Source organism: Pelecanus crispus, chromosome 1 (genome assembly GCF_030463565.1).
Source record: "Pelecanus crispus isolate bPelCri1 chromosome 1, bPelCri1.pri, whole genome shotgun sequence".
Lineage (NCBI taxonomy): Eukaryota > Metazoa > Chordata > Aves > Pelecaniformes > Pelecanidae > Pelecanus > Pelecanus crispus.
In genome coordinates, this window is record NC_134643.1 from 174,923,877 (window position 1) to 174,995,965 (window position 72,089).

The following is a 72,089-nucleotide window of genomic DNA, read 5'->3' on the forward strand; positions in this document are numbered from 1 at the left end:
CTTTGTGTAATATATGGTAGGTAGTTCTCTAACAGACTTTTTTTTATTCTTCCCTTATTTTTTCTTTTGTTAGCAAGCCCAGATTTCCGAGTAACTTTTTATGTGAATTTCTAAATTCTGTATTTGTGGCAGTGATGCATTATTTATCTTTTTTTGATCTCTAGTCCTGAGCACCCACTCTCAAAAAATGTTTCCTAACACCAGTACACATTGCAAAATGTTGAGCCCCTGTTGGAAAAAGAATGAGCAGAAATTCATCAGGAAGTAAGTGGAAGCTGTGGTAAGAGGATTGTCATCATAACAGAGAAAAATAGGAATAGACAACTGACACTGAAGATTAATTCATAACATCATAGAATCAATCACTGAGATGTGAAAAGTACCTTAGACAGGGCAGACATCAACACCAGTAGATTCATACTTCTCTTAGCTGTTGACAATTTTCTTTCATAAAATAACATGGGGGTTAGTGCTAAAAAAAGCTTACCTTACTCAGTATCTCAGCTCTTATATATTCAGATTCCACTTTCATTTTATAGGCATGTGTGTATGACTTTATTTAAATTCTGTATTCTAATATATTTTTTCCATTTTCTTTCATATTGATATGTGGTTTTATTAAAGATTTCTAGGAAATGTGTTCATTTTTAGTACCTTATTTTCTTCCAATACACCTGTGTTTCTGCTGGAAAAATAAACAGCAAGTTTCCAGTCCAGCTCAGTTTCATACCTCAGCAAATAATCTGTAATTAAATCATCTGGACAAATGAAATGAGCTCATACTCCTTGTGAAAAAGTTGGCTGAACCTCTCCCTAACTTGCAGATAATTTATCACTTGTCTTTTTATTTTCAGGATTTTTACAAGTGAAGAATTTTCTTCTTTTCTTCTTCACAAAAATTATATAATTGTATTAGGTACTCTCAAATCACATACTCTTGGAGAATTAATATAAGGAGAGCAACTACAGACACTAGTTATTTTCCCTTTAAAAATTGGGGGTTCCCCCTTTTCTCTCTTTTTGTAGACAGTGGAAAATGTTGAAGATTACAAAAAGAAATTCCCAAACTCATTTTATGACTCTGTTCTTTTTAAAAACTGTGTTGGAACCAGGAACAACATAAATCAAAACACTCCTCTGGTATTCAAAAACAATCTGAAGATTTTGTGTGTGAGAGAGACATTTCTCAGTGAAATATAGATTTCAGTGTCTTAAAATTTTTCAGTCTAACTTCTTTTCGCTTTACTCAGTCAAGAATCTCAACCAACCTCATGTCTTACTGTATTGATTTTTGTGATTTTGTACAAGGGCTCTCTCTTTTTTGTTTCCATAGTCCACAATTTCTCTAATGATGGTATTTAACTAAGAATGTTTTTTCACTCATCTTCTGGTTTTATGAAATCACCATATCAAAGAGAGTAAGAAAGAAGTTAAAGCATTTTTTAGTTAGGTTGAAAGAACAAAGAGATTTCCAGGTATTTCTTGGATGCTTTGAGGAGGACAGGAGTAAATAATGCAAATTCAAGGAAAATGTTGGGGATTTTAAAGATTGGTATTTCTTGATTAAACTGCTGCTGTCATAAAGGCATGTTGTATACGTTTTGTGTTTATTTTTTCCTTATGTGATCTTTTTACTTGTTTTAAAATTGTAAGAGCAGTTGGAACAGGTGTATTTTTAAGGCATATCTCCTTATAATCAGTGAGTTACAAAAATATTAAAGATAATTCTCTGGATGAGGGCTAACTGCAATTACGTAACACTTTATTCAATCTAATTTCTCTTGCTTGTACTATATCGGCAACAAATTGTATTGTGCTGGTCAAGTTCGTCTTTATTGCTCATGTAGTGCACAGCATGAATGGGGCCTGACATAATAGAATTGTGTTGGGACAGCCTATTTCTTAAATTATTACTATGTACTGCTGAGATAATGAAGTGAGTGAAGAAAGAAGGCAGAATTTGTTTGGTTTTATTTGGATATGAAAAAGATATTCTTCTCATCGCCTGTATTTGTTTGTTGTCATGTTGAAAAATTTAAGGATATCCCAACTGTCTTGAATAACTCCTGGTTGTAGTATATCCACTTTAGGAGGGACTAAAACGTCTAATGTTTCATTCATCATTATTGTCCAGTCCTTCAAACCTGAACTACTCAGTTTGATAATTTCAGAATTTACTTTTGAGTGATATCTCAATGTTATCATCAGTACAGATGGTTTGCATAACAAAATTGCTGCTACTGTTCTTCTGTTTTTCTTCTTCTGTTTTGACTTGTTTTCGTTTGTGGTGTTCAATTATTTCTTTGAGGCATTATTTCAACAGTTCTTGTGCAATATGTGAAATCTCTCACTTGCTTGGCATCTGTGTTCATATTTTTCATTTAGTGCATTTTACAGTCCAGAATAGTAACTGTCTGAAACTACATTTGTCTTGCTATTGTGCATACTTTGGGAAATGATGCAATGGTGACTTTAGTAGCGGGTCATGAACATTATCCTAAGTTTGCTAAAGTAGAGCCAAACCTTATAAGCTGAATATGAAGGATACAGCATTCAACCATATATTTCTTCTTAATATACACAGCCTCGAGTGCTATGATTAGGATGTCAATGATTTTCACTTTTTAACTGGTTTTCTCCTTAACCCAGTGCAAATGCAATGGGACCATTCTGCAAATCACAGCAATATTGTGTGAACATTTCAAACACTCCAAACTCTGTCTACCCCTTCCACATTTTTACCACCTTTTCCTATATTCAGTATACAGCTACTATCTCCAGTGCTGTCACTTTACAAGAGTAGCAGTTTGAACGATTGTCATGGATTCTGTGAGTTTTTCTGTGCCTTCATAGGATTAGTTTTACCCATGCTTCTATTCAAGCTGTGGCTACATCTGAAATGTAAAGCCTTTGATTTTGTTTGAAGACATGTGAACACTGTTTTCTTTTAAATTCATAACTACCCTTTCCACCGAAGAACTAACAATGGCACATCTATCTTATGCATTTAATTGACAGTGGCAGGTCTGAGGTTTCTTCTTGCCTGCTATAAAATAATAATAATACAGAAAAGCCACCCAGCCATCCATCAGGACAACATTTTTCTTAATATATTCAAGGGTCCAGAGCTATTATTTCAGAAACCCACTGGTCATTGTAACCAAAGGTATTGTCTAAACTACTTCAAGATGGCTTTACATTTCACAGGATAAATTACCTTTAAAGTCTTGATCCTGAAATCTGAAGTAAACTCTGGTTTTATTTCCATAAAGCTAATGTCTTGAATGGCACACTGAAGCATTTTGAGCTATTACTTTAAAATACTGTAATTATATTCTAACATTCAGTGTTAAAACTAAAAAAAAAAAAAAAAAACTCTTCATAAAGGTTCCATAGAAGTTAATGTGCTAAACTTGTTGCTTGTAATTTCATGGCATAACACGATGATAATAGGAGCGAAGATTAAAAATAATGGGGTTTTTGGTTTTTTTTTTTTTTTGATTGCTCATTGCAAATTCCTTTTCCTTTAATGTCTTACTTGTGAGTTCAAATTATTTTACTTTTCTGTAATTTTATCTATTTAACTGCCTCACCATGCAGGTCACCTAGAGAAGAAATTGAAGACTTCTACTTGTTTTAAATAAATTATCATGTACCAATAACCCTTTACTTTATCTCACTGAGTAACCCTGGAATTTTCCAGGGTTACTGAATTCATATGTATAAATCTTCACTTCAATAGAGTCTCACTGAATTAAGAAAATACAGGAGAAAAGTTAGTTATTAAAAATTTGAAAGGAGGAAATGTTTCTCACTCAGGAAAGAAAAAATGTAAACAGTATTTACCTTAATAAGATTAGGCATTTTACTAAATTATAAAAAAATGCAGGCAGTTCTTCAGATCTGCCATATTCATGTTGCATTTTACTTTCTCCATTTTTAATAGCAGCCTTTCAAGACTGAGTAGCTTATTACATGTTTTGACATAGCCTCCAAGCCCACTGTTGGCTCAGGCAGTTCCTCTTGAATTCTCATAATCATGTTCCCAAAACCTTTGTCCTGATAGAGGGCAAATATTCCAAAAAGCAGATCAATGAAGTACTGTGTAGTTTTTATGATAATGTAGTTTCTGCCAGCTCTACATGTTCAACCTGGTTAACTGGTGTGGGAGAAAAGCAAAATAATTCACATTTCTTACATTTTATTTTATTCCATCTCATTCTACTGTACAGATAGTTCCACTCAAAGGAGTCATTGTCAGATAAAGAGTGACTTTATACCTGCCTGGTTTTGTTAGGGTTTGCTTTTCATCTCAAAGCCAAGGTCTTCAGAGTATGCATGAAATTCTGTCTGCCTGCAAGTCAGTGAGAAAGTGCCCACTGACTTTACTGACATTACAATTTCACTGAAGGATTCAGGCTAACACTTACCAGAAGACCTATAGAAGACTATAGTCCTAAATGCCTCCTTTTCTTGTTTTAGTGCCCCAGAAAATCAGTCTGGCTGCCACAGGTGGAGCAAGAAAGGTGTGTATAGTATTTTCAGTAGTAGTAGTTGACAATCCCATCCTTTACCCACAATAGAAACAGCACAGCTGTCTCTGGAGCTCACACCTTCTACTTTCTACATGTTTCTTTTCTGTAGCAGAAGAAACTGACCTCTGCCTCAGTCTCCCATCTTTCCAGTAAAAAAACCCTCTATATTTGGCCTAAACTAATATTCAGGGGCACAGACCTTTCTGGAGACTAATGAAAACAAATCAGCCTGGCCAAAGAACAAAAAATAATTGTTTTCACTGCAGATCTTTGGTGGAGTTCAATCTGATTTTTTTTGCCACCAAGGTGGGTGGAGGTAAGGTGTTCTATCACTATCAGGCATTTCCATGTACGTTTTATGGAGTGTGATGTCTTACTGAAGTGTATTTGCAATTTGTTATCAAAATTAGACTTCGACTTTCCCTTCATTCATTTCTTTGGAGTTTAAAGTATTTTGAAATAAAACAGTGTCATTTTAAGTTTGTACAATGCCTGTGCATCCAACATTGTAAATACTAGTCCTGCTGTTAGTAAAAAGAAAGTTTTCTTACTTTACAGATGTGTTTCTTTTTTCCACAATTGGAATGACACTGAACAGAAACTGTACTTAGAAGAGCTTGGCTCAGTCACAGGACTCATTTGCCACAGCCTGTATTTTAAATGATTCCTTAAACTCTAAAAATGACTGAGATGAACCCCACAAGTAAGCACATTTAAATGTCATAACCTACTCATTAATGGGAGGAATAGAAAGAGAAAAAAATCCCAAGAAAGCCTAAGTGAAGATTGCTCACATGTATCTTAGAGTTACAATGCCACAGTTAAGAATAATTACTGAGGAAGAAAGAAAAGGACGGAGAGCTGAGCTGAACTCTGTGAAGTTCAAATGTGAAAACCCTCTCAGCTCCAGAAGTGAAGTGACATTCTCTGACTTGGGTGGGAATTTGCATAATGTGGAAAAGCTTGTTTCTTATCTTCATATAGTTGTGCTTGCTCTGGAATGATAAATTTTCAAAGAACATTTCAAAATATATGCAAAAAAGAGAGCCAGGGAGTGATCAGCAAGACTCGCTCACCCTTTAACAGTCCCATATGGCCAGTGCGAAAGTCTAATGGGGAGTGGAGACTAACAGTGGACTATCGTGGCCTGAACGAAGTTACACCGCAGCTGGGGAGAATGGCCCTACCTGGAGCCTCTGGCAGAAAGCACCAGGGGAGACTCAAGGTCGACCCCTAGGGTTTTGGAGTTGGGGATACAGAGGATCCGAAGCCCGCTATACTCCAACTGAGAAAGAGATACTGGCAGCATATGAAGGGGTTCGAGCTGCTTCAGAAGTGGTTGGTACTGAAGCACAGCTCCTGCTGGCACCCCGACTGCCGGTGTTGGGCTGGATGTTCAAAGGGAGGGTCCCCTCTACACATCATGCAACTGATGCTACATGGAGTAAGTGGGTTGCATTGATCACACAACGGGCTCGAATAGGAAACCCCAGTCGCCCAGGAATCTTGGAAGTGATCATGGACTGGCCAGAAGGCACAAACCTTAGAATATCACCAGAGGAGGAGGTGACACATGCTAAAGAGGCCACACTGTATAATAAAATACCAGAAAATGAGAAGCAATATGCCCTGTTCACTGATGGGTCCTGTTGTCTTGTGGGAAAGCATCGGAGGTGGAAAGCTGCTGTATAGAGTCCTGTATGACAAGTCACAAAAAATGCTGAAGGAGAAGGTGAATCGAGTCACTTTGAAGAGGTGAAAGCCATCCAGCTGGCTTTAGATATTGCTGAATGAGAAAAGTGGCCAGTACTTTATCTCTATACTGACTCATGGATGGTGGCAAATGCCCTGTGGGGATGGCTGCAGCAATGGAGGCAGAGCAACTGGCAGCGCAGAGGCAAACTCATCTGGGCTGCCGCATTGTGGCAAGATATTGCTGCCTGGGTAGAGAACCTGGTTGTAAAAGTTTGTCACGTAGATGCTCACGTACCTAAGAGTCGGGCCACTGAAGAACATCAAAACAAGCAGCAGGTGGATCAGGATGCTAAGATTGCAGTGGCTCAGGTGGATCTGGATGGCAACATAAGTGTGAACTATTTATAGTTTGGTGGGCTCATGACACCTCATCAAGGACATCAAGGAAGAGATGCAACATATAAATGGGCTCGTGATCGAGGGGTGGACTTAACTATGGACAGTATTGCACAGGTTATTCATGAGTGTGAAACATGCGCTGCAATCAAGCAAGCCAAGCAGTTCAAGCCCCTTGGGTATAGTGAACGATGGCTGAAATATAAATATGGGGAGGCCTGGCAGATTGATTACATCACGCTCCCACAGACCCGCCAAGGCAAGCGCTATGTGATCACCATGGTGGAAGCAAACACTGGATGGCTGGAAACATGTCCTGTGCCCCTTGCCACCGCCTGGAACACCATCCTGGGCCTTGAAAAGCAAGTCCTGTGGCGACATGGCACCCCAGAAAGAATCGAGTCAGACAACGGGACACACTTCCTAAACAACCTCATAGACACCTGGGCCAAAGAGCACGGCATTGAGTGGGTGTATCAAATCCCCTATCATGCACCAGCCTCTGGGAAAATTGAGCGATACAATGGATTGTTAAAGACTACCCTGAGAGCAATGGGTGGTGGGACGTTCAAACATTGGGATACACATTTAGCTAAAGCCACCTGGTTAGTCAACATCAGGGGATCTGCCAATCGAGCTGGCCCTGCCCAATCAAAACTTTTACGTACTGTAGAAGGAGATAAAGTTCCTGTAGTGCACATGAAAAATATGCTGGGGAAGACAGTCTGGGTTACTTCCCCCTCTGGCAAAGGCAAACCCATTCGTGGGATTGCTTTTGCTCAAGGACCTGGGTGCACTTGGTGGGTGATGCGAAAGGATGGGGAAGCCCAATGTGTACCTCAAGGGGATTTGATTTTGGGTGAAAATAGCCAATGAACTGAATTGTATGATATTAATTGCTTTATAATACTGTATGTTATCTCTTAACTGTATGTTATCTCTTAACTGCATGTTAATATAATAATATAGTATAATGTTAATATAATAATATAGTAGGTTAATATTAAGTATATAATACTGTATATTATGATTGCTATATGCCACATCAATGGTATTGCAGTAAGAATTGCCCAGCTTAATGAAAATGAACTTTGATGAAACCGTGTTGGAATGAGAACTGGTTTCAGCATGCAACAGTCCAACACTGCACACCACCTCTCCTGCTCTGAAAGACTGTGATGACAGATGGAACCCAAAGTGATGGGCTAAATGAACTCAATGGACATTTTAGAGGGATGGGCCATAGATGAAGGGAATGATATCTGTGTGTATATCAAGATAGGGAAAGCGGTGGTGATTAATTGGAATACATTGGAAAGGGGAGGGCCTGTGCATGACGTAGATGGTATAGAATAAGGGGTGGATACTGTCCTGGTTTCGGCTGGGATAGAGTTAATTTTCTTCCTAGTAGCTGGCATAGTGCTGTGGTTTGGATTTAGTAGGAGAAGAATGTTGATAACAGGCTGATGTTTTTAGTTGTTGCTGAGTACTGCTTATGCTAGTCAAGGACTTTTTCAGCTTCCCATGCTCTGCCAGGCGCACAAGAAACTGGGAGGGGGCACAGCCAGAATAGTTGATCCAAACTGACCAAAGGGCTATTCCATACCACATGACGTCATGCTCAGTATATAAACTGGGGGGGGGTGGCCAGGAAGCAGTGATTGCTGCTCGGGAACTGTCTCGGTATCGGTCGGTGGGTGGTGAGCAAATACATTGTGCATCACTTGCTTTGTATATCATTATTATTATCATCATTATTATACTGTTACTATTATCATTACTATTTTACTTTATTTCAATTATTAAACTGTTCTTATCTCAACCCAGGAGTGTTTCTCACTCTTACTCCTCCGATTCTCTCCCCCATCCCATCGGGGTAGGGGGAGTGAGCGAGCGGCTGCGTGGTGCTGAGTTGCTGGCTGGGGCTAAACCATGACAAGTTCAAATGTGAAAACCCTCTCAGCTCCAGAAGCGAAGTGACATTCTCTGACTTGGGTGGGAATTTGCATAATGTGGAAAAGCTTGTTTCTTATCTTCATATAGTTGTGCTTGCTCTGGAATGATAAATTTTCAAAGAGCATTTCAAAATATATGCAAAAAAGGGCTGCTCTTGAACCTCTGTAATCCCATATCCATTTGGAACACACATCAGGGGACTGTTAAACCTCTGACTTGCCTATAACACTGCTAACATGCCCATGATGGACTTCTTAAATAGCTACCACAGACAAATAATTAAGCATAGGTTTAGAAGAAACAGAAATCATTAGAGAAATCGTCTCAATGTTTGAGGGCAAATCATGTTTTGATACAAGGTCATACTGTGCAATTATGTGTTGCCAACGTCATGCTTGTTGGAAGAACTTCTATTTCAGAAAGCACAGGCGTGCACCAGGCAAACAAAGCTATTTTAACAGTGTCTATGTTTGTTTTTCTAGTACGGTATATTGCTTTTTATATGTCCATGTAGATTCTGCAAAGAACTAAAAAAGATTAAGTTGAAGATATGATAAGCAGCTGTAGGTATCTCAGAGACCTGAAAGAGTCCAGCTACTTATATCTTTTGTCTCACATTCTATGATAGCAATGTACATTGTGGGTTTGAAGAATGCCTGCTAATGATGAAATTGCTTTTGTTAACATCAAAGATGAGTAGAATTTTACTGAATCTCTGAAAGATTTTTGGAAGTTAATACAGCTGCAAAATAACATTAAAAAAAAAAGCTTGGTTTAGTTTCTGTGGGTTTTTTTTTTTCCTTTTCTTTTTCTCCTCCCCCCCTTTCAAGTGAACAACTGAATATTCAAAGGGTTTAATTTTCCAAAAAGTGAGTAATCCAATTTCACTCATTCTCTTTAATTACCACATTAAGAAAAACTTAATCTTGGGCCAAGGAGGCTCTTAGGCACTAAGACACTTTCCAGTATTCTGTTCTATGATGTCTAAGTCATTGTAGGCTTAAGGGTTTGATATTTCTCTAATGTAATTTCCTAGGTGTAAACTTGGGATAATATTTTACTTCTTCCAGTACAGCAGCATTATGAGAACAAATACATGAGAAAGGAAAGTTGTTCTCATGCTTCAGCAATGAGAATATAGCGCTGACACAAGTGAGTCCAAGCTATGAATAATTTTACTGAAGGTAAGCTAAAGGATTCAAAGTTATGCACCAAGTATCACAAGATGTCTGTATAAAGACCTTTAAAAAAATACCCTCATGCAGATTCACTTATTTATGCTATGATTCAAAAGACTATAAAATAGCATGCAACCATTTAACATCCACTTGAATTACTGTATGCTGTGACTAATGTTATTAAATAAACCTGAAAACTTTCAATGAGATTTATCACGCTTTTCCAATTCTTACTGTTTCTATAGTAAAAAATTAATTATTATTAAGCTTTATTTTGTTCCCTGAGCATTTTCAGCTGCAGAATTTGGCTAACAAGACTTAACTTTGAAGTCACCTATGAAATGTAATAGACAAGAAAAGACACAGACTGCTTTTTTTCCCCCTGTCTTTGTACAATTGTCCTTGGCAAGATGAAATAAGTGAAATGAATCATGTGCTGTCACCATTATTGAGCAAGTCCTGATGGCTTTAGCTTGAGGTTAAGGTTAGAAAATCTCTCTGAATACTACAGCTTTCTTTCTCTCTCCATATCTCAGGCTGAAATATACTTTTAAAAAAAATTCTTTCTCCCTCCCTCCAAATAGATGCAATCAGATTTTACTGAAAAAGTGGAAAAAAAATTTTCTTCAGCTTTTTTGTGTTTCTCTGAAAACAAAGAAAAACTCTTGACATTTTATTGAACTCTTCAGGTAAAATTCCTTATTATTTATCTAGGGGTTCTGTCTTCACATCTGAAAGCAGACTGTACCTGATCTTTTCCCTGATGGTAGATTTCTTTACTGATTAATACTACTGTACTGCTACCATGCTAATATTACTTATTTCTGCACACAGTTTCAGTTTGGCATACACAGAAAAAATATTCTGTTAATTATTTTTTTCCAAAGTATGACTGGAGCAGCTCTATACATTTCACAAAAATGATGCTACAGTAATTCAAAGTATTTGTAGTGTAACAATACTAGGATCAGATATGGTTGCCATAGGCAGATCTCAATCCATTCATTACAAAATGAGGCTGAAAATAAACTCACATGCTGGCAAGTGATGTGGTAAAATCTCAGGGCAGTCCCTATTCATCAAGGTCAGGAATTTATGTGTGCATGTCACAACTCTTAGTCAGTTTGCTTTGACAGGTTTGCTTTATATAGAAACCTAACTACAGGGTAGGAAGAGTGATGTGGTTTGGGAACATGATAAAAGACACACCTGTAGCCGAGAACCCATAAGCATCTCTGTACCCAGTGATACAATAATATGCAGCCAGAAGAGACTAAAAAGTAAAACAACTGAGGATAGTTACACAAACTTTCTTTATGAAATTAATTGAAAAGAGGCTGAAAATATCCACAATTTTAAAGGTAGGAAAGGAAAATAATCAAAGAAAGAAATAAATTACTCAAAAAGTGGCCTGTGGAAACCATGTTCTCCAGTGAAGGTAAGAATAAAAACATCCCTACCTTTAATTTTAAATAAGGTTCTCAGTGACCTGCATTCTGAGGAAGAGAATGATATGAGCATACGTCAAGAAATGGTTTGTTTATATGTCTGTGAATAATTTAGAAGCATATGTTAGATGGGATTCGAGATTAGGCTGTTCAACTGTAATAAATCTGTATGTGTGCATTCAGATCGCTTGCCTAAACATAGGTGTCCAGTGACATCTTCTTTACCTGACACTGTCCCACATATATTCCATCTGCCTTTCCAGAGAGGGCAGGTTTCCTGCAATCTTGTGTCATATCTGCAGACTTTTACAGATCTCAGATGTCACTAAACATGTATACGTGGACAAGTTAATAAAGCCCCTAATCAGTATAGGTAATGAAGCATAAGAGCTATTCAGCTGACCAAATGAAGGTGCCTAATTTAGGGCGACATGAGCAGTTTTCAAGGTAACATTGATCGTACTGACTAAAGGCTTGATATATGTGCATACATATAGGCACTTTTGTACCATCTGAGATACACAGAATCCAAGACAGACGCTTAGTGCTGGCAGATGAGACCTGCAGAGAATCCATACCTTTCGCACAAGACCTAAGGACGTTCAAAATGTATTGGTTTTGTATCTATGGGCAAGTTAGCACTGAATGCAGTGATCTTTATTGGTCCCTTCCAACTTGAGATGTTCCATGATTCTATGAAATTTAAGTGGCTGGCACACATATCTACAAATAGAAATGGATGTGTGTGTGATTTTTTGACAAACTGAATCCCAACTATTGTGACTAAAGCAAACAAACAGTCAGTAGGATGTGGCAAATAGTTTACATCCTCCATTATACAAATTTTCCCTTTAGGTCTCTTTCCCCTTAAATTCCCTTAATGTACATTACAGTCCACCTTGTTTCGTGCTAGTTTTAGATAGGGCTTGATTTGGATGCCTACACCTAACTGTTTACAGCATGAAGATGTTTGCGGGTAAACTGCTGAGCCTCTAGATGCTCCTCCAAAAGGCAAAGGTTCCTGTGTGATCCTGCCACACTCTGTGGACATTTCAGGTACCTTATAACATCTCAAATAGCAATAGATGCTTATTTAGGCAAGGAAATTGAGCCCTTAATGTTTAACTGTGGAAAAACACTTAAGGGTCTTAATGGCCTCACCACACAAAAATAGTGCTAATTATATGTAACACACCAACTCAAAAAGGCTTCCTTGCACGTTAGATGTCGCAACCTTTACAGCATTTATTTTGTTGCTGTTGCGGCTATCTATTAAGCCACAATGAAGATAACAAGCTTCAGCACAGTCAATAGATTTTTTTTCCACAAACTTTATGCATTACAAATGCAAGCAATATTCTTAACTGATATTCCTGGTGCAAGAAGATACAGTGGGTTAACAAGCCGGTGACCTGGTTCTCACTTATACTCAACTGATACAGAATGCCATTGTACTTGTGTCAGAGTCACTTAAAATGAAATGAAACATTTTTAGAGCTAGTTCGTACTGTGAAATGATACAAATGAAAATAAAGCCTTGGATTTTCATCACAGTATGCTTTTGCAGAGTCCTGACTAGAGTTAGGTTCAAAGAAATTTAGAATAAGTTACTGAAATTCTACCCAGTGAACCTAAGAGAAGAATGTTGCTCACTATTTCAAAACCTATTTTAGGATTTCTGTTTATTTCATGTGGTGTAAGATAAAACATAGGAGACAATGCAGACCAGGGTCTCACTTAGACAGTTGAATGTTTGAAGTTAGAAGTATGCTTAAAAATATTTTTTATTTTATTTTACTGTTTCAGATTACAATGGTTTGATTTCCAGCTCCAGAGAAGAAGGGCAAATGGAGGTTTGTGAACATTTCAAAACAATACCCTCATAAATGGTGCAAATTGGTTACCTACAAGTCCAGCAAAGAAATTAAGGACCAGGCACTGCATCAGTGATGTAAGTGGTCAGAGGGCTGTTTGAAAAGCATCATTCCATCTAATCTTTTACAAAGTTGGAAGAATTATTTTGGATTGTAACTTTTATAATCTAGCTTCGAAAAGATTTTTTTCTAGAATTCTGCCAGTTTTTATAACAGATTGACATAAAATGGAATGAGAAAATGTTATTTTATATAGAAAAGTTATAAAAATAAATTTTAGAATTCTTCATTCATAGAGAATGCATTTTATCAAAATTAAAAAAAAAAACAGAAACACAAAAAAAAATCCCCAAAGTACAAAACCAACCAGCAACACAAAACCAAAGACACTCTGTTGTACAGGAACAATCTGCAGTAAATTTCTGTCATACTTCAAGTATGCAATTGGAGGACCTCTTTTTTAAATCAGTTTGAGCCTTTTCTTTCTTGTCCATAGAAATTGCACTGGGTTAAAAAGCAGTTTTCCTGAAAATAATAATAAAAAAAAAAGTAAGAAATGGTTAGTGACTGTTCTGCACCAGGGAAGGGGGTGGGGAGCTGAGAGAGAGGGGCAGAGAGGTTGCAGGTTTCTTTCTGGCATTTAATAAGAAAGGCCCAACAAGAAATGGCAAGATAAAAATGTGAGTTTAATAAGACAGAATAAGAAAAAAAAATATAGATAACAAGTAAATCTTACACATCTTCAGATGCTGGGAACCCATTTGTGCTGCATTCATGCAGTGTCAGATGGGCACTGGATAGATTTTTCCCACTTTGTGCTGCACAGATCCGCAGATCCCTCAATGGGGAGAAGTTCCTCCTTTTTTGGTCATTCCAGCTATTACATAATTTTCTTACAAGAAACCCTCTAGTCATAAAGGATGTTCACATGAGAACTTCTTGCTACACTTAGATAAAGGCAAGGCCATGCACGTGGTGTAATTGCCAGTACAAAGTGGGAGCTGCCTGGAGGCTCCTTGTTTCAAGTTTATCCCGTGGCCAAGAGATCTGTGCAACCCAGAACAGCCTGAAGGCCATGCTGGCCATGCAGCACAACACAGCAGAGGCTTGCACCTATTCAGGTTAACTGTATTGTGGATCACTTATTCCTCAACGTACAGCAGCTTCCTGGTCAGGATCATTACAGTATTTTGGAAAGTAAGATCATCTGAAAATCTCCAAGATAATTAAATACTTATCCTCTAGGTATATTTAACCTCTAGAGAAATATATGAAAAAGCTATAAACAGCATCATGTTTTAGTCAATGCAACTGAGTCTGAGTATTCCCCAAGGACAACTTTAGCATAAGCAAATAAAATGGACTTAGAAGCTTTCTGAAATGCCCCCTGCATAAACGCAGTTTAAGGACAGCCTTTTGATAAGGAAAAATATAGTCTTATGAAGTTAAATATAAAAAGTCTATTCTCTTCACTGCCATTCACCATAACTGTATCGCTGTCTGACTGTTTGACTGAATACTGCAAGATCAGTAAAAATGGCACGATCTCATCCTAAATTTCAGTAAGGAAATAAGACAGGAGATATGCATGCAAGATTTATTTTTATAGTAAAAAAATCCAATAACTAACTTATGCTTTCACCCTCAGGATAAAAGTCATTTGAAAAGGGACAGATTTTTAGCCTGGATAAAAGTATCAGTGTAGCAGCCTGAATGTGTACATAACTGTCACTATGCTCCTAGTTATTTTGCAAAAAATCTCAGTGATACATTAGCCACACAACAGGGGTTGCTAAGAAACTAGGGACCAACCCTTTGACAATAATGGAAGCTTACTTGTAACCACCAGAAAAAAACACTTAAGGGTTTAGTTAAGAATAAGGGAAGGTAAAGAAAACTAATGGTCTAATTTTTCCTTTCTCCTTAGAAAAAATACACTTATTTTAGGTCTCATACTTATACCTTGCCTTTTCAGTCAATCTTCATTTTAATTTGTTTCATTGTTTAAAAGATTTTTTTTATCAAGTGCTGACTAACATGGAGTAGCCACATACTTTTCACCATTATTTAAAAAGAGGATGTCTATCTTGTATACAGACAGCCACCAAAGAATCTATTTAAGAAGTGAAGACTTTTGCATTACAGGTCTCCAGGTCAAACCCTTTTAGTGTTAAATATTTTAGAGACAGAGAAAATCACTGATCAGGCAGGTATTATACTGCTTTGTGAGGTACACATATGTTTCACAAAAAGTAGCTACTTGAAAAAACTCTTCCAATCAGAATGAGGAATAATTGTTTTTAAATCATTATTTCTCTGATATGGACTGGATTTTGGTTATAGAATTGATGGTCATTCCTAGAATTACACTAATCTAATGTTTAATGTTAAAATTCAGATATGACTTAGTAAGCCACAGTTAAGCTGGAGTAACAGGTCTCAGGAAACATGTACTAGTTCTTAAAGGAGTACATGGTCTAAAGCAGTAGAAATGTTATATATCAGTTGTTATGCACCTTCCTTCACTGAAAATTTTTTATGGAATTAAGTATGAAATCACTAGGGAGCTGTTTAATACAGAGTTCTAATACTTTAAAACATATACAACTGTGTTAAGGACTATATCGTTTAAACCCTTTTCTGTATTTTATAATATGGAATTTTATCTCCTTTATCTATTTTTTATAGTATTCATTTAACTTTGGGTCTAAGAAATATATATAAACACAGAGATAAAAATAGGTTTTGATTGAGGTATCCCAGCACATCTATACACTTCTCTGCATCCAAGAAAAATAAAAAAAACATATTTTTTTTAACTTTGGTTCTAACTGGAATGAAAATATGACATTTATATGTGACTAATAATGCATTGTGGGTTTATATCTTAAAGAATACACAAGCATTTTTTTTTTAAGAAAAAATCTTTACTTGTATATATTTGCTTACATGTATTTGTTTTTATTTTCTACAGGCTTGGATAATATTTCTGTTGTACATACAGAAATGTATGGCAGCTATGTTTTAAAATATTGATAGACACGTCATCCACATACTTTATTGCAAGATGGACTCCTAAGGAACTATTAGAGCACTGTGTTGTTTGCTAAGTGGGCTGAATAAATATACTTGACTTATTTCTCCCTATTTTAATATTTTTTAAACTTCTGTTTACTGGGCTGAAAAGATTTACTAAGGAGGGAAAAAAAAAAAGAAAATAAAGAAAAGAGAAAATTAGTGATGAGTTTTCTATTAGGAGCTGTAGAACACTGAATTTCAACATATTTAATGGAAATGTTACAGAAGCTCAACATCAGTATGACAAACATTCATTTGTCTTTTTTTTTTTTTTTTCTAATTTTCTGCTGCCTCCAAGAGCTCTGTGCTCACAGGCTGATATAGCATCATCCATTCATAGGGAAAGCTTGGGTTTATGGATTTTGTGAGGGTCAGGAGGCCAGAAATGTTTGTGTTCTTTTCTGTCTTTGCCAATGACTTGTTGTGTGGTCCTCAGCCAGGTTACTACTTCATATCTCAATTTCACCATCTGAAAAAATGGGATTAATAATAGCTACCTACCTCACAAGGCTGTAGTGGCATTCATTAGCCTATCTTTAAACAGTTCCTTGAACATTTAGTTTAGGAGATGGAGCTGTGTGGTTTCACTTCATGCTAATTCCAGAAGAGCCTTTGTAGAAGTAGCTGATATATTTGTAAGCAGCATAGTATCCTTGAAAGGCTGTGAATGTCGACTCCATTGACAAAGTAACCTACACACCCTAATGTCATCAGGGAATTTTGGTGGGAAAGATGAAAAAGAGAACCATAACACTCCATAGAATCATAGAATTGTTTAGGTTGGAAAAGACCTTTAAGATCATCCAGTCCAACCATTAACCTACACTACCAAGTCCACACTAAACCAATCAAGGGTAGACTAGACTAAACCATGTCCAGAAGTGCCACATCTACCTGCTTTTTGAACACTTCCAGGGATGGTGACTCCACCACCTCTCTGGGCAGCCTCTTCCAATGCTTGACTACCTTTTCCATGAGGAGGTTTTTTCCTAATATCCAATCAAAACCTCCCCTGGAGCAGCTTGAGCCTATTTCCTATTGCTAACTGTGTGGGAGAAGAGACCAACACCCACCTCACTACAACCTCCATTCAGGGAGTTGTAGAGAGCGATAAGGTCTCCCCTCAGCCTCCTCTTCTCCAGCCTAAACAACCCCAGTTCCCTCAGCCGCTCCTCATAAGGCCTGTGCTCCAGACCCTTCACCAGCTTCGTTGCCCTTCTCTGGACACGCTCCAGCACCTCAATGTCTTTCTTGTATTGAGGGGCCCAAAACTGGACACAGTATTTGAGGTGCGGCCTCACCAGTGCTGAGTACAGGGGAACAATCACCTCCCTGCTCCTGCTGGCCACAGTATTCCTGATACAAGGTAGGATGCTGTTGGCCTTTTTGGCCACCTGGGCACACTGCTGGCTCATGTAATTTTAAATGTATTTATTAAACAGGATGGGTGAAGTTTTCTCTTCCATGGCACACACATTTCACACTCCCACAGATCAAGGTCCAGCCCCTCCAGTCTACCCTCAGTCCACAGAGCACTTGTCCCAACTGCTTAACCTGTCTAAGTCCTCCTGCCTGATGGCCTGGCCCCTGTGCAGAAGGACTCAGTCTTTAACATGAGTCAGATGTCACTGGATGGGTTCCCTCCAGGAGCTATTGCCTTAACAATCTATTACTTTCTATATTAAATTGCAGCATACACTGCCAATGGCCTCACTAATCATGTAGCACTGGCTCATTTCCTTTTACCTAAGGCCATTTGAATGGTTGTCACAATGATTTCTACCACCCTCCATGTCCTTCCCCAAATTCTTTATAAGAAATTTGATCTTAGCAACAGTTACGTAACAAAGTTAATCTTATGCTTTGTTTTTCAGCTCATATCAGGTTAATCCAGTCAGTTAGATCTGGGCAGATATAGTCAAGGTCTCATTTTAAGCAGTGCTTTCAGGTAGGCTTTACCCTTGGCAAGTTGCTTGTAAGTGTAAATACATGTCCAATGCTTCTTCATTCAAATTACAGAGATGTTTGCCTAATTATCTTTTGAGGACATAAGTAGCTACCCTTATCATATCATACCTGTGCCTGAGTGCTCTTTAGCTGCAGATCATGGTCACCTAAATTTACCACTTTATAAGGGAGAAGGCAACCTATGATACACTTACTTAAACTCCTATTATACACAATGGAAATCCAGAACAGGATGTAGTTGCCTAAACATAAGCATGTCTTTCATTTTAAAACCCCAAGATGTCCTCCTCTAGCTGCCATCTAGAAAAGTGCTTCCTTAAGAAAGCTTCCTAAGGTCTTCCTTAGGTCTGCTATGGCATCTCAAATGTTAGTCTTTTTGTGAGGAAGTGAGTCATGTCCCAAATCAATATGGTCATTAGAAGCTGAAGAGCATTTCTGCTTTGCTTAAATTTGGCATCCAGATCTGGCCAGCAGAACAGTTCTCCATACTCCACTGACTGTATTGTCTCAAATAAATGAGGCAGGATAGCTTAGGGTGATCTCAAATTGTATGGTTTCTGTGCTTAGAAAATTGAAATATAGCTTCATATTTTCAGCTCTATAAGAAAGTAAAGCCTATATGTTGATTACTTTTTTTAGTGATTAAATTATTTTTTGTAACAAGATAAGTAGAAAGCAGAGCCAAATTTCTGTACTTCTGTACTTCCAATAAATGCAGTGTTCTGTTTCCAAACTGATAGTGTTACACAATTAGTCAGTTGTGGGGGAGGGGAAGGTTGGGTTTCAGTTTGGTATTTTTTAGCAATTTAGCAATGTTGCTACTGTCACTGGCCTCTCAATGTTATTTTTTTCTGTCTACTTGTCTGAAGAAATTAACAGCTTTTACTTCAGAAGCAGATACACAACATTTATACCAGCCTGCTGCCATACTCCAAGAATGCTTAAATATCTGCTTTGCTGTCATGATGTGAATATTCTTACTGTAGCATCTGGGACAACTCACACACATAGTATTATGCATTTTTCAGTATACCACCTAACCAGAAACTATGTCTATTCAAGTTGATTACGATAAAGATGATTGACTTTATAAAGGTCAGTTTCAACTTAGCTTAGAACAGATGTTTTAGCTTTGGTCATGGTAAACTTTTCTAATCCTGATCAGAGTTTTCTCAGTTATTTTCCCACTTTCACAGAACTCAGTTTATTTCAGTTCACCCAAAGTCATTGGCAGGACTTTTTATTGCTTATAAAACTGGAGGATCATCACTCATGTCCACTAGTGCAATTCACATGTATCTGCAGAAAGCCAGGAGTGTCCATCCTGGATGCGAGACTTTAAATTGAACTAAGAGGGGGTTAATGTGATCCAAACACTGCTTCACAAAGAAAGGACATTGAACATTGGAGTTTCAACTGATGTTGAAAGCTGAAATGCGATAAACTGTAAAGCAACATTTTACATTGCATTTGCAAGTGATAATATCACTTGGGGGCCAGACATGTGAGCTGTTGTTGCACAGCTCATGTAAGAATAACTTCTACTGTAATTGTAAACAATCTGTTATTTTATTTGAGGAAAGGTAGTTACCAGTGTAAAGCCTATATCACAGTTCTAAACAATCTTGTCTAATACGGAGTTTTGATGCAAAAGTGCTTCCATCCATCTGTGCTATAGTCTTGACTTCATTTAAGATCTTTACTGCTTGGACTAAAAGTTTAATCTCAAACCCAAGAAGCTGTGTACAAGAATCAGTGTATTAGTGAAGCAAAGCATGCACGGCAAAACTATTTGGCTTTCTGCAGATAACTTGCATGGTTTTGCACAGTACTATGCTATTTTCTCACTGCACTGAATTAAAGAAACTGAAGGTATCGTAATGAGTGTTCTGTTTAGCAAAGGCCTTTCCATTTCAGTAGTTAGACTACTGTAGATTATCAGAATAAGAGAACTACAGAGTCATCCAGGTTGGAAGGGACATCAGGAGGTCTCTAATCCAACTTCCAATCAAAGAAAGGTCAACACTGAATTCAGACCAGGTTCCTTAGGGCTTTATCCAGCTGTTTTGAAAACCTCCAAGGCCAGTGTTGTCATAGTTCTTCACCCACACATTAAACTTCAGCTCCTCCTGTTAATTTTCCAGGCTGTGTGCATTTGTGCACCTGCACTTCAGGTGGGCCACCTTCTAAAGTATTTTATCCTTCACAAGACCTCACTTACACCCATCACCCTGCCCCATGTACCCTTGTCTTACCTTCCCTCACTTAACTGCAAGCTCTTATCACCATTTGCTGGTATGAATAGTTTAAAGCCTTCATCAACAGTCTGGAATGTCCTGTTGGCAATAATGCTCATACCACACTTTGTCAAATAGATTTCATGTCTTGGTAGCAGTCCTTATTCCTCAGAAATCCCTATCATAAAAATCAAAGCGCTGCTTGTGACAACATCCACACATCCACTTGATATCTCTCAGGATGCATCCAGTCCTACCTGAGCCTTTCCCATCATCCATAGGACCAAGGAGAAAACCACCTTTGCCCTCGCTTTTCTGTACTCACTCTTGATTGCCCCAGGTCTCCCTTGGCAGGATTACTGATGCACACATGGATAAGCAAAAAGTCTGAAGGCCACATGAGCCTTTTCAGCCCCTATGCAACATCTTGGATCTAAGCCCCAGCAAACCTCCTGTGGCAGCAGTTCTGGTTGTCAGGTGGGTGCTTTAATCTCCTGCAGAATAGAGTCTCAAAACACTATTGCCTGCTGCTTCCTCTTGGCACTAATGCTTGGTTCAGCCCCAGCTGGCTCTGAAGTCTACTTTAATGGAGTCTGTTCCCTTTCCTTGGCTATTAGTGCAATGTACCTATTCTGTAAATTCAGATCTGAAGGCTGAGGAGCCTTTCTTTTGCTGCCAGAGAATACAAGTTCCCATACATCCCTATCTTAGGAGTGTCCATCCACATTCATTCAAGTGTAGTCTTTCATTGTCTCTCCTTCTTTGCATTCTGTAGCTCAGCCTCTTGCCTCTGCAGTCTCCACAAAGATCACACAAACCTCCTACTAATCCTCCCTGATGCTACACAGTCTGATGGCCTCCCCTCACAGGTGAGGCCATGATCACTCTGACTCCATCCTGCCCCAGGTGAAGCAACAGGCATGAGCCCTGGGAGGCAGGATTCTCCCTCTGACACTCCGTCTGACCCATGGCCTCCAATGTGCCAGAGCGCTTCCTCCAGCCAAGGCTGGCCACTGATCCTGGTGAGGACACCACCATTGCTGTGCGGTCCCACCCTGTCTGGAGCAGAGTTTCTGGATCCTCTTTGCACCCGCTGCTAAGCAAAGTGCTTCGCAAACAGCCAAAGTCCCTGTTAGTTCACCCTGCTTGCTGGGCACTGTGGTCCCACTCACACGCTAAACAGGTGTCACCACTGCAGGGGAACGGTATGTCACTCGCTCATCAGCAAGCAGTTGTTTAACGAACAATCAAAGAGAACATGAACACAGAGGGATCAGTCGCCTGGGTTTTGTGTGTTTAGTAATACAACTAACTAGAGAATTTTCTTGATTGCCTTTTTTATCTGTGCTTTATCTGAACTTCAGATATAGTTGAGCATATTTTTATTTATAACTAAAAGACGATAATCATAGCAGTGTTAATAATGACTGATTAGATAAAAAGTATCAGGGGTGAAATGTGTGCTTCAAAAAATCAGAAGTACTGAATATTTTAAAGGACATAGAAAAGAGCTTTGAGAGCTTCAAGGGAGCTTTTTTCCTCCATCAGTTTTATAGGATTATTTTGGCACAGTTTCAAATGATGACTAAAGTAAATCTTCCTGCCAGCATAGAATTTCCTGGCAAATTAATTATTATTCTTGTTGATCATAGGTGAGGTAGGTAGGAATGTCTATTCTTAATTTTCCTGGATTCTCAATTTTTATGACCCTGTTTTTCACTGCCTAGAATTTTGACAAATTTCAAACATTTAGGATGATATAGTCCATGTATTCTGTCTCCTGCTAAATACTTGACAAAGTTTCAATTAAACTCCTCAAACACTTTTTCAGAATGTGGTAGGGAGGAAAAAATAGTAGGTTGCCAACAGAAAAAAAAAAAAAAAAGAAAAAATTCTGTTGACGCTCCAACTTTTTTGACGTCTTGAGAGTCATGAATGTCGTCCTTTTTAATATCCCAGGATGGTCACTTTGATATCCTTAACATGCTTTTTATTCCTCAGATAATAACAGTAAAGTATAAGAACTAGAAAAAAAAATATATTCAGATATTTTTTAGAATTCTACAGCTAAATTCTGAAATTGTGAGCTGCATTGGACACCTGTTACGTTTTATAGACCTGTGCATATACCTTTCTCTGAGAGTGACTGAGCACTTGCTATCCCAGTAATTCAAGCAGTGAGGAAAATTTTCCTTAAATCATTCATTCTTATTGGACCATTTAAGTGAGGAAGTTTGGGAGGTTTTTTAGTGCTCTTTCTGATTCCCCTACTAATACCAAGAGGCAAAAAAGAAGGAGAATGAAAAAGAAAATCTTAAATAAATCCAAAGAATAAGGAGGAAGTGGGAAAGGTGTTACATCATTCAGAAATTTGACTGAAGGACTGAATTTTACATTCATTGAATTTTGTTTTCTACTGCATAGCTGGATTCTTTTATATTTTAACTTAGATACAGAAGAATGCTGAAACATATGTTTTATATCATATATTTCCAAAAATGTTGCCAAGCATACTTTGTTGTTTTAAACAAAAAAAAGCAAATAAAAAAACAAACAAAAAAAAGTCCCTGTTCATTATGGTTTAGGATGGGGTCTTTTTTTTCCCTGGGAACACCTGACATGAAACATAGAATAAATTAATTAATTTATTTACTTATTTATATTTTCATTATTTACATTAGAGGAATAAGTACTGTATATGTTTGATTTGGCATAAACATGGGGTTTATGTACGTACACAAATACTTGTAACTTCTTCACAAAAGGATGTGTAAAGCAGAAAATATAAGTTGTCCTTTAGTGTTTCCAGCAATGTTAAGATTTTCTCAGATAAGTCAAGTGATGTGTAGCTTCTACAATCTTCAGGATAATCTGATCAGTGTAATATTAGGAACATTAATCAAGAAGAAATCTTAAAAGAAAAATAGAATCATAGAATCATAGAATTGTTTAGGTTGGAAAAGTCCTTTAACATCATCCAGTCCAACCATTAACCTACACTACCAAGTCCACACTAAACCAATCAAGGGTAGACTAGGCTAAACCATGTCCCGAAGTGACACATCTACCCAGTTTTTGAACACTTCCAGGGATGGTGACTCCACCACCACTCTGGGCAGCCTCTTCCAATTCTTGACCACCCTTTCCGTAAAGAAATTTTTCCTAATTTCCAACCTAAACCTCCCCTGGTGCAGCTTAAGCCCATTTCGTCTCGTCCTATCGCTAACTGTGTGGGAGAAGAGACCAACACCCACCTCACTACAACCTCCTTTCAGGGAGTTGTAGAGAGCAATAACGTCTCCCCTCAGCCTCCTCTTCTCCAGCCTAAACAACCCCAGTTCCCTCAGCCGCTCCTCATAAGGCCTGTGCTCCAGACCCTTCACCAGCTTCGTTGCCCTTCTCTGGACACGCTCCAGCACCTCAATGTCTTTCTTGTATTGAGGGGCCCAAAACTGGACACAGGATTCCAGGTGCGGCCTCACCAGTGCTGAGTACAGGGGGACAATCACCTTCCTGCTCCTGCTGGCCACACTATTCCTGATACAAGGTAGGATGCTGTTGGCCTTCTTGGCCACCTGGGCACACTGCTGGCTCATGTTCAGCCGGCTGTCAACTAGCACCCCCAAGTCCTTTTCAGCCAGGCAGCTTTCCAGCCACTCTTCCCCAAGCCTGTAGCATTGCATGGGGTTGTTGTGCCTGAAGTGCAGGACCTGGCACTTGGCCTTGTTGAACCTCATACAGCTGGCCTCAGCCCATCAGTCCAGCCTGTCCAGGTCCCTCTGCAGGGCCATCCTACCCTCCAGCAGATCAACACTCCCACCCAGTTTGGTGTAATTTGCAAACTTACTGAGGGTGCAATCAATCCCCTCATCCAGATCGTTGATAGAGATATTAAACAAGGCTGGCCCCAAAACTGAGCCCTGGGGAACACCGCTCGTGACTGGCCACCAGCTGGACTTAACTCCATTTACCACTACTCTCTGGGCTCGGCCACCCAACCAGTTCTTTACGCAGCGAAGACTACGCCCATCCAAGCCATGAGCTGCCAGCTTCCCAAGGAGAATATTGTGGGAGACAGTGTCAAAAGCTTTGCTAAAGTCCAGGTAAATGACATCCACAGCCTTTCCATCATCTACCAGGTACATCACCAGGTCATAGAAGGAGATCAGGTTGGTCAAGCAGGACCTGCCTTTCGTGAACCCATGCTGGCTGGGCCTGACCCCCTGGTTGACCTGCACTTGCCTGTTGAGTTCACTCAAGATGAACCTCTCCATAATCTTTCCTGGCACTGAGGTCAGGCTGACAGGCCTGTAGTTCCCTGGGTCCTCCTTCCGACCCTTCTTGTAGATGGGCATCACATTGGCAAGCCTCCAGTTATCAGGGACCTCCCCTGTTAACCAGGACTGCTGATAGATGATGGAGAGTGGCTTGGCAAGCTCCTCTGCCAGCTCCCTCAGGACTCTCGGGTGGATCCTATCCAGCCCCATAGACTTGTGAGCATCCAGGTGGCATAGCAGGTCATTAACTGCTTCCTCCTGGACTATGAGGGCTCCATTCTGGTCCCCATCCCTATCTTCTAGCTCAGGGGCCTGAGTACCCTGGGGATGACCGGTCTGGCTGTTAAACACAGAGGCAAAGGCGGCGTTAAATACCTCAGCCTTTCCCTTGTCCTCGGTGACAATGTTCCCCCCCACATCCAGCAGAGGATGGAGATCCTCCTTGGCTCTCCTTTTATTGCTGATGTACTTGTAAAAGCATTTTTTATTATCTTTTACAGCACTGGCCAGATTGAGTTCTAGCTGGGCTTTTTGCCTTTCTAATTTCCTCCCTGCAGGACCTAACAATATCCCTGTACTCCTCCTGAGTTGAAGAATAAATTCTTTCCTCTTCTATAGAAAATAATGTATGGACTCCTCTCCAGATGGTATCAAGCAAAACACTTTTTGTGATCTAAATAACATAATTCAAAACTACTATTTTGTGCAGAGTAGGAATTCTGTCCTTGGCGGACTATAACTCATGAATTCTTTCCTGTGAAGGAAAACATAATACTGATAAAGAAACCAATATTCAGTTTGCTTAGGTTATCTCAAAGGGAACATACAGTTTATTGAAGTTTGAAATTATTAGGCTTTAATAATTATTATTATGGGACTCCAAGATTTATAGGGTTAAACAATATTCTCAGCACTACCGTTTAAAAGGGTTTAAACTGAATGAAAATTCCTTTATGAGATTATCTATTGAAAATGGTACAATTAAAACACTATGGATTGTTAGATGCTCGTGTAGTGCCTCAAACTTCTATATCAGTCTCACAAGAATGATTTTTTTCCTTTCTTTATCACACATATCATGAAAATACACTGTGTCAACTATGTGTTCTTAAGCGTAAAAATATACAAAGGATCAACAGTTCCTGAAAAGAACAAGAAGGCTGAATACATCATTCGTATTGTAAAATTTAACAAGGGACAATAATTATTAAATTTTTGCTCAACAGACTGAAATAAGGTTTGTGCTTAACCTGCTGTGTTCTCTCTTTGAACAGTAAAAGCTCATATCTTCCAGGTGAGATGTGACAGCAAAGTTCACCATGTTCGATAAAGATCAAATTGGTATATTTTCAAGAGGCAAAGTTCCAGACTTGAGGGGTGGGGGTAGGGTGTCAAAGTTTGCTGTGAACCACTAATATAGATTGGGGTTAATGTTCTTTTGGCATCTTTGAGACCCTGCTTGGCTTCTACTGAAATTAATGGAAGAATCCCAGTTGACATGATGCAGCCTTGAGCTCTTAGATTCTTGTTCCATTTTGTAAAGTAGGTAATAGCGTTATAGAAAAGGTCAATCATATACATTTTACTCCTGCAGCCAGTGACTTTGCAAGTGAATGTAATTATTTGCATAGCAAGGATTTCTCAGATGAGTAATGCTTTGAAGATCAGATCCCACACTGTAAAATATTTCATGATTCCTGAGGATAAAAAGATAAAACAAATCCATATCAGGGTTTCCTTTTAAAAATGAATGCATTTATAATTCCTAAATGTAAAAACACCAACAACTGAGAGTTTGATGTTACAATTAATCACAAGTGTCACTCCTTATTTACATTTTTGATATGGAAAAGTTGAAAGATTTACCATCTTTGATTTTTTAATTAATGATTATTTGTTATGACTTGACTAGTGAAAGAGAGACTTAAATACTGCAATACTGTATATTATACTGTAGATAAACTTATAATATCACACAAAAGTACTGTACAGCTGTTTTTTGCAACTATATTTCTTTTCTAGTGCTGCGAAAATGCTCATAAGCATTTTATAGAGCTAGGGCTCAGATTCCTAAATCTTAACACCCCTGAGCTTGTGGTTTGTAATACAAGTTACTAAAAATATTACTGTGATAGCCATAACACTGGAACAATAAGGATTTCATATTTGTCCTACTTTTGCCACATACTCAATTTTACCGTATACTCAATATTCAGAGCACAAATTTATAAGCGTGGTAAAGTATATGGGAAAATAAACAGTCATTAATGCTTATTTCTGAATTACAAAACATGAAGAGAAACAAAGAAATAAAAAAAACTCTGGTTCAAATTCAATTTCTTAAACATCTTAGACATTCCTAAAAATTCTTAAACAATATAATAATCATTAATAGGAAGTGCCACAGTGAAGATAGGAATGACATCACCCTCTTGGAGAAATTGTGGAGGTGTTCTAGATTTTTAATGTCAATGATATTTGGATTTCTCCTCTATAACCTAAGAGAACTTCCTATGAATATTATGCTGGATGACTATATTCTATTTATTCTGTTGTTTTTCTAGTATAACTTAGGGATAGCATAAGGTAAAGAATGGAAACAAATAGTGTACAAGCTATTATTTAGGATACTTGTAAAGATAACCTCAAACACTTTCTTTCTACCTTCACCTTTCTTTATAGTGACCAATATATGATAGCAGAGTCTGAAAAAAAAAGCCTGAGAAGCAAAGAGAAGGGCAAAGTGCAGCTGTGTGAGCAAAAAATACTTTTTCCTTCAAAAATAATTGAAATGTATCAGTTATTTGAATCACTTAAAGACATGATCCTCAAACAATGAAAATAGGTAATGACTTTATTTTGATGGTCATAGTTTATTTGGGGTTTTCTTTCAATATTTCCATCATTATGCTTTTGTATTATTTTGGTCTATAAGCTTTTTCAATTAATTTAAAAAAATTAATTATGTGTTAATCCAGGTTACAGTAAATACAACACATAACAAAGCATATATTTTTTTTTTTCCCAGGAAAAGAAAAAATTGACTTATTGTCTCTAGGAATGGTTGACTTTTTTAAACAAGAGAATTTCAAGATAACCAAATTAACCCTTTCAAAGGGCCAAATCATTAAAATTTCAACATAACCTGAACATCATTACCTACTTAATCCCAAAAGTGGAAAATATAAAATAAGTGTAGTGTACTGTTGACACAACCAAAATTAGATGAATGTTTTGAATTTAAGTAAAAATTTCATTAAGTACCCACAAACACTTTAAATAATTTCATTTCTGAAACAAATGTGAAATTATAATTTATCTCAGTTTTCAGTCCAGAATACATGTTAACAACACAAAGGTTGTTTCTTTACCTAGACATAGAATTTGAAAAAATAAAAAGTAGGGGAAAATTATAAATTATCATATGGAAATCTGAATTTTAATTTTAACTTGGGGATCACTGATATATGATGTCTTAGTTTTACCCTTTTCTTGTTTATTTCACATAAATTTTTATAACATAAGATAATAAAAGCGAGACAGACACAACATTGATCATAAAAACCTGCTCATTAACTTTTATAATTTTCAGTTACCGAATATTCTGTTAAGGCCATATGTATAAAAAAATACAAATGAAGCAGTATGCCTATTTACCTACTGAAAGACCAAATCATAAAAAAACAGTGTAAAGAAATATTTTTATCCACATTTTATAGGGAGGCCATTAAGAGTCACAGATGAATATGTTACTATGGAAAATCAGTGGCCTTTAAAAATATAAGTAGAAAACAAACTCATGTTGGACTTCCATGATAATTTGCATATGTTGGATATGTATGGTATCAGACCACCTATGAGTATAAACTTAACATGAATCATACTTAAATATAGAATCACATTTTTTCTGAAGAAACCAAAGAAAATACTATCAGTGTTGTGTGGAAACATGTACTCGGTGCTGGTGCGGCCGCACCTGGAATACTGTGTCCAGTTTTGGGCCCCTCAATACAAGAAAGACATTGAGGTGCTGGAGCATGTTCAGAGACGGGCAACAAGGCTGGTGAAGGGTCTGGAGCACAGGCCTTATGAGGAGCGGCTGAGTGAACTGGGGTTGTTTAGGCTGGAGAAGAGGAGACTGAGGGGAGACCTTATCGCTCTCTACAACTCCCTGAAAGGAGGTTGTAGTGAGGTGGGTGTCGGTCTCTTCTCCCACACAGTTAGCGATAGGATGAGACGAAATGGGCTTAAGCTGCTCCAGGGGAGGTTTTGATTGGATATTAGGAAAAATTTCTTTATGGAAAGGGTGGTCAAGCATTGGAAGAGGCTGCCCAGAGAGGTGGTGGCATCACCATCCCTGGAGGTGTTCAAAAAACGGGTAGATGTGTCACTTCTGGACATGGTTTAGCCTAGTCTAGCCTTGACTGGTTTAGTGTGGACTTGGTAGTGTAGGTTAATGGTTGGACTAGATCATGTTAAAGGTCTTTTCCAACCTAAATGATTCTATGATTCTATGATCATTCCTGATCTGACATACAATTTATGTTGGTGTGGATTGATAGTAACTGATCTGGCATCTACCAGCCTGTGATGATCCCTTTGAACATGTGGTAACAAATTTAAATGATAAAGATGAACGGGTACTTTTTCTGTGTATAACACAGTCACAATATTTTTGGTCATGTTCTAAGAATGGATTTATTATTTCATGGAAATCTGACTTAAAAGTTTGAAAAGACAGTTAAACATGAGATGATTAGAATGGCTTAATGAGGTATAGACTATGAGACACACATATTAATGACAACATTGATGTTCCTTGCCACTCCAAATAAAAATACATTTGCTTAAATCTCCCTTGTTGAAGAAAACTGAACTGTACACAAATTCAGATATGGAAGCTTGCTGTATTTTGTTAAGTTGCCATATCTAATTTTTATGACCTGACATGTCCTTATCTTTAGCTAAATCATTGGAACAGCAAAAAAAAAAGAAGAGAAAGATGGTGTCAAACCCACCTTCAGAAGAATCTTCTTCCCCTCTCCTTTTCATGACAAAGTGCAAGAGAGAGTTTCAGACCTGAAGCATAACGTTAATCATAGAATCATAGAATGCTTTGGGTTGGAAGGGACCTTTAGAGGTCATCTAGCCCAACCCCCCTGCAGTGAGCAGGGACAGCTTTAACCACATCAGGTTGCTCAGAGTCCCATCCAACCTGACCTTGAATGTTGCCACGGATGGGGCCTCCACCACCTCTCTGGGCAACCTCTTCCAGTGCTTCACCACCCTCATTGTAAAACATTTCTTTCTTATGTCTAGTCTAAATGTATTCTTCTTTAGTTTAAATCCATTATTCCTTGTCCTGTCACAACAGGCCTTGCTAAAAAGATTGTCCCCATCCTTCCTGTAGGCCCCCTTTAAGTACTGGAAGGTCGCAATAAGGTCTCCTCACAGCCTTCTCTTCTCCAGGCTGAACAACCCCAACTCTTTCAGCCTGGCCTCGTAGGAGAGGTGTTCCAGCCCCCAGATCATTTTGGTGGCCCTCCTCTGGACCCACTCCAGCAGGTCCATGTCCTTCTTGTGCTGAGGGCTCCAGAGCTGGACTCAGTAGTCCAGGTGAGGTATCACCAGAATAGAGGAGAGGGGCAGAATCACCTCCCTTGACCTGCTGGCCACACTTCTTTTGATGTAGCCCAGGATTCGGTTGGCTTTCTGGGCTGCAAGCGCACATTGCCGGCTCATGTCCAGCTTTTCATCTACCAGTACACCTGAGTCCTTCTCTGCAGGGCTGCTCCCAATCTCTTCATCCCCCAGCCTGTATTGATATTGGGGGTTGCCCCGTCCCAGGTGCAGGACCTTGCACTTGGCCTTGTTGAACTTCATGAGCTTCACACAGGCCCACCTCTCCAGCTTGTCCAGGTCCCCCTGGGTGACATCTCGTCCTTCTGGTGTGTCAACTGCACCACTCAGCTTGGTGTCGTCTGCAAACTTGCTGAGGGTGCACTCAATCCCACTGTCTATGTCATTGATGAAGATATTAAATAGTACCAGTCCCAGTAAGGACCCCTGAGGGACTCCACTTGTCACCGATCTCCATGTGGACATTGAGCCATTGACCATGACCCTCTGGAGGTGACAATCCAGTGAATTCCTTATCCATCAAACAGTCCACCCATCAAACCCATATCTCTCCAATTTAGAGAGAAGGATGTTGTAGGGGACTGTATCAAAGGCTTTACAGAAATCCAAGTAGATGACATCCATTGCTTTTCCCTTGGCCACTGATGCAGTCACTCCTTCATAGAAAGCCACTAGGTTGGTCAGGCAGGACTTGCCCTTGGTGAATCCGTGCTGGCTGTCTCAAATCACCTCCCTGTCCTCCATGTGCTTGAGCATAGCTTCTAGGAGGATCTGTTCCATGATCTTCCCAGGCACAGAGGTGAGGCTGACAGGTCGGTAGTTTCCTTGATTCTTTTCATAACTGAGGGAATATTAGTCAGGATGCTCTATGGTTTGTAGGTAAAGTGGAAGCCTCCTGGACTGCTAAATTAGAAGCATACCAAGCAAAATCTAATAGTAGCTCCTTCTGATCTCCAAGATAAGCCCACCAATTTAATATAACTGAAGAAACATTTTTGCACCCAGTGGTCCCATAAAAAATAAGATTGCCATTGCTAATGACAGGCTGCAGACCTTCTATTCACTGTCCCTTATGCTGACTGTGCAAGGCCCTAGTGCTGGCCAGCTGTTATGAATTTGTTATGGGAACTGGCTGTGTGAGCTTGGTGCCATGTGTCTCTTGTTATAATGTGCAGTTTAAGAGTCAGATAATGGCAAAGACACTGAAATTATAACACAGGCGAAAAGCAGAGGCTCCAGAACCATAAACAGCTCAGTGACAGTCAAGTGTTGGTCATTGAAGAAGCTCAACATCAAGAGATGGGAAAAGACACCGTTTGCTTTAAGGAAAGAAGCAGTAGCTAAGTAAAGGAAAAAGGAAAATAAACAAACAAACAAACAAACAAAGAGTGAAAGAACAGGATAGGGGACCTGCTGGGACTGGCAAAGCAACCTCCATCTCACCCCACCAAGCATGGTGCCAAAGGCTGGGATTTGCCTAGGAACTCAGCTGTCTAATAAAAGGACAGGATCCTATATTAAGGCATAAGGAAAAAAGACACACACTTTTGTTCTGGCTTCTCTCCTTGAAGGGCTCTTTAGCCTGGCCATGTCAATGACTAAGACCATCAAGGACCATAGTGATCAGCACTATTGTGTGGCATCAGCTGTGATCACTGTATGTTCAAAGATAATGTAGGATATGATTGTTAAGGACTGATGACTTTAAATATGCAATGATAAAAACTAACCATTGGCAATGTGTGTTGTTAATGAATGTTAGTCTCGTAAAGTTATGTTTTGAAGTCTGAAACTGGTTTGATTTATTCCTTTTTAACATTCCTCTCACAATAATCTCTAAGTCTCTAACTTACATATACACACACTCAGCAGCAACAGTTATATCTATAATTGATCATGTTTCTAATTAACTTCTCTTTTATACAATTTGAGTCAACATCTATGTCATAGTTTTGGATATTATTTTACATTCAGGATCTCGTTATGTGTAAAAAAGGACTGTTGTGAATTGTTTTTGCAGCTTGTGATTTCTGTTATCAACTTGTGTCTCTACACTTCCACACCGCATTTTATTCTGAGACTACAGACAGTTCATTCCAAACTTGGTATTGCCATAAACTAGGGCTAAACCAAAACAAATTTAGGATATATTCACTTCACTATTAGGCAACGGCTATTATGGCTAAAACAAGCTAAAATTGTCTCAGGCCAAGATGACAAGGCAAGACTATATTAATGCTTTTTTTTTTTTGGTACATTAAAGAAACGTGTGGCCTTTCATTAATAATGACAAAATTCAAATTTATTTACCAAAATCATACAGTTCAGTTTAATAGTTAGTATCTTAACCTCTAAGCAGACAGTGAATATGAAATATTATCACTGTGAGAAAGTTTTTAGAGCACTTATCAATGTTAGGTATACAGGTGGATGTGGAAATGGCTCTCTAGGATAGATATTCCTCAGTAATTATATGTCTCAATTTCAGTTTGCCATATATCATTTGCTTGTTAAAATGGAACGTGCATAACATATTTCCAGACAAAACGATTGAGCTTTCCTATTTATCCAGTTTCTCTTTTCCTTGCTTTAATACATAATCATGTTGACATGTTATTAATAAGATGATATGATGTGGTTATTTCTAGTAGAAGAGGGTGACTAGTGAAGACGCTGTTACTTTTTCGTGCTACAGCTTCAGTTCCTACATTGCACTTGACAAAGTAGTTCTAGGGTTAAGAGTGCACACAGAGATACATTAGCCCCAGACAGGGGAGGGAGTTATCTACCTTATCCTTAAATCCACATGGGTACCTAACCCCATTAAATCCTTTTAGAAGATCATCTTTCCACCATTTTCCCTATTTTGAAAAATATGAAAAGAATATTTATTTTTACACATGGAAATTACAGTGCATACATACATTTAAAATGAACATGTCAATCATCTTATTGTGGTGGAGCATATGTCAGGATCAAAAGAAAAGCTACATGGGGTAAGTATACCTCTAGGTTGACTTTTCCCCATATTAATCTTTTTCCAAGATATTTTCCTCATTCTCAAGTGTCCTTTTTCCTAATTTTCTTCTCCGTATGAACATGATGTGAATTTTTCTTTATGGATAACTTCAATGTTGGTTCCATAATTTCTATTTATATATATATATATATATATATATATATATGTGCTGAAGTAATTTTCTCTGGCATTTACTTAAACCCTCTAAATATGTTGTAATTTGCTCTTGTGTCATCCTCTCAATCATTAACTTGTTAAATTATGAAATGTGGCTGCTTTAACCTTAGCTCATCAATCTTTCCTTCTAGTTTCTTAATAATTTTTGTTGGTTAGAAGCATGAATTTTCCTTTTCTGTAACATGGGGTGGGATTCCAGATTGCACAAATCTATATTTAATGATGGGATACAGCTCCAGATTGTAGACAACTAAATTTAGGTATTTACAATCTGGAGCTGAATCCTATCTCAGTTTTGGGTGAGTATGCTGAAGATCAAAACATGATCGTGCATGATTTCTGAGGTTGTCTTTACCTTCTAAGACTTGCTTTCTTATTGGGGAAGGGAGTAGGAAGGAATAAATCAAGTTTCTTGAACTATACTCTTCTCACACCAAAATCAGCAGATCCTTAAGATATGTTTATAATTCATTAATGTGAAGTATCAATGTATCAAAGAGCTAGAGCTAGTAACAGAAACCAATTATTTGAGTTCTGCATGGATTGATTTACTTGGTTTACCTTGCTATTTTGAGTAAGATGTGATGACATTGCACATAAATTCCGTCTTCTTCCTTGTGGTGCCTATGGTACCTACGTTAGGAGTTTGTTCATAGACAGAGAAGACACAGTCTGGGGAGGAATTTCCTCTGTAAAATCAGTTCTTATCCATAGACCTGCCTATCTATCCTCCTTCCAGGGCATTTAGCCAGTGGGTTTGATGGAACAGACCTTCAGCACATATTCAGATAGCCTTGTGTCAAGCATGAAGTGGTACAATCACAGCCACTTCCATTAAAAAAACTAAATGCAGGAAATGGATTATCTTATTGATTGGACCTTTTATCCTGAAAGTAGGGGGTCAGGTTCAGTGATTTTTTTAGCCAAAACAATCTTTTCACTTCTAGTACCATATCTGGCCTTAAAATATTCTGGGTGAAGTCATTTTTCTCTATTTTACTGCTGACTAGTGAGATCACTGGCTGCAGCTAAGAATCCTGGAGTGGCAGATGCAGAAGTAGAACAAGTGAAAATTAGCATGACCTTCCTATCTAGTAGTTCCATCAGCTGGGATAAGACACAATAAAGTTCTTTTCCCTGGTTTATCCCAATTTTGCTTTTGTTTTTAAAGTAACATACATAACTACAGCTATGAGCAGGACTCGGGTCCTTTAATCTTCTTGCCAAGTGACCTCACCACTTAAAGTATGTCTTACAATTATACACCTTGCCTAAATATTTTTTATGAGGTACTTTTACCAGAGGCAGCATTTTTGCACAAATGAACTCTTTTGCAAACCTCTATGAGAGTCCTTATGAATAAGTATGTTATTATTATTAAATATTAGATTATTTATTAAGTATGTTAAATAATGCATTCTCACTAAATATTATAATAATAATAATAGTTATTTTTATTATTATTATTACTCCAATTTCCCCCACACTTTTTCCACCACATAATACACTAAATCTATTTTCTCCCATTATCCACTAAATCTATTAAATGGTCATCATAATGAAAAAATACAAAGGCCAGAGAAGGGGGAAAGTCCACTACTGTACTGACCATTTTAGGAGGGCCTCTGAAAATAAAATAAGTGAGCTCAGGCAAATGGAATAATCTTTAAGTCAATGACTATATGCACAGTTTGCAAAAGTAAGAAAAATCTATAACTTCTTGCAGACTCGGGTTCTCTGCTTCAGAAAATCTGACTGAAACCTATTGGAATTCTAAATAATATCTTATTCTTCACTGCAGATGGGGGAGAGAAAATCTGATGCATTCTGGTTCAGCCAGGTATGTTGGCAAGGATTTTCTTCAAACAAATCTTCTTATGAGCCCTAATGAAATTATAACAACACAAAATTGAAGTCCTACAGAAGGAAAAACATTCACTCAGTAATAAGCATAATTTAATAACAAAGTGAAACTTTTTATCAGGAAGGTATAGATATGGTGATTTTATTTTTTTGTATTTGACATCCTTCATTTAGAAAATGGTGTTTATTTTTAAACGATCAGTGGAAACATATCACTATTGTCACTTTCATGACTCCTTTTATGACTGAAATACTATGAATATAGTGTTGTTATTTCTGTAAAAAGATTTTAAAGTATGTTTTAACTGCTGATGATGGCAAAATGAAATAGTTTATGGATATTTAATTTTAAATAAATAATTAAATTTTAACTTCTTGGCAGACTATAAGACTGAGCCAAATTTTGACATCTCAGAATTAGCCACAGGAAGATGATTCTGAGTTGCAGATCAACTCTAATGTAATACTTCTTATTTTCTCTTCAGACAGCTAAATGTAGCCAGAAGCTTTTCATGACATTTCATACTGACTGCATAAATTAGCAAATTAAATTTCCAATAGTAATTAAATTTTTGATAAAGTGAACCTCTATCTATCTTGTTCCTACTGATTATATTTCTCATTGTCAGTAAAATCTATACAAGAATAACTTCCAAATTTTAAGGTTCTAAGGTTCAAAAATTTTAAACATCAGAATAATAAAATAAAACAAAATTATATTCATTCTAAGGTTCAAATGCTATACCCTGCACTTAAGTGGACTGATTTTATTATTGTTATTACACGATTTTCAGTGTTCTATTAGATCTAGTCTTACACAGACTCTGGCTTTCAACAGACTAATATAATGACAAATTCAAAATTTGTTTAAGATCTGCTCCTAAAGGTAAGTCCCAAGGATGCAAAATTTCTTACATTTTGTGTGATGACAAAGGCAAAAATAAACTTGGGTGTGTACTGGAGATGTATGTCTTTTCAAATCCAAGCAATGGAATTTCAAAGAGAACGTGACTTAAAAGTGTTCCTCTAAAAAGGTGATGTAGTTCATAGCCCAGCTGAAGTGCCTCTATACCAATGTATGCAGCATGGGTAACAAACAGTAGGAGCTGGAAGCCACTGTGCAGCTAGAAAGCTACAATCTAATCGCTATTGCTGAAACGTGGTGGGAAGAATCACACAACTGGAGCACTGCAAGCAATGGCTGTAAACTGTTCAGAAGGGACAGACAAGGAAGGAGGGGTGTTCCCGCTATTTAAAAAAAAAAAAAAAAAAAAAAAAAAAGGATTGACTGCAGAGCTGCCTTTGAAAAACAGTGATGAACAATTTGAGAGTCTATGCTTAAATATTAGGGGCCAAGCCAACAAAGGAAACTTCATGATTGGTGTTTATTACAGGCTGCCCAGCCAAGGGGAGTCTGTAGATGAAGTGTTCTTACTTCAACTACAGGAAGCATCACGCTCACAGGCTTTGATCCTGTTGGGGGACTTCAACCACCCTGACATCAGCTGGAAAAGTGGCACAGCAGGTTGTATGCAGTCCAGGAGACTCTACAGGTACATTGGCCAGAAAAGTAATATTAAAGAAAATGTACCCTCCAATAAATAAAACAAGTGAACTAGTGACAACTAACATGGAGAAGGTTCTCAACAATGTTTTTTTTTCCTGAGTTTTCAATGGTAGCCTCTCTTCCTACATCTCTCAAGACCCTGAACCTCAAAGCAAGTACTTGGAGAACAAAGTCCCTCCAGTCATAGGAGATCAGGTTGGAGATCACCTGAGGAACATGAACATACATAGTCCACGGGACCCAATGACTTGCATCCCAGGGTCTTGAGGGAATTGGCTGATGTAGTTGCCAAACAACTCTCCATCATATTTCAAAAGTCATGGCAGTCAAGTGAAGTCCCCAATGACTGGAGAAAAGGGAATATTGCACCCATTTTTAAAAAGGGTACGTAAGGAGGACCCTGGGAACTACTGACCAGTCAGCCTCATCTCCATGCCCAGTAAGATTGTAGAACAAATCCTACTGGAAGCCATGTCAAAACATATGGGAAGATAAGGGAGAGGATTAGAGAAAGTCAACATGGCTTCACCAAGGGCAAATTGTGCCTGACTAGTCTAGTGACTTTTTGTGATTGTGTGTTTGTAATGCTGGGTAAGGGAGGAGATACCGCTGTCATCTACTTGGACTTCTGTAAGGCCTTTGACACAATCCTACACAACATCCTTGTCTCTAAATTGGAGAGAGATGGATTTGATGGATGGACTGTTAGATGGATAAGGAACTGGCTGGATGGCTACATTCAAAGAGTTATAGTCAATATCCAAAGGGAGATCAGTAACAAGTGGTGTCCCTCAGGGGTCTATATTGGTACTGGTATTGTTCAATATCTTTATTAATAACATAGTAACATTGAGTACACTCTTAGCAAGTTTGCAGATGACACCAAGCTGAGTGTTACAGTTGATTCACCAGAAAGAAGGGATGCCATCCCAAGGGATCTTGACAGGCTTGAGGAGTGGGTCCATGCAAACTTCATGAAGTTCAACAAGGCCAAGTGCAAGGTCCTGCACCTGGGTCAGGGCAATCACAGTATCAGTACAGACTGGGGGATGAATGGATTGAGAAGAGCCCTGAAGAGAAGGACTTGGGGATACTAGTGGATGAAAAATTGGACTTCAGCTGGCAACATGTGGTTGCAACCCAGAAAGACAATCATATCCTGGGCTGCATGGAAAGTGGTGTAGCCAGCGGGTGGAAGGAGGTGATTCTCCCTCCTCTCCTCTGATCTCATGAGACCTCACCTGGAGTAATGCATCCAGTTCAGGGCTCCCAATACAAGAAAGACATGGACCTGTTAGAGTGAGTCCAGAAGATGGCCACAAAAATGGTCAGAGGGATTTCTCCTATGAAAACTTCTCCTATGAAGAAAGACTGAGAGAGTTCGGGCTCCAGGGAGACCTTATTGCAGCCTTTCAATACTCAATGGGGGCTATAAGAAAGATGTAGAGAGACTTTTTACCAGAGCCTGTAATGACAGGACAAGAGGCAATGGTTTAAAAAGTGAAAGAGGGTAGATTTAGATTGGACATAAAGAAGAAATTTTTTACATTGATGGTGGTGAGGCACTGGAACAGTTTTCCCAGAGAAGCTGTGGATCCCTCATCATTGGAAGTGTTCAAGGTCAGGTTGGATGGGGCTTTGAGCAACCTCATACAGTAGAAGATATCCATGGACATGGCCGGGGGGTGGATGGACTAGATGGTCTTTTAAGTTCCCTTCCAACCCAAACCATTCTATGATTCTGTGATTTTACAGCTCACTTCTAATGTTGCTAAATTCCCTAAATATAAGCAGTCATGGGTTTGGGGTTTTGGGTGTGTGTGTTTTGAACTTCTTAACGTAAATCATTGCAACATATAAAGACAAGAGTCATAATATATTGAAGGGAAATTATTATGCATGCAAAAAGTTTCATTGCACCATGAAACTAGTTGTGCCCTAGATAAAATGTGTTTAAATCCTGTTTGAAATATTGACGATGAGTAATAGCTACAGTGCAAAAGTTAGGGCTACTATGTATTTTTGCTTTCACTGCAACAACTTTGTTAAACCCAGAAAATAAGCTGATGAGTTCTGCTGTTTGGATTTTTTCATGCTTATAGTCAATATTCTTTTTTTGGAACTTAATGCAACAGCCATTTTTGATTTGGCTTAAATTTAATTGGTTCAAAAGCCACAACATGAGGTATCGGTTATTCTAAGAAAGTGTAGGGGCCAAATCCCACCCACCTACCTTAAAAGATTGAATTTTAGGGTTCCATATTTTTGCAAATACTTTAGATGCAATGGTTTCTTTCATCATTTGTCTCTTCAAAAAAAGACAATCTATAAAGACCTTAGTCATCTTTTTCTAAAGTTTGCTGTGAGGATGCTTATTGAATTAGCCCCATCTTTAAGTTTAGGTAGAGAGATCCTGGTCTAGGCAAGGTATGAGCAAAGAACAACCTTGGTCTATCCATTTGGGGAGTCTTGAACATTCTCAACTGTAACAGGTTGATTTCATTCCCTAAACATAGTTGTATAGCCTTTTAAAAATCATAAGGTATCAATCTGGTTTCCAGCTGCCAGGCTGGAAAGGCACAGTTCTCTTGGTTGTCTTCCAACATATCTAATTCCCTTGTCTCAGATTCTATAAGGTGTCTCAAATGGCAGTGGAAACAAAGTTAAAGCAACTGAATAAACCCAAAGGTCTGAGAAACACTAAACTCCAGTTAAAATTCTCCAAAGCTGAGTAGCAGCTGGTGGTAGACTTGTAGAATTGCATATTTTTATTTAGGTATTTGTATGTTCTAAGTTAGCATTGGTTTTCTCTGACAAGGAATTACTGAAAGCACACAAAAGATGAGCCTTTGATTTCTCTCCTGATTTCTCTTCTGCTGCCTGGTTCCAGATTCACCCAGAATGGCCACTAGAGGAAAAGTAATGGATTTGCACTTATAATGCTTGGCCACATGTCAAGTGGCAGCCTAGACATTTCTAATAGCTGTAGGAGGGTTTAGAGTACTTAGCGAAACTTATGGAGGTTTTAACACTTAACCTCTAGTAAGTGTCTGCTAAGAATATGCAAACTACAGTGTTTCTTAAGCTTATAACTAGGTCAAACAAGGACATATTTTCACAGGAATGGCAAAAAAGAAATACATTATGCAAAAGTCAGTTCTCTGCCAAATTTCAAGTCCCTATCCTACGGCTTGGTGCTATAACAGCATTCCAAAGAACAGCTTGCCAGAATTCCCATTAGCATTAAAAAAAAAAAAAAAAATAAAAAAAAATTTCCTTAGGTTCATGCAGTAGCTGACACATTTTTTGCTAGAAGTTGAAAAGGTCCCCAGTATTGTCAAAATTTCAGCTTGAGGTAACTCTTAATTTAATTGGTTAGAGTCTGAATAAATCATAAGCATATGAAATCTGGTCCTAAAATGAAAGTTTTAGGGAACCTTGAAAGCAATGTTTCATTGACCTGCCTGTAACAGAACAGAAAACAAAAGAGAAGCCAAAGCAGCATGTTTACTTCAAGGCAAGCACCTTTGAATTGATAAACTGTGCATAAATTCCACATTAAACTCAGCATGGAGTTAGAAGCAGAGTGGTATTTATGTCAATTAAGTCAATGGGATAACTACTAGACTGAAATTATTAGGATTTGGCCTGAAGCTAAAATAACAGAGAAACTTTTCAGTGAACAAAATTAAATCAGCATAATCTTTAATACCAAAAAGAAATTTGCAGCTGTCTTATCAGTGAACTTTACATATTTTGTTTATTTCCACCAGTTTGTTTTTCCTCAATTTCAAGTTAATTGTCATATTTACACACTACCTTTTGATATTACAATGATAATTTACAAATGAGAGAAATCAGAGAAAGGCTTTCTGCTGGCTTGAGGAAGAACTAGAACCTAGTCATGTACAAGATCAAGGTATGTTTCATCACTCATTCAGAGTGATGGTTCTTGAAGCATAGCTCCATAACATTTTTACTGGTAAATATTTCCTACATATGGTGATTTATATAACTAGGTCCCAAACTCACAGACATTACTTACCTGCACAAGTGTTTTCATCTCTTTGATTTGAACTGTAGCTATTTTTATTTTTTTTATTATTATTAGTTTGTAGAAAATGTCCCCCCTCCTTCTCTTCTATATATGTCTTATATTTTCAGTGTGGGATGAATGTTAAAGCATTATGAGATAAAAAGTTATGGTTTGTTCCAATTCAGATCTGAGCCTTAAAACTCTGCCAGAAAATGGTACTAACTTAAAGACGACAGGTTGGCAGAAGGATGTATTAAAAGATGAAATGATCTTGGCAAACAAGGATTTTAAATCACTTCCATATCCACTTATTATAACAACAAATGGTTACTATTTTCTCAGAGACACTGAAATGAATAGGAATTATTTCATGTCAATGAAACAAAAATTTTCAAATAGCTCTATTTATTTTTGAATTGTCTGATTGCACAACTCATTATCTGGTGTTTGTTTTTCTGGAACAAATAGATAGCTACCAGAAGGCATGACAAACGAACTAATCTGAACTAGGGTTTGGAGCCAGGGTTGAAGAAGTTTAGGTTGTTAAAATATATCGTGTATAACAGTGCTCAGTGGAAGGAGGGAAAGGGAACTGAAGGTATAGCTATGGCTACTTTTTTGTGGGTACAACTGGTATAAAGACATTCCCACTTCATAGCATTATACAGCATGTTGGTTTGTGTGCCGACAGTGATCCCAGCTCTTTACTTTCTGAACAAAAATAATTATATTTGCTGCATGCAACCATCCTAGTTTTAGGTACTATGTTCTAGGGTGGTTATTTTGGTTTTGGAGGGGGTGTGTGCGTGTGTGTGGTTTCTCCCATTTTAGCTATAGCTTTATTTTGTTTCTTTTCATAAATGTTTGTATTTGGCTATAGCTGAGCCATAATCAGTCACAGGTGTGACAAACATGTGAATATTAGTTGACTTCAGCATTACTATGGAGTCAATCGATGATATTTGATGTAACTTCAGACACCTGTTTTGCACATTCTGTTCCTGGCAGTCTTCTGGCAGTCATTTTTTGTAAGCGTGATCCAAACACTACATTTCAATAAACTGAGGTAAAAGTTGGGGTGGTGGGTGGTGGATGGTGGTGTTTATTTATTTGGGTTTTTGTTGTGGTTTTTGTTTGTTTTTGTTAAGTATTTCCAGAAACCAACAATGTGTATGGGGAACAGAATAGCAAAAAAGAACATCCAACTCTTGAGAAACTGTTGAAGTAGAAAATTCTGCAAGAAATTTAACTCACAGTCCTCTAGTATTCATGTAAAAAAGTTGAGACAGCCACTCACACCAAAAACACCAAAGCATCCATGAGAAAGCTATATATTTATTCAGTCAGTGAGTTTTGTCTACACTATTTATAAACTTTAAAAGAGTCCTGGCAAAGTGAAAGTCAGTTTGTCATTGTGGGGGGTAAAAATGAAAACAACAACAAAAACTCCCAACAAAAAACCTAAACACCTATTCACTTCATTCCCAGCTAACCTGAAAATGCATTTTTGTTTTTGGTTTTGTTTTTTTTTTCCTGCCATACTGATCCTATTTCTTGAGAAGAGACCAGAGCTGAGTGGAATGAACCGATACTCCTGAGTACTGGATATGCATTTGTACACAACTGCATCAAGATGTGGTAGAGTTTAGCCACTTTTGTTCAATATTTCAATCCAAATAGATCGATGTCAGTGACATTCAGTAAACGTAATGGAATTTGCCAATCTGATTGAGAAAAAAGGCAGATGCTGGTAGCAGTTATGGATGTTTTTTAATCACAGCACTGAAGAAAAAGACATTGAAACCTAGTTTACAACTTTCTCCTTGAATAAAATCAACATGAAGGAGGGATCACTTGAAGGGTTCACTTAATTTGGAAGGGTAACATCAGTGGCAAAGTGAAAACTGTCACAAGAGTATTATGCTTAGCAACTATCCAAGAGTTTAGATCGATCATACGGAACACAATGGTAGATAGAACTACTACTTTTTGGCACTTGATGTCAAACATATGGTCATGACAACGTGCAACTGCTATTGAAGTGCATATCCAAGAGCAAGAACAGGATTTCTGTGAGTGTTCCCTATTTTGCTCTAATGTTCTGGAACATTATTTGATATAAAATATTAGTTGGCCAATACAGACACTTGCTGCTGGACACATCTCCCAGTTTTACAGCAGTCTGAAACAACTTTTCATGTATTTAATATGTTTCAATTCTCAAGGAAAATACCCTCCAGCTCCAGAAAGTTTGGCTGTGGTTTCCTCATAATCAGCATATAGTTTTCAGTTTTCACAGTCTGGAATAAGAAAATTTTAACAAAGACTTCTGAGGTTTTAGTAACTAAGTTATAAAACCAAGATAAGAGAGACTCATCAGGCTCACAGGGGCCAGAAAGATGAGAAGAATTTATTTAACTATCAATATGTAGACATTAGAAATCTCATTGATGACATGTATGTCATGGATAATCTGGATGATGGGATTGAAAGAACTTTCACCAAGATTGCTGATCAAACTAAACTGCGTAGTACGGTGGACATGTCAGAAGTGAGAGCCATCTTACAGAGAGACATGGACAGGCTGGAAGAGAGGGCAAGAAAGAACAGTGTGAAGTTTAACAAGACAAGTGCAATGTTCGACACCTGGGATGACAAAAGAGCCCAGTACAAGCTAGGATCTATTTGGCTTGGGAGCAGCCTTGCTGAAAGGGACCTGGGGGTCCTGGTGGACAAGAAGTTGAACATAATTCAGCAGTGCGCTGCTGCAGCAACAAAGGCAAATTAGATCCTGGGCTGCATTCATGGGGACATTACTAGCAGAGATAGAGACATGATCATCCCACTCTACTCAGCACTTCTCAGGCCATACCTGGAGTACTGTGTCCAGTTCTGGTCCCCACAATTCAACCAAGATGCAGGCAGACTGGTCTAAATGAGGACCACAAGGGTGATCAAAGGCCTGAGAACCTGCCCTGTGAGGAAAGACTGAAAGAGTTAGGTCTTTTGATCCTGTAGAAGAGAAGGCTCAAGGGGATCTCATCACAGTTTTCCAGTACTTAAAGGATGGCTACAGAGAGGATGAAAGTTCTCTCTTCCCAAGGAGCCACATGACGAGGTTAAGAGGCAACAGGTGCAAGTTGCATAAGGAGAGGTTTCATCTCAACATAAGAAAGAAATTTTTCACAATGAGAACAATCAATTACTAGACCAACTTTCCCACGGACTTGGTTCAGTCCCCATCACTGGATGTTTTAAAGAAGCAACTGGAGAGGGTGTTAGATAATTTCATCTAGGTTGTCTTTCCCACAAAACATTGGACCAGATGATCTTTCAAGGTCCCTTCCAACCTGGGCTGTTGTATGAATCTACGTAGTATATAGTACTGTTTTGGAGAAACAAACTCACTGAAAATGTATGAAATACCCTATTGTGTCCTCCTAAAGCAAATTTCAGAATAGTAGTGTGTGGAGAATTTATTCTCCATTTTCATTTTTCAAACCATTATTGCCACTATTCTGTTGTACAAATTTTCATATGATAAGATCTATGTTAGTTCTTCCAAAGCTGAAGAGCAATAAGATTCAGTGACTGATGAAGGCTAACTTTTGAAGGCCCTCTTTCTACTTTTTCTAAATTACAAAAATTCATATAAGAATATTTTACCTATAGTTGAGTTTGTACTATCTCTACATGATAAGTAGTATTAAAGTCTTTCCATTTTGTCGTGGTTTAGCCCCAGCCAGCAACTAAGCACCACGCAGCCACTCGCTCACTCCCCCTACCCTGATGGGATGGGGGAGAGAATCAGAAGAGTAAGAGTGACTCCTGGGTTGAGATAAGAACAGTTTAATAATTGAAATAAAGTAAAATAGTAATGATGATGATGATGATGATGATGATGATGATGATAATAATAATAATAATAATAATAATAATAATAATAATATACAAAGCAAGTGATGCACAATGCAATTGCTCACCACCCACCGACTGATACCCAAACAGTTCCCAAGCAGCGATCACTGCTCCCTGGCCAACCCCCCCCAGTTTATATACTGAGCATGACATCATATGGTATGGAATAGCCCTTTTGGTTAGTTTGGATCAACTATTCTGGCTGTGCCTCCTCCGAGCTTCTTGTGCACCTGGCAGAGCATGGGAAGCTGAAAAGTCCTTGACTAGCATAAGCAGTACTCAGCAACAACTAAAACATCAGTGTGTTATCAGCATTATTCTATATATATCTCTCTATATATTTCTATATATATATTATTCTCTATATATATCTATATCCTAAATCCAAAACACAGCACTATGCCTGCTACTAGGAAGAAAATTAACTCTATCCCAGCTGAAACCAGGACACATTTTTTTTTCTTTTTTTTGGTTCATTTTCTTTCTATGTTATTACAATCCCCAAGTTTTAGCTTCCAAAAGTTGGCAGCTTTACCCAAAAGAATTTGACAGTCATGTAAGACAATATATTTGTGAGTCATGCTGCTTATCACTGTCTGAGAAACCTCATCAGCTTTTATCTGTTAGTAAATTATGGACATCTTTTAAAAACAGGAAGATAGCAGAGATATCTGGACATAAAACTTTTAATGGGAACTCTTTGTATCAAAGAAGGGAAAAGAATGTGTCTAAAAATGTTATTCAGGAGACAGATTTATAGAAGGCATAATTACAGAACCTTACAAGGGTAAGAAATTGTGAGGGCTGGTAAGGAGCAAATATTGAGGTAGAGAAAGATGAGGAAAGTAGGGGGAAAAAAAAATCAATGTATATTGATTTATATCAGACTAAACTCCAGGAAAGCATTCTCCTGCTTACTTTGACTTTATATGAATTCCTAGGGAGATGAATTGAGAAACCCAAGAAGCTGAAATTCCTCACTTGCTTTGTGGAGCAGAGATAATACGATGGAAAGTACCTTTGTACCATAGATATAGTCCTATGAGATTCCTGATGACTCCAACTTGCAATGTTTTTCATATACATTTTAACTTCTTCATTCTGTTAGTATAAAGTACTGCTCACCACCTTTTATGCTCTCTTTTGGCTTAACAGTTAAAACTGTTAAATAAGACGTGCAAAAATTAGCCTACAAATTAAAGGAATGATATGTTAAAAGCAAATCCCAGTGATCTATACCTTGATATCAATGGAAAGTGCAGGTATTCAGCACCTTTAGAATTCATCCCTGAGGTCTGGTTGTCAATGAGAGATGAGAGAAAGTAAAAAGTGAAAAAAGGCTATGTTAATCAGATTTTCAAGGCAGATCAGAATGACGTAGATGTTTTTAATGTGAAGGCTAAAAATGTGGAAAGTTGATATGTTTCTAGGTAACCTGGTCTTTTTATAATATTGACAGAAGTGTACACCATAGCAGAGGATGGTGTCTCCTTACAATAGGATTGTATCTCTTTGTATATCCTAAATGTTTGATAAAGAAAATAATGACAGTGCCTGAAAGGCACTGTGTCTAGACTTCAAAAAAAAGAAGCCATTAGGAAAGGAATAACAAAAGTGTAGTGAATTTGTGTTTTGACACATTTTGTTCGAGTCTGGAGGCAAATCATGTCTGTAACTTTCTGAATGCAAGTGATCTGTGATCCGTGAGGCAGAAAAACAAACTGTGGCACACAAAGCCATGTCATAAGTGATTGCAAATGTCACGTAACAGTACATTTGGGAACACAAAACAATGGCAGGACATACAATACATTCGTACTGTATAAGTTTTTAATTTGTTTTTCAGGTAAAATTCACAAGTGAAAGAATATTTTATTTTATTTTATCTCTAAGTGGTGTTATCTGTTGAAAACAAAACATGGAAACCAATGAGTCCTAATCTCAAAAAGATAACGTGGCCTGCAACATGCAAAATCACTACAGTACTTTTCCGCAGTCAAATTCCACCAGTTGTAACACTTTTAACAAAATGAAGAAATGGTGAGTTGGATATTTTGGGTCTTATTTTGCAAAAATTATTTGCAACCAAGTGAAACAAAATTTCAGGTATGCCTTAGTACAGATCATTTACTGAGAAAAAGAATATTTTTGGATGCAAACTAAAGATAATCAGGAGTTGTCTGTTAGAATGATTTGCCAATGGACAGCATTTCCTTTAAAAAAACCCAAGTTTTTATTTTCTGTGGGGGAAAATAAAAAGTAAAAATATATTTTGAATTCTGAAATATTTCGCATGCCAGACAACCTATTTATCTGATCAACCTAGGTTGAGCCCTACCAAAAATTTGTTCTTTGTGATCCAAAACAAAATCACGCAAATCTCTTTCAGCAATATGGTTGGAAGATGCAGAAATACTCAAAAATTAAAAACAAATATATTTTTCAAACATTTACAAACTGCATATAAAAATATAGTACTTACGTGCATATAGTACTGCATATGGAAGTGCATTAGCAGTGTGCTGTCTAATGGCAGACTCAGTTTTTTGGTATGCGTATTTCCCAGAAAAGAAAACAAAGCATGAAGTTCTTACCAAGAAATATTTTCAACCTACCTCGAAATATTTAGCCAGATAAACCTCACTTAGAAACTGGAATATGTTTGGCAAATCAAGAAATCAGAATATAGAAAGAGTGACAGACTTAAATCCAAAGTAATAAGTTGCACTTAAGAAGAGCTAAAAACCCAGGAAGTGAACATGGAATGTAGAAACCAGTAAGAAGAGGAAGAGCCGAACTTATGCCCAACATCACCGGATATTAAAAACTAAAGGTGGTCAGAAATCTTATAGAAATTCAAGAAGGATCAATTTACTTAATAACATCTCCAGAAAGAGAACGTTTATTCCTGAGCATCTTCAGTCTGTATAGCCCCCTAAAATGTATTTCAGGTAGGCATATCTGATAAAACACCATGCTCTGCCTTGGAACAGGTAAGCATTGCAAGAAGCAGCATATGCTTGTTACAGTTACTAGAAGTCAACAAATAATTGAAACCTATTAGGAAAAAAAATGCATATTCTTATCCAAATAAAAGGATCTATTAAAGGGAAAGACACTAGAGATTCTTGTAGCAAAGAAGTTAAAAGATATTACTTGTTCTGTGGGATAAAATACTGTTTGAGCATTACACCTAAACTGGCCTACTGTTTTCTATGCCTAAACTTCATCAACAGGTGGTATAAATTTTTCCTGAACCACCGCAGAGCTCTATGGATGGAAGGTCTAACATACTATTTTCCTAAAAACAAAGATCAATTGAGATCAGCCATTGTTTCATAAACTTTAGTAGCTGCAGTATATACACTGGGATGAATAGAGTGAGTGAGGTTTGCAAAGTTACCTCTGAATCATGGTAAAGAAATAGTGCTTGAATCATAACATAGGGTAAAATTTTCTGTAAAATTTCTGTTTGAAGTTAGATGTTCAGTTTCATATTTTTATTGTATCATGTGAGCTGCTTATCTTGGTGTGAGGGTGAAAGGGAAAATAAGCCAACAACTGTCAGATTGTGAACAACTATGACTACTTCAAAAAATGTTTTGCAACTCTGCATTTTGTCAGACAGCTTCTCTCTTTAAAATGTACAAGAACTGTCGGAGTCATTAGATTAAATTTACATGATTCATTCTTATGAATAGTTGCTATTATTTTTTAAAGTTATGGCAGAAACTGAATGAATACCTATCAAGGCACAAAGTAGTTGTGCATTGAATTGGAAATCAAGAGACCTATGTGTTATTCCTGGTTCTGTCTTTTATTCCCAAGGCACTTGGGAATCTCTATAATTCATTTTCTATAAAATGGGGGTAATGATATTGTAGCCTTTTTGTAAACTGCTTTGCAGTCTCGTCTGCACATGGAAAGTGTTATATAAGCAGTATTATTCTAACTTCTATTATTAATTTTACCTACAATGCAGCTGTTGTAGTTATATTTATATTTCTCCTACTAACTAATTAAATGCTTTTCCTCTTCAGTTGTATTTTTAAAAGGCAACTTTACTGATTCCTTTGTCATTACCATAATTGTTTATACCATGTAAACTAACTTATCTGATCCCTGTTTTGTAGTGTATATACACATATACACACACATGGAGATACATACATTTATATGTATGCATGTACATATATATATGCACACAAATATATTATGAAAACTTGCATGAAAACCATGTACCATATTTTGAGGATAATGTGCAGGAGAGCTACTTTTTCTTCACTTATTTTCCATTATAAGGCCATATTACTATACTCTTATTCATATTTAGTACTACTTCACCATTAGTCTTATCAGACACCCACATACCACTTTGCAAATGTTCTATAGTTTTATCAAGGGTAAAGCCATCTAAGTGACACTTTCAGCTATTAGCAAAATGCTGTGTTAACGCCTCATTTCTACTGCTTTCTGGAAATTATACTTAAGAACAAGCAAATGGGATCATCACTTAAAAATAGTTGAGCAATCTTGTGTTTTTGTTTTATTTCTAACTTGTTGTGATTGTGTAGTTCAACTAAAATTAACCAAACAAAGTGGTAAGCAAGAATATGTCAGTTGCTTTATGTGTCCCCAGAGTTTTCTTCAAAGCAAGAACAAAGTGCTTCATTGCTTCTTTCCAAACTGCATAAAAAGAAACAAACTTATAATGGTTCATTGCACTTCAGAAAAATGTCAGATCTTCTGAAGTGAACCTCAGATTAGTTCCATTACAGTGTGCCTAGGCAGACAGAGAACACCACAGCTATGTTTTAGGGTTTTTTGCTGTTCTTGTTTTCATTTTTCAACTCCAAACTTTTTTAGCTAGTGAGAAGTGGCATAAATTTTGAGTAATCAGTTGACTCAGATGATTGTAGTAAATTTTACCTTTTTCCCAACAATTTTAACAAATGGCTGATTCAATGAAGCAACCTTTTTCTTCCTCATAAAGGGTGAAATACCACTACAGTTTCTGTTGAATATGTTTACCAAAAGATAGGGGATCTAAGATCACAATGCCTCCAATCCTACAATGACCTCCTATTGCAAAACTGATTACATTGCTAAGTCTCCTCCAACCATTCATCATCACATTTGCACCCAGCTGTTTCAGAAGCCACATGGTCATCTGTTTACTTGCTGGGAAATTGATGTAGTACTAATAAAATTCTTGTTGATTTCTGGCACAAATATGTCTATAGATTTGTGCAAAAGCTCTCCACTGAATTTTGATATTTTCCCTCTGTACCCAACCAAGGCTTCTCTATGGTCTTTGAAGAGACATGGATTATTCCACTTAATAATTTCACACCACCAGTACTGAAAAAAGTATCACAATACTATTGAGTTTCACAACTTCAAAAATATCATTTTCCTGTTATATTTTTCAACCCCTCTCAATTACCTTAAATTTTTAACTCTGTCTGATTTCTCTGAGGGATTAAAACCTGTGCCTCCTCAGTAAACAGCTGCTTTCCACAGAGGTACAAGATGCCCACCACTAGAGTTCCTACTTGGGACTCACAGACTCTCACTACCATTCCCCATGTAGGAATGCTCCTTTTTTGCAATACTTTACAGAGAATATTCTTACCCCTGAATCAGAGAGATATTGGTTTGATGGATGGACTGTAAGATGGATAAGGAAATTGGCTGTAAGGCTGCATCCAAAGAGCCACTGTGGTCAATGGCTCAATGTCCAAAGGGAGATCAGTAACAAGTGGTGTCCCTCAGGTGGACCAATACTATTTAATACTTTATCAGTGACATAGACATTGGGACTGAGTGCATTCTCAGCAAATTTGCAGGTGACACCAGGTTGAACGGTGCATTTCATTTTCTAGAAGGGAAAGGATACCATCCCAAGGGAGTTTGACTGGCTTGAGAAGTGGGCCCATGAGAACCTCATTACGTTCAACAAGGCCAAGTGCAAGGTCCTGCACCTGGGTCAGGGCAATCACCAGTATCAATGCAGACTGAGGGATGAATGGATTGAGAGCAGCCCTGCAGACAAGGACTACAGGATACTGGTGGATGAAAAATTGGACGTGATCTGGCAATGTGCACTTGCAGCCCAGAAAGACAACCATACCCTGGGAGGCATAAGAAGTAGTGTGACCAGCAGACTGAAGGCGGTGATTCTCCTTTCTCTACTCTGCTCTTGCGAGACCTCACCTGGATCATCCAGCTTTGAGGCCCCCAGCACAAGAAAGTTATGGACCTGTTAGAGTGAGTCTAGAGGAGGGACATGAAAATGATCAGAGGGGTGGAACACCTGTCCCATCAAAAAAGACTGAGACAGTTGGGGCTGTTCAGCCTGCAGAAGAGAATGCTCCAGGGATACCTCATTGCAGCCTTTCAGTACTTAAAAGGGGTTTATAAGAAAGATGGAGAAAGACTTTTTACCAGGGTCTGTAGCAACAGGACAAGGGGCAACAGTTATAAACTGAAAGAGGGTATGATTAGATTGGATATAAGGAAGAATTTTTTTTTTATGATGAGGGTGGTGAGACACTGGAACAAGTTGCCCAGAGAAGTTGTGGATGCCCCATCATTCGAAGTGTTCAAGGTCAGGTTGGATGGGGCTTTGAGGAACCTGATGTAGTGCAAGATGTCCCTGCCCATGGCAGGGGGGTTGGACTAGATGATCTTTGAAGGTCCCTTCCAACCAAAACCATTCTATGATTCATTCTAAGATGAAAAATGTTTTTACCAATTTGCACTCTTGTCTTCAGTCTGTCCCTTTGCACTGTCAGACAGTTTGTCTGATACAGTTAGCTACAAAATCATAAGACAAACAGAGGCAGAATCTCAACAAGCTAAATGAAACTGTGGTGTGCCAGGCCAGAACATTTATAATACAACAAAAAAGGACAAAAAGTTGGATAGTTTTCTATGTGTATATATGTATAAATATATATTTTGTCCATACAGTATATAAGGTATGTGTAGTTACATAGTTTCTAAACAGACACTAGAGCATATAGCATGTGTAGTATCAATATACAGTTAGCATATGTAGTATAGCACTTAATAATGTTGATTTTTTCTGTGTAGTAGTGCATGTGCTGTTGTGCATGACAGCCCTAAAAACTGGGTAGTTTGATAAATTCTCTCAACACCATTATATCCATTATAACCCTCTTAGACCTCACTATTGCTAACCTGTATATGGCTCTTAGGTATATTATACTCAGACCTGAAGTATCCACCTTTTAGATGCTTGACCCCATGGTGAAATTTCTGACCTAAATTAATGCAGACCATTTTAAAATTAATTAGAAACCACAACAATAAGCTTTGTATGTATAACTTTGAAGGCATTGGTGGACTGAAGGGAAGAATCCTGCATTTGGCTCTGCATGGGGTTTGTGATGAAAATTTACTTCCTCAAAATACGAGGCACATCAATGTGACTATGATTAAAATCAATATTCTTATGGGGAGTTGCAGCATTTTATTTTTGAAATTAAAAAAAATACAGAAAATTAAATGGGTTGTTTTTCAGTTTTGGAGGCCAAGACCAGAGTCAGCCTATCTAACATTAGGCATATAAGTGGCTAAGAAAAAGACTAAACAGACAATAAGTAATATAAAGCAATTGACATAAATTTTCAATGGAGATATTGAAATGGAGATTTCAAAGGAAAGATTGAGACCTTCAGAGTGTGATTCAGTCTTTAGACATATCAGTGGTAAAAGATACAAAAGAAACAAGATAAAATTAATTTAAGTCTGACCATATAAGCCTAAACAACTAACTGAAGGTCTCAAATTGCTCTGAGGGAAAGTTTCTGAAGACATCATGATATTACTGTTGTGTGATGTGTGTCTTTTGTAGCTTTGGTGTGTTTGCCTTAGATTATTCCCATGGAGGTCTGTAAGGAAAAATATCTGGAGCATAGACAATACACTGCAGCTATCCACTCTGCCTCATGTCACATTAATAATCACAAAGGAGAAAGTACTGGTATGTGTAAGAACTTCTTACTGCTCATATTAGTCCAGTTTGCTTTGTCTTTTACAAATTTTGTCCATTTTATCTCAGTACCTTTTTGGTGTTAGCAAATGGACCAATTGTTAGTACACATTCATGGTACGCTTATTACTGAATCGTCAAACCCATCATTACCTTAGTAAATTGTTGCATAATTTGCAGGGGTTTTCCAAAGGTAAAATTTATTTTTCCTTTGAAAAATTTTGTTTTGTGCTTACTGCCCATGAGAACATCAGCTTCTTATCAAAAAAAGGAAGTGATCCATCCTAAAAATATTCAACAAGGACCCAAATTATTTCAAGTAATTGTTAATATTTATTATTATATCAGCAGCAGCATTTTTATGGAGTAGTTTTATAAGCTATTGTATTGGGGTTATGTGGCAAGGTTTTGGTAGCAAGGGGCCTGCAGGGGTGGCTTCTGTGAGAAGACACCAGAAGCTGCCCCCATGTAGGACAGAGCCAGTTCCAGCCAGCTCCAAGATGAACCCACCACTGGCCAAAGCTGGGCCAATCATTGACATTGGCAGCACCTCTGTAATAACGTATTTAAGAAAGGGTGAAAAAAGCTATGCAGTATCTGTGAGAGAGATTATTGAGAAAATGTGAGAGAAACAGCCCTGCAGACACCAAAGTCAGTGAAGAAGGAAGGGGAGGAGGTGCTCCAGGTGTCAGAGCAGAGATTCCCCTGCAGCCCATAGAGAAGAACATGGTGATGGAGGGCCATGGTGGAAAAGATGTCCACCTGCAGCCCATGGAGGACCATGGTGGAGCAGATATTTACAACACAGCCTGCAGAGGACTCCATGCTGCAGCGGATAGATATGGCCTGAAGGAAGCTGCAGCCCATGGAGACCCTGCGCAGGAGCAGGCTCCTGGCAGGAGCTGCAGCCCTTGGAGAGGAGTCCATGCAGGAGCAGGTTTTCTGACAGGAACTGTGGCTCATGTGGGGAGTCACACTGGAGCAGTCTATTCCTGAAGGACTGCACCGCATAGAAAGGACCCATGTTGGAGCAGTTCTTGAAGAGCTGCAGCCCATGGAAGGACCCAGGTTAGAGAAGTTCATGAAGGACCATATCCCATGGGAGGGTGTCTTGGTTTTGGCTGGGATAGAGTTAATTTTCTTCCTAGTAGCAGGCATAGTGCTGTGGTTTGGATTTAGGATGAGAATAATGTTGACAACACACTGATATTTTAGTTGTTGTTAAGTAGTATCTATACTACTCAAGGACATTTTAGCTTCCCATGCTCTGCCAGGTGCACAAGAAACTGGGAGGGGGCACAGCCATAATAGATGATCCAAACTGACCAAAGGGCTATTCCATACCATATGACGTCATGCTCAGTATAGAAACTGGAGGGGGTTGACCGGGGGGGACAGTGATCGTTGCTCGGGAACTGGCTGAGTATCAGTCAGTGGGTGGTGAGCAATTGCATTGTGCATCACTTATTTTGTTTATTATTATTATTATTGTTATTGTTATTATTTTCTCTTCCTTTTCTGTCCTATTAAACTGTCTTTATCTCAACTCACAAATTTTACTTTTTTTTCCCCGATTCTCTCCCCCATCCCACTGGGGAGGGGGAGAGTAAGCAAATGGCTGTGTGGTGTTTAGCTGCCTGCAGGGTTAAATGACAACAGAGGGACCCCACACTGAAGCAGGGAAACAGTGTGAGGAGGAAGGAGCTGCAGACAAAGTGTTCTGAGCTGTCTGCAACCCCCATCCCTCATTCCCCTGCGGTGCTTGGTGCGGAGGAGATAGAAGAGTTAGGCATGAAGTTGATCATGGGAAGAAGGGAGAGGTGGGGGGAAGGTGTTTTTAGTTTTGTTTTATTTCTCACTATCCTACCCTGTTACAATTAATTGGCAATAAATTAAATTAATTTCCCCAAGGCATGTCTGGTTTGCCCATGACAGTAATTGGTAATTATTATCTCGACCCATGAGCTTTTTATCATATTTTCTTCCCCTGTCCTGCTGAGAAGGGGGAGTGATAAAGTGGCCTTCTGGACACTTGGTGGTCAGCCAAGCAGCTACAGTGAGTTAAGTGCTTTAGGACTACAAAACAAACTGAAAATTCAATAAACAACAGCATTATCTATCACCTAAGGCTTTGCATTGCATTTTTTATAATGCACCTATCTTCTGAGCCCAAAACAGGATTTTAAATTGTTAGCCTCCTTTCCAGTGAAAGCATGGGAAATCTTATGCTTCCATTTTCCTTGGGGAAGGTTTTAGTTGCCCAAATATAGATGTCAGTGCCATTTGAGACAACTTGGTATCTGAGACCAGCCGCATGAAGTTAAATTGTGATTTTTGTCCTTCCACCGATTGTTCTCAATAATCACAGAAAAGAGAAATTCTCACTTCAGATACTGGAATAAATCTAGGAAACTTCAGAAGTCACCATATACTTTGTCTCATAAAATGTAATCAGAGGAGAAATTTAGGGATAAAAGGGGAAAAGACCTTTTGCAGTGCAATTCAACTTTAAACATGAATTTAAACAGTGCTTACAATTACATAAAATGTTGAGGTACAGGAAAGGCTAATAATAAATCCCAATAGGATCACATTACCACTTATAGATTGCAGTATGTCATGACTGAATTAATTAAAAAGATGAAGTCACCTATTTAATGAACTTTAAAAACATGCAATCACCTTTCATCTCCCAGGCTAATTGAAACCAGATATATTTATGGTACTGTGTTGTAAGCTGTTAATTCAAAAATGTAAAGCAGAGTTGTAAATATCTTATTTTAACACTGTACTACCACCAGTGTAGCCAGCAATAATTGTTTGTGGGAAATTGTTATGTCTGCTAGGTCTTCTACTGCATGGAAAACAATTTAATCAACATGTACTATATATGTGTGTGTATATATATATATTTTACAATAAAAACTCTGTAGAGTCTTATATGCTAAGGAATTTAAATTGAGGACATTTTTCAGTAAGAAATCAGAGTGGAGATTACTCAGGAACAGAACGTGTCTGGAAAATGAATAATGAGTAAGTTATGCCTGCATTAATCTGATCCTTTCTGTCCTTGCATACATTATAGAAAAGCACTGTGTAAGAAAACACAGAAATAAACCCAGTGCAAAACACGATTCTTGGAAAGGTCAGTGATGTTTAAAAATGGATCAGCATTTTCTTAATAGCTTTGTCCTCATTCTGCCTAAGGGCAAAACTGAGTTTAACATTGTGCTAGTTAAGGTATTTCCTAATGTTAACTCATACAAAATATAGCAAGATCTATTCCACAATTTTTATTACATGTTCCTCTTAACTACCTTTCTAACACATATATGTTTCTCATTACTTCCCAAGGTCTTAGGGGGAAAAAAAAAAAAAGGAAAAAAAAGATTTAAATAATCTCCCAGAAGAAGCATTGTTTGCTTACACTTCCTGCACAACCCTCTCATCTTAAACAGATCAGGTATGTTAAATCATAATTCCAGTGGCAGAGTGAAGGAAATCATACAGCAGACCCAAAACACTCAAGGGAAATGAATAGGTGGCAGGAGTGTTTCAGAAAAGATCTAGAAAACTTAACACAGCCAAAATTAGGGTTAAAAGATCGAGAGCAGTGTAAATGCTAACTCATAAAACCAAAATATTATTAGAAATGAGACTGAGCATCTAGAACAGCTGGATGTTGAAGCAATGACAATCTTAGCACTCCAGAGAGAATCAGTTGCCCAGAACAGTCAGAAGAACAAAATTCTGTAAAAGTTTGGGGACTGAAGCAGACAAAATAGCTGAGGAGAGAAGATCAAACAGATCGGGCAACTGAAAGAAGATGATCAAAGATTCCCTGTACTATTGCAAATGCAGCGGGAGATGACTGTGCCGGGGAGAAATGTTATGAATATATATTCTTAGAATATATTCATAAAATTAATTTCAAGATACATTTCCAGATGTAGACTAATAATCCATTTGCAAACCAGCCACTGGGTCTATTTCTACTTTCCTGGGGTATAGTGATGCACAGGTAGTAACTCTTCCCTAAAAAGATTATTAGGGATTTGCCCAGCAACACCTGGTAGAAAGTTTATTATTGCCTTTTTCTTTCCTTTCTCTGATGTGCTTGCCTGGAAAGGTGCTTTATTTTAATCAACCAATATAATGCTTCCTAGATATTGTTGCAATCCAGCCTGATTAGCAGCACCACTATGGCTACTTTAAATTATGTCATGAATCAAGGCAGCTTTTAGAAATCCAAGAGTTAGGAAGTACAGTGATAGCTTTACATTTATTACTGTTAAAATTTGCAATTTCACAGGGTTTGCAGAAGTCAAGATGGGAAGACTATGACAGGTATATATCCACCCCTTATTCTATACCATCTATGTCAATCCCAGGTCCCACACTTTCCAATACATTCCAATTAATCACAACCACTTTTCCTGTTGTGATATATGCACATGCATATCATTCCCTTAGACTATGGGCCATCCCTCTAAAATGTCCATTGAGCTCATTTAGTCCATGACTTTGGACTCCATCTGTCATAACAGTCATTCAGGGCAGGAGAGATGGTATACAGTGTTGGATTGTTGCATGCTGAAGCCAGTTCAGGTTCCATCACCACTGTGCTTTGCTGCTTTTCATCAAAGTTCATTCTTCATTAATCTGGGTGATTTTTACTGTAATATCTTTGGTATGGCCTATAGCAACCATGAAAGAGATAACATACAGTATTATATAGCAATTAACATCATAACACTCAGTTCATTGGCTACTCTCACCCAAAATCAAATCCCCCTGAGGTACACATCGGGTTTCCCATCCTTTCACATCACCGACCAAGTGCACCCAGGTCCTTGAGCAAAAGCAATCCCACGAATGGGTTTGCCTTTGCCTGAGGCAAGAGTAACCCAGACTGTCTTCCCCAGCATATTTTGTATGTGCACTACCAAGACTCTATCACCCTCTACAGTATGTAAAAGTGTTGATTGGGCAAAGCCAGCTCGATTGGCAGATCCCCTGGTGTTGACTAACCAGGTGGCCTTTGTTAAATGTGTATCCCAATGTTTGAACATCCCACCACCCATTGCTCTCAGGGTAGTCTTTAACAGTCCATTGTATCGCTCAATTTTCCTGAAGGCTGGTGCATGATAGGGGATGTGATATACCCGCTCAATGCCATGCTCTTTGGCCCAGGTGTCTATGAGGTTGTTTTGGAAATGATTCCCGTTGTCTGACTCGATTCTTTCTGGGGTGACATGTCGCCACAGGACTTGCTTTTCAAGGCCCAGGATGGTGTTCTGGGCGGTGGCATGGGGCATGGGATATGTTTCCAGCCACCCAGTGTTTGCTTCCACCATGGTGAGCACACAACACTTGCCTTGGTGGGTTTGTGGGAGTGTGATATGATCAATCTGCCAGGCTTCTCCATACTGATATTTCAGCCGTCATCCTCCATACCAGAGAGGCTTTAACAGCTTGGCTTGTTTAATTGCAGCACATGTTTCATGCTCATGAATAACCTGTGCAATACTGTCCATGGGCAAGTCCACCCCTCGCTCATGAGCCAATCTATATGTTGCATCTCTTCCTTGATGTCCTTGATGAGGTGTCATGAGCCCACCAAGCTATAAATAGTTCATACTTATGTTGCCATCCAGATCCACCTGAGCCACTGCAATCTTAGCAGCCTGATCCACCTGCTGGTTATTTTGATGTTCTTCAGTTGCCTGACTGTTGGGTATGGGAGGATCTACGTGATGTACTTCTACAACCAGGTTCTCTACCCAGGCAGCAATATCTTGCCACAATGCGGCAGCCCAGATGGGTTTGCCTCTGCGCTGCCAGTTGCTCTGCTTCCATTGCTGCAACCACCCCCACAGGGCATTTGCCACCATCCATGAGTCAGTATAGAGATAAAGTACTGGCCACTTTTCTCATTCAGCAATATCTAAAGCCAGCTGGATGGCTTTCACCTCTTCAAACTGACTCGACTCCCCTTCTCCTTCAGCATTTTTTGTGACTTGTCATACAGGACTCTATACAGCAGCTTTCCGCCTCTGAAGCATTCCCACAAGACAACAGGACCCATCAGTGAACAGGGCATATTGCTTCTCATTTTCTGGTATTTTATTATACAGTGGGGTCTCTTCAGCATGTGTCACCTCCTCCTCTGGTGATATTCTAAGGTTTTTGCCTTCTGGCCAGTCCATGATCACTTCCAAGATTCCTGGGCGACTGGGGTTTCCTATTCGAGCCCGTTGTGTGATCAGTGCAACCCACTTGCTCCACGTTGCATGAGTTGCATGATGTGTACAGATGATCCTCCCTTTGAACATCCAGCCCAACACCAGCAGTCGGGATGCCAGCAGGAGCTGTGCTTCAGTACCAACCACTTCCAAAGCAGCTCGAACCCCTTCATATGCTGCCAATATCTCTTTCTCAGTTGGAGTATAGCGGGCTTTGGATCCCCTATATCCCTGACTCTAAAACCCTAGGGGTCGACCTCGAGTCTCCCCTGGTGCTTTCTGCCAGAGGCTCCAGGTAGGGCCATTCTCCCCGGCTGTGGTGTAGGGCACATTTTTAATATCCTGCCCTGCCCGGACTGGCCCAAGGGCTACTACATGAACTATCTCCCGTTTAATTTGTTCAAGGCTTGTTGTTGTTCAGGTCCCCATTTGAAATTATTCTTCTTCCGGGTTACTTGATAGAGAGGGCTTACGATCAGACTATGATTTGGAATATGCATTCTCCAGAAACCCACAATGCCTAAGAAAGCTTTTGTTTAATTTTTGCATGTTGGTGGGGACATGGCTGTTATTTTCTTGATCGCATCCATTGGGCTCTGATGACATTCATCTTGCCATTTTATTCCTAAAAACTGGATCTCCTGTGCAGGTCCCTTGACCTTACTTTGTTTTATGGCAAAACCGGCCTTCAGAAGGATTTAGACTATTTTGTTCCCTTCCTCAAAAAATTCTTCTGCTGTGTTGCCCCATATGATGATGTCGTCAATGTATTGCAGGTATTCCAGAGCCTCACCCTGTTCCAGTGCCATCTGGATCAGTCCATGGTAAATGGTGGGGCTCTGTTGCCACCGCTGGGGCAGTTGATTCCAGGTGTACTGAACACCCCTCCAAGTGAAAGCAAACTGTGGCTTGCACTCTGCTGACAAAGGGTTTGGGAAAAATGCATTAGCAATATCAGTTGTGTCATATCATTTGGCTGCCTTTGACTCCAGTTCATATTGAACTTCTAGCATGTCTGGCACGGTAGCACCCAGTGGCAGTGTGAATTGATTCAGGCCACACTAGTCTACTGCTAGTATCCACTCTCCATTTGACTTTTGTACTGGCCATATATGACTGCTAAAAGGTGAGTGAGTCTACTGATCACTCCTTGGCTTCCAGCTGATGAATCAGGTTATGGATGGGAATCAGGGAGTCATGGTTGCTGTGATATTGCCACTGTTGTGGTAGCAATTGGCACTTGTTGTTCCTTGAACTTCAGGGACCCCATGACAGAAGGGTCCTTCAAGAGACTGGGCAAGGTGGACAGCTGCTTAATTTCCTCCATCTTCAAGGTAGCTATACCAAAAGCCCACGTGTACCCTTTTGGGTCCTTGAAATACCTTCTCCTAAGGTAATCTATGCCAAGGATGCACAGAGCATCTAGGCCAATCACAATGGGGGGCTTCTGCCACTCATTCCCAGTTAGGCTCACTGGCCTCCAATACAGTTAGCTGTTGGGATCCCCTGTTACTCCACAAATACAGATGGGATCTGCCCTTTTACAGCTTGATGGCATCAGGGTACACTGTGCACAAGTGTCCACTAGAGCCTCATACTCCTGTGGGTCTGATGTTCCGGGCCATTGAATCCACACAGTCCAGTAAACTGGGTTGTCCCGTTCCTCCACCTGGCAGGAGGCAGGGCCCCTCTAGTCCTGGTCATAGTATTCATTACTCACTTCCTGTAAATGTGACTGAAGTCCCTTTATTAAGATCGGATTACATTGCTGGAACTCTCAGGACAGTTTGTCTACAGCCGAGACAAGGGAGGAAGAGAGATTTCCTTTGTATTGCCGGAGCTAGCCAGCCAGTTCATCCACCTTTGGTGCCTCTTCATCTTTCCAGGTCAGTATTGCCAACAAGTTGGCATATGATGCTGGTATGGTCCATACCAACTTCTGCTACATGGGTCGTGTACACAGGACTTCATCTGGATCTTTGGATAACTGCTCATTTTTCGGGTCACTATAAATCACCTCCAGCATGGCTAATTCCCTCAGGTAATGGATATCTGTCCCCATGGTAGTCCACTTGCTTGGGTGACATAGAAAATCTTCTCTGAAGGGATACCTTTCCTTCACGTTTGACAGGAGTCACCTCCAGAGGCTGAGGACTTGTGCCCCTTTTCCAGTCACTTTGTCAATGCTTCCTTCCCTGGAAAGGGGTCCCAGCTGTTTGTCTTTGCTACCCTCTAATTCCAAGCTACTGGCACCGTTATCCCAGCATCAGAATAGGCAGGTGACAATGTGCTCATCTGGGCAACGAGTGAACAGTTGGACAACTCATTCAGGGATAAGGATTGAATGGTAACTATCTCATTTATGGGTTCTGCCTCTTCCTCCTCCTGTTCTCCTGAGGGCCGTGGTTCATCTTCATCCCTTACTAAACAAGCTGGTTTTCTTGTGTATTTTTCTTTTGTGTATAGGGGCAACTCATACAGGCATGACTTGGTTCTCTGGTTTAGCCACAGTGCCTGACATGGGGGTTGGAGTAGACGCAGTGCCTCTGACAGGATTCGAGCAGTCACAGTGCCTGTTGTTTTGTCATCAGATCCAGAGACCTTCTCTTCCCCTCGAGGGTTCTGAATAGTGTTGAACAGGGTTCGGTAGGCATGGGCCAGGCCCCAGCACATTGCAGTGATTTGTGTCTCCCTGGAGTTGTTGGGGTGACAACATAATTTTTCCAAATACTTTACCAGTTTTCCAGAGTTATGCACTTGTTCAGACGTGAAGTTCCAAAACACTGGAAGTTTCCACTGTGCTAGGTACTTGCCCATACTTTCCCACACACCCTGTCACTCATAACTATCCAGCCTTGAGGCAGATCTCTGGATGATATTCTTAAACTGCTTATTAACTTTAGACAAAACCAAAACAATATTCACAAGAAATACAATAGAAGTACCTTAACCACCCAAGGATGTTCAAGATGCTGAAATGTTATTGTAATGAAGGTAGAAACATCATAGAAGAAGGTAGCGAAGGTATCATTCTGTATTTCCTCCACAAAAACCCTCTCGGAGGAAGAGGCATAATTGCTAATTGTCTCCATAAGGTGGTACCCGAAGTACAGTAATGGTTTCAGTACAAAACCCAAATACCAGATAAAACTCAAGGCCAGTGTTTTAATAACAAATCTCCCAGGCAAAACATCACTAATCACTGCAGAGCACAGCAAACTGCAAAAACCCAACACCAATCTTTAACATTTACAACAAAAAAAAGAGCATGGTGCAGATCTGATAAACTAATATCAAAAACAGATTAATCTGTATTATGACCAGCAACTGTTAAGAGATATACATTCCTTAATATGCTCGGGTGAATCTGTTATTATGTCAAACCCTTTATGCCCTGCATTGGGCAACAAAAAGAACTGTCATTGTTTAATCCTAGCCAGCAACTAAGCACTACATAGCAGCTCGCTCACTCCTCCCCTCCCCAGTGGGATGGGGGAGAGAATCGGAAGAGTAAGTGAGGAAATTGGTGGGTTGAGATAAGAACATCTTAATAACTGAAATAAAGTAAAATAGTAGGAGTAGGACTAATAGTAGTAGTAGTATTAGTGATAAAAATAATATACAAAGCAAGTGATGCATGATGTAATTGCTCACTACCCGCCAATGGGTGATCAGCCAGTCTCTGAGCAGTAGTCACTGCCCCCAGCCAGCTCCCTCCAGCTTATCTACTGAGCATGACGTCAGATGGTATGGAATAGCCGTTTGGCCAGTTGGGGTCAGCTGTCTTGGCTGTGCCCCCTTCCAGCTTTTGTGCATCTGGCAGAGCATGGGAAGCTGAAAAGTCCTTGAGTAGTGCAACCACTACTTAGCAACAACTAAAACATCAGTGTGTTATCAGCATTCTTCTCATCCTAAATCCAAAACACAACACTGTGCCAGCTATTAGGAAGAAAATTAACTCTATCCCAGCTGAAACCAAAACAGTGTGGTAGAAGTGTTTTGAAAATTACTTCTCTAAGCATAAAAAATTCACAAAGTAAAATATTGGCCTGAATGCATAAGTGGCACAGACTTAGTTAAAGAGACAGAGGGTAGGATAACAAAACAGAAAATTGGTAATGATTGTAGAGTGAATATTACCTTGACTTTGCCAGTTAAGACAGTGTTAGTATCACTCTTTCAAACATTTCTGTGGGTAACTGTAGACCTCATATTTGAGACAGAAAAACCTGTGCTTTCTACATAATCGTTCCATTAAAATTTCATTGTCTTTAAAAACCAATGAAGAATTTTTTAAAATACTGCCTGGTACTTTTTTCATATTTCTATCGGTAGTCTTAGCTAACTAACTATATTTCTTATGTGGCAATGTCCTTGATGTATTGAATTGAATTAGACATGGAATTCTGAGATTAAAGGAATAGATGCAGACCCTAAAACTGCTTGACCAAATTTCATGAAATTTTAAATAGTTCTAAGCCAAGTTCTGTGTAGAAAGTAGTTTTAAAGACGAACATTTATTAGGGACAGCTTATATTATTCGGAGTGGGACTGGACTTTAGTTTCAAACACTTATACACTGACGTATAACAGGTGTCCTCAGCTAACATCAGTGTCTAAGCTACAAGGCAATGGAAAGCTGGGGGATTTGGTTGCCTAAACATAGGTATACAGTGTCACCTGAGATGCTCTGGGTTGTACTAAGCTGTCTGTACAGGGCTAGCATATATGACATTATATGTCCAAGAGATACACCTCCTTCTGGAGTAATATGGAAGGCAAAACCAATACTCCACAGGGTGTTAGATGCCTATGTTTAGGCAACTGAATCCTACACATTGTCAACACAGTGAAGAGTCCAGGGAGCTATTTAGCAGAACAAATATAGGAATTCATATTACCTGAGAGTGATTTGAAAGGCTCTCATAACCTCACAGCATATGATTCAGTCACCTAAGAATGGACAACTAATGTTATCTGAGTTGCTATAGGGAAACTTTCCTGGCTGCTGATCCAGAATGATATGGATTTCTGTGTTGAACGCACCAGTCCTGAGAGAGTGTCTCAGATAACCAAGGATTTCCCATGCAATGGTGTCAAGCCTTAAATGTCTATAGTCAAGAAAGAAGGCTTTATTGGTTCAAACAAATTAAAAATCAAGCTATTTTAGAAACAGAACTGAAAGAGTCAGAACTAAAGAAAGAAATTTTTTACAATGAGCATGGTAAAACACTGGCACAGGTTGCCCAAAGAGGTGGTAGATGCACCATCCCTGGAAACATTCAAGGTCAGGTTGGATGGGGCTCTGAGCAACCTCGTCTAGTTGAAGATGTCCCTGCCCATTGCAGAGGGTTGGACTAGATGATCTTTGAAGGTCCCTTCCAACCCAAACCATTCTATGATTCTATCATTCTATGACTCCTGTTTGGAAGGTAATGGTAAAATAAATGCCCTGCCTGGGAGCTGAAATTAGATGAAGTTAAACTAAAGTTATTTACCCATTTTCTGGCATGAGTGACTACAAGTAACAGTGGAACATTATGCAAATTAATCTTGATTCACTACTGCTAGAACATGTTTTTTTGAGTTTCAATATATTTTGATTTATATAAAGATAGGCTCTCATTCAAGTCCAGTTACTGGACTACAAGAACAAATTAATTCATTAGATTTCATTAAATAATGAAATTATTATGAAAACAATCAGACTAGGTTATGGGACACATATTTGGATTGTGACCCTGCAGCTTAAAAAGTGTTTCAAATTTCAAGGCCTTTTGGGGTTGTGTTAGAGAGCTAGCAGATGACTGAGAGCAAAGACACAAAAGGGTACAAGTGCCAGCTTCGAAGTGGGATGAAGAATTGCAAGTTCCCAAAGAATAAAATAGCACTTCTTGTTGGAGTAACAAGAAAAGAAAGAGGAATCTGTGTGCACTTAGTTACATTTATATCTAATTGTAAGATGTCGCCACTTTCACTACTTTGTGTATCAGAGATCCTACTTTTACTATGAATATCTCTAGAGTAGAGATTACAATTCAGCAATAACAGTGTATTTCTTTTGCAAAATATAGAGGGAGACACCTGCAGGAATGCTATCAACAGCCTGCATGTGCCACAAGAACTGCTCACTATGTATCATTTCTGAAATACTTCAGAAAAAAGTGGTTTCCCTTTTACATAGGCTTGCACTTACAGGAGACAACCAAAAGACTTTGTGCAACTTTGAAAACTCTTTCTCTCCAGTGGAGGTGTGGAAATGACAAGATTGAGGACCATGTTGACCATTTGTGTCTGTCCCAGGTGCTTATTATTTCTGATAAGAAAAATTTGGTATATGCCTTACAGGACAGTTTGTGCAAATGCCACCTTTTGTTTACTGTTTGACTTTGACAGTCTGTGATTTCCTAGACAGACAATAGGAATGTAAGAGGAAAGTCAGCTATTACTCACAGTCTGCTGTCAGTTTAAGCATTCACAACCTGTCACATCTTGTGAGAACTGAAGATGCAAATCAGTCTGTCTCTGCAGCAGCTCAAAGAAATGTTCCAGGTGGAATGCATTCTTTGTATGTTTGAATTGCTTGAAAAGCAACATAAAACTATTAATAAATGTACATTACTAACACTAATGAGCTCCTCAGTACCACTGAGAAAATATAGAATACACAGTCTAGAAATCTGCATTCACCTTAAAGTAGACCTTTAAAACTGCTGAACTAGTTAACAAAACCTAATTAAATCATAGGACTTTCTTACAAATTTGCATTTTTCTAAGTCAAAATTACATGGAATTTACCTTTTTCATTTCATTTTCTCACCCACTGATTTCACTCATTCCTACTTCAGCAGTGATACAAAGATGACAAGTGCTTTACATTTGGCTTTATATTGCAAGGACATTTCCAAGCCACACTTTTTGAAATAAATTGTTATCAAAAGGTGTAAAAAGATATTTGTATCTTTTTCTGTCTGTTGATCTATCTACACTTATTCATACAAATGTTCATGTTTCTTTAGACCAGACCTTTTTGATCTTTTCTTGTGTACAAAGCATGTAACACAAAGTTCTCCCTTTGATATAAGAATAGTCTTTTAGCGAAACATAATCTCTAAGTAAACTTTCTAGATTAAAACATTAAATAAATAGTGTACATACCATTTTATATTGTTACTTTTAACAAAAAAGACATTGGCTTATGCATATTGAAGATTTATGTTTATTTTGTTGTGAAACTTTGTAAGATACTCTTTGATTTTATGGGGTGTTAATCCACTAAAAATAGACACTACAATGCCCCAGACTTTAAGTCTGAAGAATTTTTTTTTTTTGCCATCTAATGTCTGTATGACCATATGCAATTCCATTTATGAATTATTAATGCTTCAGGAAATAATAGATGTTTTAAAAGGTCTATGACAATAAAGCAACATTTTGTTTTCTCAGAAGGATTTCTGCCATACTACTTACACAATCCAGACTAAAGACTCTTTCCTTTCATATTTCACTCCGTCCTCCAAATGCTTACTTTATAACTTGAGTTTATCTGCTTCCATTTGATCCTCTGATCACCAGCATTCCTCACAGGTTCTGTGAAGCTTAATTCTGAACTTTGTCTTTCGACTTACATTCTTTAATGTGATTTGTACATTTTTGCTAACAGGGTTGTTATACATTCCTTTTATAGCAAAAGAGAATTATTTAGACTTTATGATGCATAGTATTTAACATAAGCCCAGAAAAATGTTTCAGCCCCATCTGTTTTTAAAGAATTTAAATTGTCACTTGAAAAAAAGGTTGTAATCCTGAAGCTTGCCATGATGCTCTGAAATACCATACTGAAGTGCATAGGGTATGGACAAGAAAACACTAAATGTAAGCAGAATTAGGTCTAACGGTAAGCAGAATTAGCACAGAAATATGACAGCTAAACAAAATTATGACATTTTTGCTGGTATTAATAGGAGTTCATTTTCTTCATGAGCTTTCAACACAGAGTTTAGATTTTCACTGGAAACTAAGGAAATGAGACTGACTTTTTGAATGTGAACAAGAGATCTATCTTTCTAAACATCTTTTGATAATTTAATTCTCATTACACCAAATGCGAGTGGGACTAAATTTCAATGGATTAATTAAAATATCTTTAGTTAAATGAAATAAAATTATATATTATTTTTCTATCTAATTTTATTTTATAATGTTGAGAACTGCCAAGTACTTTTTGAAAATATTTTGCAGACATGGTGCAGTATGCTTGTGCCATTGAATGCCATCTGCTGTCTAGGCTTAAATGCACACCAATTTTACTTTTAATTCATAATGAACATGAAGAATGAATGTCACCCATGTACTGCAATTTGGCTCAGTCATTGACAGGTGCACATTTAAGGCATAAAACATATTTGTAATTACAAAATGGTTATTTACAAGTTCCCAGGTGGGTAAGTAGCCATTAGTAACAAATAATTGCATGCCAGCCCATTATGGTCCCAACCACTGTACTGGAAAAAAACCCAGAAGAATGAAAGAATAAAGCATTCCCTTATTAATAACTGTGTAACAGTTATATAATTTAAACTGACAAGTTTAAATCTAATAAAGACTTTAAAAACTTTGTTTAACATGTAAATGGAGACCTGCAAGCACAGAGTCAGGAACACTAAGGTGTCTGAGTAAAGTTATAAAATACCTTGTGATGCTTTTATTATATTTGCCCTGTGGTTTTCTATTGACATTGACGTTCCACTGTTGAAATGCATTTGCCTCAGTCTTCAAATACCTGCTCAACAGAAAAAGTAATGTCTGCACATGCTCTAATTTATCACCCTCTACACCAGAAGATTACAAATTATCCAGAACAAGCCACAGTCTGAATGCTGATTACTTTGACCCTCATCCAGAAAAAAAAAACCAAACAACTTAATCATGCAATAAATGCATGTATTGTGAATGATTCCTCAAAAATTTCATGTAGAATCACAATGCTAAATTGTGTTCAGATGTACTGTCTTGTTTTCACTAAAGACAGAGACAGAATTCTCCCAAATTCAATTGGACAAAATTCTTCTTGTAATGTTTAACATCACAACCATGATTTGCTAGATAATAATGTATTTAACAAGACAGAATTACTGCTGTTCACGTAAGTAATGGAACTGTGCATAGAATAGAAGTTTTCTTTCTTTAATGTCTTGCCTGAACATTGTTTTTATTCCTCTTCCCATTGAAAATTAGACTAACTTAATCATACCGTCTGTGCTGTGTGTCTGTCTGGCTTTGTGTTTTCCCCTAACATTTTATTGACTCATTGGTGGCTGTGAAATTTAACAGAAGCGTAAAGCTTCTGAGGCTACACCTATACTGCTTTTCTTGGGAAAAATTCCTGTATCTTGGAAATAGTCCATTTTAGGGGAATTTCTGCATTGTGGGCTCATGGCTTGTTAGATACTTCACTTGTAGCATCCCCTCATGTCAGAAGCTTAGTACGGAGAACAGAGAAAAGACTGGGCAGTGTACTGGCATCCTGATTTCTAATTGCTGATCAGCAGCATTTTTTACCCTTTCTTAAGTATGTTATCACAGAGCCATGACCAACATCACTGATGGGCTCAGCTTTGGCCAGCAGCAGGTCCGTCTTGGAGCTGGCTGGAACCGTCTCTGTCAAACATGAAGGAAACTTCTGGCATCTTCTCACAGAAGCCACCCCTGCTGCCCCACTGCTGCCAAAACCTTGCCACCTAAACCCAATACATCTACATTTTTACCCTACATGCTAATGCACTGCAGATTCACACATGTAGTCCAGGTGAGGCTGTCCTTAGTCTGTGTCTGCTCTACAGAGCTATGCTGCTGAGAGAAGGGCTGCATCTCTCCTGCTCTCAAAAGAAAATGTTGCCATTTTCATTATATGCACAAACTTAATTTTCAGTAGTGAAAATTATATAGGCCATTTTATCATCATCTGGATCTCTTCTCTGCCCCAATTTTTTTGCAATAAGTACATATTATACTTCTCACATATGATTGACAGTGAATAGAGCTCACATTTACAATACCTTATTACTGAGCAATTATCATCCATTTCTGACAGAAGACAATAATAATAATAAAAAGACTGATTAAGCTGTATCCCTGTATAAGCAGTGATACCATTCCTCAGATGAACATATGCCAGAGTTTCACCAGACCTGAAAATCTTTTATTTCAGTGTTCTGTGAGAATAAAGCTGTGAAATAGAACAATGTATGAGTCAGCCCTTTAGGACATCTGTAGGTGAGGGTTTTGTTTGTTTATTTTTTCTCTTGTGACTGGAAAGCAGAAAGGATCTTGGAGATGTAATCACAGAAAAAAAAGTGGGGGAAAAAAAAAAAAGAGACTAGTCATATACATAGAATATTTTGACTGATATATGAAAATGTTTGTCCAGGTGTGTTGGATGGGTGTGAAGGTGGTGCAGGGCTGTCTTTCCTCACTCTGGCTCAGGGGTGCATAAATAAATCTGCCAGCCAGAGCAGCAGGACACCTGCAACAGAATCAGAAAATGCTGATGAAACCATAGACACTTTCCCCCTTTCTTCCAGAAGTACAATGTAAAAATCATAGAATCATAGAATGCTTTGGGTTGGAAGGGACCTTTAGAGGTCATCTAGCCCAACCCCCCTGCAGTGAGCAGGGACAGCTTTAACCAGATCAGGTTGCTCAGAGCCCCAGCCAACCTCACCTTGAATGTTGCCACAGATGGGGCCTCTACCACCTCTCTGGGCAACCTCTTCCAGTGCTTCACCACCCTCATTGTAAAACATTTCTTTCTTATGTCTAGTCTAAATGTATTCTTCCTTAGTTTAAATCCATTATTCCTTGTCCTGTCACAACAGGCCTTGTTAAAAAGGTTCTCCCCATCTTTCCTGTAGGCCTCCTTTAAGTATTGGAAGGTCACAATAAGGTCTCCTCCCAGCCTTCTCCAGACTGAACAACTCCAACTCTCTCAGCCTTTCTCCATAGGAGAGGTGTTCAAGCCCTCGGATCATTTTTGTGGCCCTCCTCTGGACCCGCTCCAACAGGTCCATATCCTTCTTGTGCTGAGGACTCCAGAGCTGGCTTTTTAAAAATTTTTTTTGGTGGTGGTTTTGGTTATTTTCTCTCAGTTATCTCAGATGAAATATGAGCTTTTTAAGAAGCACCGATACCTCAGTGTCTAAAGCTACTTGGAACAAATCCTTGCTATTTCTTTGGAATTCAGACAACACCAGCCAGTGTTAGGATTGCCAGCTGACATGAACAGAAAAGTGGGAAGTTGCCTGTTTATGTAGGTAGTGGGTCAAATAGCTCAAAATTGTGAGTCTTGTGGCCTTGCCAGTGTGTCTACTCAGCCTTGCACAAACAGAGCTTCACCACCTGTAAAATGAAAGCTGCAAACATTTCTCCTGTCAACAAGGGCAGGTGTGTGCCTCCTGTCTGGGGCCACCTCTGTGGACCATGGAAATATTTCCTATACTTTGAGCAGCATTCAGAATTCTGAAAGATGGACAGTAGACCCTGCTATGACCTGGGCTCCTTGCTTTTCTTGCCCTGCATGAGTTTTCTCAGTTGCCCATCCCTGAGAAGGGAAAGTCTGTTTCTGACTCTGTCCTTTTCTTGCCTGGCTGGCTGTCACTTCCCTCTTCACAGTTTGCTTCTATCTTTCTGTTTCTTTGTTTTTCCTTTTCCTGTGAAAAGCCTGGTAACCTTTCATTTCAACAGTATTCTTATGGAGGTAAGGCCATGACAAACTTGAACCAATTCTCTTAATCAAAGTTCACTCACTTTACCTTCTTTCCCCAGATGAGCTCTTCAGGTGTTCAGGCCATATGGGAGAGTCTGCCATGCTTCCTAGAGTGACTGGAGGCACCTGCAATGGAAATGTAGAAGTTAACAGGTGGCAAGGACCTACCTGGAACAGGAAGCGATGGTTTGCCCAATTGCTACCTTAGCTCTGAAAGGCAGATCCCTTGGATGAGTTTCCTCAGCTCACATGAGCCAGTTCTGGTGGGATCATTACACAAATTGTGATGGTCAACTGTCCTGGTTTTGGCTGGGATAGAGTTAATTTTCTTCCTAGTAGCTGGCATAGTGCTGTGGTTTGGATTTAGGATGAGAATAATGCTGATAACACACTGATGTTTTAGTTGTTGCTAAGTACTGATTACACTAGTCGAGGACTTTTCAGCTTCCCATGCTCTGCCAGGTACACAAGAAACTGGGAGGGGGCATAGCCAGAAGAGTTGATCCAAACTGACCAAAGGGCTATTCCATACCATATGACGTCATGCTCAGTATATAAACTGGAGGGGGTTGGCCGAGGAGCAGTGATTGCTGCTTGGGAGCTGTCTGGGTATCAGTCGGTGGGTGGTGAGCAATTGCATTGTGCATCACTTGCTTTGTATATTATTATTATTATTATCATCATCATTACTATTTTACTTTATTTCAATTATTAAATTGTTCTTAGCCCAGGAGTGTTTCTCACTCTTACTCTTCTGATTCTCTCCCTCATCCCATTGGGGCAGGGAGAGTGAGCGAGTGGCTATGTGTTGCTTAGCTGGTGGCTGGGGCTAAACCATGACATCAGCCTACATTAGCCTTTGCAGTTTTGCAAAGCTGCAGGATGGTAGATGACCTTGTTTGTCCCTGCGGCAACAGTCTCACCTTCTGAGGGTGAAGCCTTTTGTTGTCAGGCTGTTTGTGGACCTCACATACCTCTGCTGTTTCTGCTTCCACCCCCGGTGCTGGCAACTCCTCGGCCAATGCTCCAGCAAGCTTGGCCACCTCCTCCTCAAAGAGTTGCCTCTGGTGCTCAATGAGGAACTCCACCAGCATCATCACCTGTACACAGCAAACCATAGGTTTACACCTAGGTGGCTGAAAAGAGGTCAAACAACCTTTCTCACTCCTGACCCTTGCTTCTGTACAGCTGTGGTGCT